This window comes from Bactrocera dorsalis, chromosome 2 (assembly GCF_023373825.1).
Source record: "Bactrocera dorsalis isolate Fly_Bdor chromosome 2, ASM2337382v1, whole genome shotgun sequence".
In the NCBI taxonomy this organism is placed as follows: domain Eukaryota; kingdom Metazoa; phylum Arthropoda; class Insecta; order Diptera; family Tephritidae; genus Bactrocera; species Bactrocera dorsalis.
Genome location: NC_064304.1, coordinates 81680594 through 81752682, shown reverse-complemented (window position 1 = coordinate 81752682; position 72089 = coordinate 81680594). Strand labels below are relative to the sequence as shown.

At 34.3% G+C, this 72089-nt stretch overlaps 1 protein-coding gene across 2 annotated transcripts; it reads left to right on the top strand.

Annotated features, from left to right (window-relative positions):
* Positions 1–18591: 18591 nt before the first annotated feature.
* LOC105223223 (ichor) lies at positions 18592–54236 on the top strand. Of its 2 annotated transcripts, none has more exons than XM_029549077.2 (2): positions 18592–20725; positions 49499–54236. In XM_029549077.2, the coding sequence occupies exon 2, from the start codon at positions 49708–49710 to the stop codon at positions 51439–51441; it is 1734 nt and encodes a 577-aa protein (XP_029404937.1). In that variant the 5' UTR covers positions 18592–20725; positions 49499–49707; the 3' UTR covers positions 51442–54236. The 2 variants fall into 2 exon arrangements, with proteins under 2 accessions (XP_029404937.1, XP_049304485.1); XM_049448528.1 differs by lacking the exon at positions 18592–20725 and adding an exon at positions 22037–22516.
* The last annotated feature ends 17853 nt before the right edge of the window (positions 54237–72089 follow it).

The window sequence follows — 72089 nt, the reverse complement described above, 5'->3', positions numbered from 1 at the left end:
TTTTAAACGCGTTTTCCTCAAAACGACATTTTTCAAAATTGCTGACATCATAACTCAACGAGAAATTAACCGATCGGCTTCAAATTAAGAGGGGGTATTGTTGAATACATTTACATTAACATTTGTCATAAAAAAACGACCTTTTTTTACGTAAAAAACGATTCTTTTTTTTACTACTACACCATTTTGTTAATTTTTGATATTTTTCAAAGATCGACCCTGAACAGGTTACATTAAGTTTGTCACGAAATTTGTAACACCCAGAAGGAAGCGTCGGAGACCCTATAAAGTATATATATAAATGATCAGTATGTCGAGCTGAGTCGATTTAGTAATGTCCGTCTGTCTGTCTGTCTTTCTGTATATATACGAACTAGTCCCTCAATTTTTAAGATGTCGTTTTGAAATTTTGCAAGCGTCAACTTCTCTTCAAGAAGCTGTTCATTTGTCGGAACGGCCGATATTGGACCATTATAACATATATGTAGTTGCCATACAAACTGAACGATCGGAATCAAATGCTTGAAATTTGATATAGATTATTTTCTAAGGCAACAATGTAATTTCCGAAGAAATTGTTCAGATCGGTTAACTATAGCATATAGCTGCCATACAAACTGAACGATTGAAATCAAATGCTTGTATGGAAAACTTTCACATTCGACAAGATATATTCACGAAATTTGGTATAGATTATTTTCTAAGGCGACAATGTCATTTCCGAAGCAAGTGTTTAGATCGGATTACTATAGCATATAGCTTCCATACAAACTGAACACATAGTTACTAACAGAAATGCACCTGTGAAGGGTATTTAGCTTCAGTGCAACGGAAGTTAACGGTTTTTCTTGTTTTTGTTTCTGCTATTCATTTGGCCGAAATCATGTCAGCAGCTGGGGCACTTTTTTTTGGCACCTCCGAAGACAGTTCATAACTCTCAAAATCAAAATCTTTAAATATGGCTGAAAATGGTCCTTATTACGTTCAAAGCAGTTCGAAACATTTAATGAAGTACTTTCTTTTAAAAAACTTCACCAAAATCGCCTGGTATAGCCCCTTAAGCGGATACATGTAAAAGTGGCGTGAACTCTGGAAAGTGTGTGGCATGCCACGCAGTTGACGTAGATCAATGCAGAGAACAACAACAAGAAAGAATGTGAAATAGGTGGGAGAAGCTGCAGCCGAAGAATGAGGCAACGGCAGCAATAACAAAACACTAACAAACACAAGTACAACAACAACAATAACTATAGCAATTAAGCAGTTAAGCAAGAACAATCGACGCTGTTTGAAGTTTTCGGTGCTGCTGTCAGTCGCCAGCAGTGCAGAGCACTGATATTGACTTGGCAGCAGTCGAGCAAAGCACGCTAGAAGTGCCCAGCAGCCAACAGCCAAGCCGGCAAGCCAACCCAGCAATGAGTCTGCGCAATCAAGTGTTGTGGCGCATAACGGTCCGCCTTACAGAGCCCGCAAATGAAGTTTACAGACTGCCACAAATACACTAACAAGCATTCCATTTCTTCTTATTTTTGGTAGAGTACGCACACATACATATTTATATGTATCTTCTTCGTTGGCATAAGAATTTGGTTTTGTAAAGTTTTGTTCGCAGCGCTTGCTGGCGCGGTAGCGGCTGCGACTGAGCAGCAGCAAATCGAATCGTAACGCATCACATCGCATTACGCGCATATAACGGTGAATTGTCGAAAAATCATGACCGACAATGGGATGGCTCTTTGTTGGCTGTGTGTTTATAATTATTTTTGCTGCTTTTACTCGCCGTCTTTAGTGATTTGTTGCGCAGCTTGTTGCTTCTTCAGTTGCTGGTTGCTTTTATATTGTGCTCGCTCTTGTTGTTGTTGATGCTTAATTTAAATTTTTTCTCAGTGGTGCGTAGGTATTTTAATGAGCATACTAGTTAGTCATTGGGGTTTTCAGTTTTATGCTTTTTACCATATTTTTTAATTTTGTAGATTTTTATATTTAGATTATTCCACTTAGCGAAACAAGTTTCAAAAGTCGTGGACATTAATCGGTTTTAAAAATTTTGAGCACTAGGTTGCCTCCTTAATTTCTTAAAGAAATCCCATAATTTTCTAATATTTTAAGTAAAAACCAGTTATAGGTTCAGAGCTTCCTTTATTTCGTACCTGGGTGCTTAAAAAGTATGATCCGATTTCAAATATGTATTGTTAGAAAAGAGTTTGAAGCAGTATACATACATATGTGCTAAGTTTTATTCTAATATCTGATGAAATTCAATATTGCATTATATGGGAAGCTCAAGGGGAAGGCAGATCGAGCTGCTACACAAGTCTCAAGCTCGCTGAAAGTGAGTTCAAACTAGTCAATGAGTGCATGACCTCACTAGCAGTAGTACCAAGCTACTTCCACAATAAACTTGTCTGGCAGTCTGGGTATGAGCTTCGCGCGAGTTCAGCAAACGTTGGGCAGTAACCAGTATTCGAGCGGTTGCGAAAGCCCATGGCCCAGAGAGTAACATAAAAGGTCCATTCAACTCATTCAACTGGTATCTCTTAGCAAGGCTAAAGATTTGAAAGGACGCAACTTGCCCATGTTCAGCAAGATATGCCCCATAGAGGATATTCTTGAAAATCATACGAAAAGATGCAGCAAAGGTTTCAAGACCACAGTATACTCTTTAGAACTCAAAGATCTGATCTAGCGGTTAATGTCCACGAAATACTAAATTAATGGAGAGATCGGCAGTGAATGTGTAACACCAGGATGTGTCGAACGCGATTCCCCAATAGATTACGATACTCCACTGCCTGATTTTGAAGAAATTTGAAAGGCAATTACTTACCTTGAAAGCAACAAAACCGCGAGGGCCTTTGGATGGCCGGCGCGTTGAACTGACAAGGTGCAAGAATACCATACGCGAATGGTATTGGTGCGATGTTAGCTCTGCTTTTCCAGACTGGTTAAGAAAGTGAAGCATATGGTTTTGGTAGGGGACAAGGATCATCAAGCAAATAGTCGTCGTACTCTTGATTTAGTTCCCACGTTATTGTTTTAAGTCATAACTTTGATATATTCAATTGGTGAGAAACAGGTAAAAGAAGAAAGGACACGGCTATAATTGCGTAAGCAATGTCTACGCCTGTAAAGAAGAAGAAAGTGAAATATTTTCCTAAATTTTAATATTATGCTATAAGTGGGTGTGGTCATAGTGCGATTTTAAATTATAGGGATATTTGCTTATTGGTTTATTATTATATCATGAACAGGATATTTTAAGTTTGCCACGAAGTTTGTAACACCTATTTGAAAATATCGAGGACCCTTTTAAGTGTGTATATAAATGATTAACGTGAGGAGCTGAATCGATTTGTCTGTCTGTACATGTGCAAACTAGTACTTACTGATATTTTTCTGTTTTTAATATCGTTATTTAGAATTATATTCGCTGTTTGCTTTTCATTTTTTTAAATATAAATAACAAATATATTTATTATAATAATCAATCTCATTTATTTGATTTTTAGGTTATCAGCTTTGATGTATCTGAAAATGCAATGTTATAATCGCAACTAACCGTCAAAGAGCAAATGGTATTAGCCATCACCATTTCATCGACCCTCACTACTCGCGGCATTCACTATACAAACGCTGCTCTATTAATCGAAAATCAAATCTTTTAAAAAAGTATTTGGATTGGAGTGATATCTCTCATGATCGTTGAACTACATAATGAGTATAAGTGAACATTTAAGTGTCAGAACAAAAGACTTAAGACACAAACTTTGTCAAGGAAAGACAAACTAATGCTAATATCTGGCAAAAAAAGCTTATTTGAGTGTTTGTATGTGCTCTAACAAGCGACTTACACTTCCTCAAAAGCTCTTTCTGGTCCATGGCAAATATGTTTGAATCTCTCAAGTACATACATATATATATATATATATATGTATATATGTATATACACGTATATGTGGAAAACATAAGCGTAGTTTTTTTCGTATCGGAATGAATGAGAACTGTGCAAATAATGGAACACACGCTTCATTGTTCACAAACTTGAGTAAAAGCCTTTCGAAGCAACTCAATTTCGTTCGATAAAAATACATGTACATACATATTTACGTGCCGCAAAACCGAGGCATGAAACAAACCGTTTGACGTTATGCAGTTGAAAACAGCAAATAAGCCAAAAAGGCATAGAAATGCAAACAAATTTCAAAAGACAAAGCCACCAACAACGACAACAAATCTAACAATATCAGTAACAACAACAAAAGGGTTAAGCGTGAACAACAAGAACAGTTAGAGCACTTTATTGTGTCCATGCCGAGATTTTTCAGTTTAAACTTTGGATTTATGTGTGTCAAATGGCAATCAAACACCCGAGCAAACAATGAGTACAATAAACAAATCAATAAGGCGGTACACAAACACTTCCATACATATTCTTGCTACAAACAGCCGCGGTGTCTTAGAGTTGGCGTGCGTATACAAGCCCTCTGTAGTGCGGCTGCAACGCAACAAAGGAGCACATAAACAGAAAGAAAAGCAAATTGTAAGTGAATAATGGAAATAATGAAAGAAAGAAAGAATATGAATATAATTTTGAGAGGTGACCGGTTAAAGCGACGTATGTCAAATGGCAAATGAATGCCTTAAGTGGTATCAAATGCTTGTAGAATCACATGTGTGCTTTTACATAAACATAAACATATATACATACGAGCACTCAATCACATACGTAGGTTACCTTTTCTTTTTCGGGATTTAACAGTGTTGCAATCTGGCAACTCACAACTTTATCGTACATATTCAGACATTTTGATATACGAGCGCTATTTGTGTTGCTTACAGTAACTTCAAATATTCCTCTCGGCCAAATTGATTTATTCAATTTTTGGTAATGAGGCGAGGTAGTAAATCATACCAAGATCCATGCCAAGATGGATTTCTTGAAGGTCGTACAAAAACAGTTGTTGTTCAGGAAACTATTGAAGCCGTTCGCAAACTGATATATACACATATCATATTACATAAAGGGGATTTGAAGAACTATAAACAAACATTTCTTTGTCAGTGTCTTTCAACAATGATTGAAACAACTTTATTTCTGAGCACTCAAAATATTGAATCGATGGGTCTTCCACTGTATAGTCCTGACTTGGCACCGAATAACTTCTTTTTATTCCCTTATCGAAAAGGTTAACTAAAAGGTCAACGCATGCATGCAAAATTGTATAGATCTTAATGGAAAGTATTCTCAAAAACAATAAATCGATTTTCGATGATTGGCATTTGTTTTTGTTCTCTAATTTCGAAATATAAAAGGCGACCCTCGTATACGTCAACTGGTGCATACCCTAAATTATATCAGAATGTGTTTCGGAAAGTACAACAGTTTTTTTTGGGTCATATGTGAACCAGAACACAACTAGTTACAATGAAATGAGTTTTAATAATTATAAATATGCAATAAAGCATTTAAAAGTGGGACGTTCGAGAGTTATTTTTTTAAGTATTACCAAATACTGAACAAAAATTTAACTATCATCTTCCAAATTTGACTCAGACTGAAAATCCTTATTATCGCATTCAAAATGGACACCTGAGGCAATAGAAATATATATATATATGCCAATGCCTATGATAATGCCGTTCGTTATTATCTTACAATAAGTAGCATTCACTATTTGTTGGATTTGTGTAAAAGTATTAATAGGAAATGGTAAAAATTATTAAAAAAAAACTTCCGAAGCTTTATAATAAAAATTTTTCTGACTAGTGTTGCCAATTCGAACTAAAAAGTTTAATATTTAAACATTATACTCGTATATTACAAGATGGATATAAATTTAACGGGTTTTAACCGTGATTTAGATTGGGCTGTAGCGTTTATTCAAAAACCATGAATCTCATATGGGCAGACATTTTTCCTTTGTGGCCTAAGAGTGGTGAATCATCAGATTTACATGAATTGTAGAAGAATTTTCTCGGTTTTCTTATAGACGGTATAAATATGTATGCTTGAGATGTGTAAGAATATGCATATTATTTTACAACTATTTTTCTTTCGAAATGTGTCTTCAAGTTGTCATTGAATCTGAAACAGAATGAAATACTTGGCAATCGCAACGCATAACATTTCAAAAAGTTATCCAAATAGTGCTTTTATACTTCTTCTGCATACGTACATACGAGAACATTACCTATGTTTTCTACGTGGTTAAAGCACTTCGGAACTGTGCCTTCAAATGCGCTCATATCCATTTAACGGTCGACAGCTACCCGTTGGTTGGGCTTTTATTTAACAATTATTGATATTTGTACAACTTTGGTGGCTTTTTAATAGACCCAAATGTGCCGCAAGCTCGGCCATTTTATCTAAGTAAATCAAACTTCCACCATACACGCGTATTTATATATATATGAACATGTACGTACAGACTTAAGTGCGTGTGGCAAGCAGTGTATAGTAAGCTTAACTGGTGTTTCGTGTGAGACCACAGTGAGAGTCGTTTATTTTGCGGTAAAGAATTTGTAGTAAGAAGAGATGCAGAAATGCAACAAAAAACAGGGGAAGCAAATATTACTTAAATGGATGCATGCAAGCTATTTCTTTGTGTAAATTATATTTAGATGATATTAGGAAGAAATGTAAAAAATAATATGATTTTCAAAGATTTTTTTTTTATTTTCCGTTGACTTGTAAATCAACAGCGCTGTAACTAAGTAAATGAGTGCAATGGCAAACAAAAAACAAGTAAGGAAGGGCTAAGTTCGGGTGTCACCGAACATTTTATACTCTCGCATGATAAAGTGATAATCGAGATTTCATTATCCGTCATTTACATATTTTTTTATTTTGCTGTAAAATTAATTAGATTAGTAGTTCCTGAGATATGGTTTTTGGTCCATAAGTGCGCGATGCCATGCCCATTTTCAATTTTTAAAAAAAGCCTGGGTGCAGCTTCCTTCTGCCATTTCTTCCGTAAAATTTAGTGTTTCTGACGTTTTTTGTTAGTCGGTTAACGCACTTTTAGTGATTTTCAACATAACCTTTGTATGGGAGGTGGGCGTGGTTATTATCCGATTTCTTCCATTTTTGAACTGTATATGGAAATGCCTAAACGAAACGACTCTATAGAGTTTGGTTGACATAGCTATAGTAGTTTCCGAGATATGTACAAAAAACTTAGTAGGGGGCGGCCAAAAAAGTTACGTCCAAATATGTCCCTCCCTAATGCAATCCTTTGTGCCAAATTTCACTTTAATATCTTTATTTATGGCTTAGTTATGACACTTTATAGGTTTTCGGTTTTCGCCATTTTGTGGGCGTGACAGTGGGCCGATTTTGCCCATCTTCGAACTTAACCTTCTTATGGAGCCAAGAAATACGTGTACCAAGTTTCATCATGATATCTCAATTTTTACTCAATTTACAGCTTGCACGGGCGGACGGACAGACGGACGGACGGAAAGACAGACATCCGGATTTCAACTCTACTCGCCACCCTGATCACTTTGGTATACATAACCCTATTTCTGACTCTTTTAGTTTTAGGACTTACAAACAACCGTTAAGTGAACAAAACTATAATAGCAACTTTGTTGCGAGAGTATAAAAATCGTGTTTTAGTTAAAACCTTAACTTAGGACTTGGACGAAGGAAAAACAAACTAAAAATTGTATTTTGGCAGACATTTTACAAAGAAATGGAAATTTCGCGACATTTTTTTTCAAATAGTAGTAACCGAAAAAAGAAATCTCTCAACTAAGTCTTTAAAAATTGTATCTCAAAGACCTGTGTAAAATTTCATAAAGATCGGTTGAGAAGTTCTCAAGAAATCTTGCCAACCGTCTTCAAGAACACAGTTTCCAGAAAAATGCGTTTAAAGGCGGCGCACTTAGCCTAACTAGCTCAAGTTCTCAACGCCCTATCTCCGAAACCAGTACTCGGATCAACTTGAAAATTTTAAGAAAATATTCTAAAGATGTCGTAGAATTGAATAAGATAATAATTAGATTTTTTGATACCCGTATACACATGTAACCCCTTAGTTTTTTATAACCATTAGGTTTAGTAAACAGAAATTCATTAATTTTTCAGTTGATAGCTTTAGAATTTCAATACCATAACTACAATATGGCGTTAGAAAGATAATATTTTGCAACAAAAAATATTTTCAGGCAGTTTTGTGATTATTTTAAATTTTTTCTTCGATAAAAGCGAAAACGGTAGCCAAGTGGATGAGAATATGAATAGTGTTTGGAGTTCTGATTCCGTGGTGGTAATGTTGTTGTCAAAGATGCTCTGGAAGAGCAAATGTCGATAATATCGTTGCACTAATGACCTAGTAATGAAGAACTAAGTACGGTTGTAACCGAACTTTTAATACCGTTGCAACTTGCAAGCATCAAAGTCGGGGAAATACCTTCAGGTTCATAATGTTTATTAGTTATATGGAGTATAGGACAAGTTTTCGCCCGATTCATTAAATTGAAATTGGGTTATATGGGAAATAGGCGGGGTTGTAGATCGATTTTGATTATTTTCACACATAAGATAGGAATGTTAGAAGAATCTTTTACACCGAATTTGTTCCAATCCAGAGATAAGTTTTTTCGTCTAAAAGTGGACGGTGCTACGCCCATCGTCCCATTATGGCCCCGATTCCTTTAAAGCCTTTTCTTACCATACCGGGTAGTAAACTTTTTTCTTTGTCTTTTTTAGTTATTGAATTATCGCGATTTTAATACTTTATAAACGTTAATTTGGTTTTTAAAGCTTTCATGGGTTTGGAGATATACACATTAAACTTATAAGGGGCAGGGTCATGCCCACTGGTGTCCCTCATTAATGTAATTCGTTGTGTAAAATCTTAGTTTTTATTTAGGGCTCAATTATGACACTTCCTACGTTTTGATTAATTGCGTTTTGTGGGCGTGGCATTGGCTCATCACATCATCATACGAACTTGTCCTTCCTTTTTTGTCAAGGAACATGCGCACCAAGTTTCATCAGGATATGTAAATTTTTACTCAAGTTACAGTTTGCAGGATAGACGAGCGGACAGACAGTCACCTGGATTTCAACTTGTTTTAACATGTCTCGTCATCCTAATCACTTGTATTTATAAGTATATAACCGTATATCTATCCCGATTAGTTCGTGGTGATACAAACTTAGCAACATGTTGTCATAAAAAACAAAAATTCATTAAAACTTTTATGCATATGTATCTTTTTAATTTTTATTAAATCGCTTATGTTCTGAAGAAACGAAATTTATAAAATGAATGTAAAGGTCGTTTTTATCCAAAGTTTTATTCCCTACAACTTTTCTTTAGAAAGTTTTTCGCTAAGACTAGCTGTTCACTAAATTTCAAAAATATGTGAAAACCGTGAAAAAACGAAACGGAAGTACTTAAGGTCAAAATTATTGATTCTTTTCATATTCCCGCATATATACATATCTTCTGAAAAGCACATCGTTGACTTCATGAAATTGGATTTTCCTTCTTGTTTTTTGAAGCAGTTAATTTAGGAAGTGAAGTTCTCTTTTGATTGTTCTAGTGGTCAGGTGCGAAGTCCATCGTACATTCCATGAATTACTATGATAATACACCTCTATTTAGGTAAACTCTCATGAAAAAGTAGTGAGAAAGGGTCAATAGGATATATGTACTACAAGTATATATGTATATATACTTTTTTTTATATATTTTATATATATATATATTTTTATATTTTATATATATATATACATACATACATATGTATATGGATTAGCGAATCAATGACGGTTTTTGATTTTCATTAACCATTCAGAAATAGTCGCTTATAAAGAGTTTAGACATCGCTTTTGAGCCAATATACGGGTAGAAAAATTTTATTCCATAAATCAACCGTTATAACATTTAGTAACTTCACACATTAAAGCACAAGTACAAAGTTAAAAATTTACTGAAAGGTTAACATTTTTCATTATTGGGGCGTGACAAAGCGCGCCTGGTTTTCGTATCAAATTTCATAAGAAGCTTACTGCTACCGCTAAACTCTTCATTGCCAAACAAGTAATGCAACGATGAAGCATAACAAAATTTTGGGTAATTAAAATGGTACGTAGCAAGTACAGTTAGTTAAAGTAGTAGTGAAGCGACCGAAAGTGCACCTGTTCGTCGAGACTTTGGTGCAACGATTACTCGTAGTTCACTAACTTAATGCGATTGGCGGCAAGTGGGTATGCGTGTGTGAGTGTTTGTGTGATTGTTGGAGGCTTACAGGAAAGTACCGTAACAAGCTGTAAGCCTGACAAACGCTACCGTTACAGTTGCTGCACTTAATGCTATTGACTAGAACCAAACGAAGATGATTCGTCATCGATCAAAATGGTAGAATGGTGCAACAAATCCGCCTCTGGGCCAAAGCGCCCGCTACCAACAGGTTAGATATGTTGATATATTAGAGACTGTGTGCATTACAATGGAAATAAAAATAGATAAGATGGGTGTGTGTATTTTAATGTTGCACGAAAGTATGGTTTTGTTATTGTATGTTCCATACATTTGATACCAGTGGTAATGATAATTTGTCAAAGCTTTTCTTCTTTTCCGTGGAAGTTGTTGAAAAATATTGGTGATTACTAACTGCATAATAATGCTTCCGCAAAGACGTAATATGGGGAAGATGTTTTAAAACAGGAACTTGTTGCCAGAATTAGAAACTTTTTCCTACTTACTTTTGGCCAACTGTGCAGTGCGACTGCTCAGTGATACCTGAAATATATAGTAAGATTTGGCTTAAGCATAAGATCTCTTTGATACTTTCGAATTAGTAGAGGTGTACATTAACCAAATTTTGTTGATGAACATTAAAGAGGACCAGTGATAGAATGACGGTATATTCTTCAAAGGAAAAAGCTTAGGAGGAATCTGGGTAACTATATGGAAAATTTTAACTTTATTCTTAAATATTAAAAAAAAAGGTGGTAACTCCAAAAATAAATATTACCGCGTTTTATATATGTTACATTTTATGAAACTGACGCGGATCCCATTTTAAAAACCTTAAGAATTGCTCAGACATGAAAGGCAGAGGAAAAGTAAGTTTCATAGTAACTATGCTCTCAATCTAATGCAGAGGCAGGAACATCCGAATAACGACGATATCTTTTCTAATTAGAATGAATTTTTCCCTACGGTTATTTCTGGCTCTTCGTAGAAAGAAAGCTTTCATGTATGATGTTAGATGCTGAGAGGACAAAAGAGAAATTACTGTTGGAACCATTGTCAAAATGCGGGGCTCTCAACGAAAGTACAACCATTGTCAAGCCTATTTTGTTTTGTGGTGTCGTTGTGTGGTGGGGAGCCCTATAAAAGACCACATTTGCATAGAAGCTCGAGGCCCCAACCATGCACTTAAGGTCACGGAAGTTGCCGTAGACTTAGATAATCTTGGTTTCTAAATGGCCATATAGAGCTGTTGACAGCTAATTAGAAACGCTCCCTTTTTTGTAGGTTGCTGATGAGTATAATGATAAACATTTTTGATATACCGTTATTTATATTCCTTAAAGTCTTGCATTGTTCGTGTTACTCTATTTACTACTAAATTCACTCTGTTTTGAAGTTGTGAAGTTAAAGTTTTTTAATTTTTTCCCAAAGTGTAAATGCCTTACGATATACATTGATGTGAATTAAGTGGGACTAATTAGAAACAGTTTTTTAACTAATTAAAATTGCTTCTGGTGGTAGTTTTTATTAGCAATATTATTGATTTTTGTTAAGGGTGTGTTTCAAAGTTGTGGTTTAAGTTTCTTAATAAGGAAAAGCTGCAGCTGTACACCCACCCTTCGCAGCTACATTTTTAATCCTCGTCGGTATGGAAAGATGTGCAAAAAAATTTCGAATAAGGTTAAATGCTCAAAAAAGTTGTTTTGACCTTAAGCTTATACAGTATTTTAAAACTATTTTCAATATTGCACGGAAAGAAAAAACACGAAAAACTTCAACAGAAATATACCGTAAAACTACTATTGTCTCCAGAGGAGACCCAAAAACAGTGTTTCACTGACATTCGACGTGAAATTCAAGACGAATACAATGTCCAAATATCCAAGAGAACAATTGCCCGGCGTTTCATCGAATCTGGACTTCACGGCAGGGCAGTACGCAGGAGCCCACTTCTGACTAAAAATCGTAGAAACGACGCGTAGAATTCGCCAACTCTTATTGGTCTAAGACAACAAATCAACGGAGGTATGTCGTTTGGAACGATGTAACAAAAATTAATCGCTTAGGACCTGATGATCGAAGGTATGTTCGCCGTCCAATAATTCAAGAATTTGATCCTCGCTATGTTCCATGCGTAGTTAAGTATGGTAGAGGATCAATCGTGGTGTATGAATGTTTTATCTGGAATGGTGTTGGTCCACTCCATAAGATTTATGGAATTTTAAACAAGGAGAAATACGTCGACATCCTAAAAAATGTGATGTTGCCATGGGCTGACACAAAAGTTGTTTAATGAAAACTCTACTAATGTTTTGGAGTGGAAATCGTCCAGCCCAGACTTATGCCCTATAGAACATCTTTGGGCGATGTTAACAGAGCCAAATGTACCAAAAATATTCCAAATATGGATGTTATTTGTGATGAAATTAGAACGGCATGGCTAACTACACCATTGGTGCGCTGTCAGATTCTAATAACGTAAATTTGGAATCGATGTAAAGCAATATGAAAGTAAAGGAGATAACCAACAAAATACTAACTGAAAGTAAGAAAGTTTTTGTAATATCATTATTTTTTGTTGATAAAATATTTTCGCTTCTAATTAGTTGTCGCACTCAAATCGTTGATTCCACATGTTTTCGTTAAAATCTTCAAAACAAAAACGAATTTTAAGTAAAAACACAAAAAATATACCTGATTTATTGGAAAATAACATCATTTACTTCAAAATAGGTGTCGTTCTTATTAGCTGTCAACAGCTGTATATGTCTGAACATTCGATAATTCTCCCACTTTTGACTTAATGTCGAATCTTTTGAATAATGGAGTAGTCAAAATAAACTCCGGACGTTTTTTTGTAGATCCCCGAAAAACAGGCTTTGGCCGTATGAAATCCGAGTCAATTCCGGTACGTAGAACCGGCTATTATGGGAATCGAACTCCGGTGGTATTTTCAGCTGGTCACGATGTAAGGTTGAAAATTTTACCGAATACCAGCTGTAGAAGCTGTATGGAAAAATTTTAACATTCCAATCTGTTTTCTTCCTAGATTTCCTCTGAAGTACCCATTTATGGACTCTTATTTCTCCAAGTGCACATTAATCAATGATTTTTACTAGGTTTAGCTATATCTAAAAGCTAAGCCAATAATAATGTGGATTTTTGGTCTCTACAGCTGAATTTTAAGATGACTTCATGACTCGATGTTATCAAATTGTCTTATTTATTTATAATTATTAGGAAACACTCAAACCCTGAGCATATCGATAGTGAAAACTAAAGACTCATGCAACGAACTCGATGAGTACGCGCCGATTGAAGGCAAGACAATAAAAATTTTTATTGCGAAATCAAATATATGACAGCATGTAAAATATTTTTTGTTTATGTTTTTCTAATTTATATGAGTTTGTGTTATTTTTGCCACCATAAATGATGGACTATTCATTATCAATGCGGCGAAAACGCTGAAACCCTGAATTGGAATAAGGAAGTGGCTAAATAAGCGCCAAAAATGAGCTAGAAGTAGACCAAGTAAGTGAAAAAACGTTTGAGGTATTTCCAACGATTAACGTACCGATAGACATAAACAAATGCTTTTACTTCAGCCGTGTATCGTTGTGTATCGGTGCATATATATGTGTGTAAGTATATATAGTATATATATACAATATGTTAGGCGAATATTGTTTGAACCGCCTGATTCGTAAGAAGCTACGAGTATGCACTTGTGCGCTTGAAGCTTTCATTTTCGCAGCGGTACCGTTACAGCGTGTAAAATGAAATGCGAAAATTAGTAAGACAACACGATGAAGGAAGAGAAATGAGAAAAAGCATAAACGGATAATAGTGTAGAATGAATGAAAAGAAATAGTGTTTGAAGAAAAGTAAAGTAAAAACAAACTTGAAAATTATTACAAAATGGAGTGTAAGTGCTATCAATAAATTTAGAGCTTTATTAATTAATTTATTTATTAATTTATTTATTTATTATATTTAAATTTAGAGCTAACTAAGATCTATGGAGAAAGGAAGTTGGATATATATGTACATTAGGGTGGATCAAAAAGGTCAATTTTGGTACCGTTTTAGTAGAAGCGTAAATTTCCTACAAAACTAAACCAAAAATGATCAAACTTCAACCGTTAATATATTTTAAAAGGCGACTTATGCAAAGGAATATTCATTTCCAGTAGTTGGAAGCGAGGTGTGGGTTTCACCATTTCATAGTAAAAAAAAAAATAATAAAAAAAATCTAAGGAGAACTTTCCCTTTACAAATAAGAGCTCGTATTTGGAGAGACTTTTTTAGTAGTGTCTAAGAGCCTATTTTTTAGTACCATGAGAAAAAAATATTAATTTTTTAACTCGCCCTAATATAAACCCTAGCGTAAGACTATATGTGTATCAATGCATTATCTTCATATTTGTGAATGAATATTTTGCTCTTTAATGAACAAACGTCGATAAGTTTTTGTTTTACGGGAAATGTAAGATGTAAGTAGACCTGTCAGAAATTCTAAGAACTATAGATCTTTAAAGGATTTCATTTTATGTGCCACTTCTGTCCGTCGTGCTGAAATTCGTATAGTAAGTAGAACTGGCAAGAAAAGTGTAAAAGTGTTTTGTTTTAAAAAAATGTAGTCTCACAACCAACACTTTACAATTCTTAATTGGAGAAAAATACAGGTGCGTAATCAGCTATCTTACCGATTTTTCTCGCTTCTTCTTTGCAAGGAGCTTGACGCTCTCCCGCAGTAAAATCACAGCGACCACGTCACAAATTCAGTAAAGGAGTACCAACTGGATCTAAATATCACGGTAAATGGAATTCAAATTCCGACTTTTAGCAATCGTAAGATTTTAATCGTTATTCTTGACAGCCTGTGCTCCTTCACTCCTGATATGCGACTATTGCTAAAGTACATAACTGTAACAAAGTTATGAAGTGGCTAGCCTGCAGCACCTGCGGAAAGAACAAAGAACCCTTGTTGGCAACATACAGAGCAATAGGGCGTGCGATATGTTCACCTTGATGAAGTGAAATTCAGACGAAAAAACTTCAAACCTGTCAGAACACTGCTGTCAAACACCTACATAGTGAGGTCTGCTTATGTTTATAGAAATCATACCACATTCGTCTACTTGAAGAGAAGCCACCTACGTTCCTTGATTACGGCTACCACATTGACAGATGCAACAAATTCCAGACACGCACTGACCGCCATTCACCGTGAAGCTATAAACATATGCACCGACTCCAAATAGTGAATGGCGGACTTGCAGTTAATCCATCACCCACAGCAACATTGTCCTCGGTTATATTTTTGGCAAAAATTATCCAAAAATAATTTAAAAAAATTCGTATTTATATTAAACTTATGCGGAATTTTCAGAATTTTTGGAAATGGAATTTTGAAGTGTCGGATATACTTTCTCTCTCGCCTTATTATTTTATCCCGGAAAACATCTCTAACCTCAGCAATCACGGCAGTCATATCTAGTAGGAACTGAGCATTGGTAAAAATATAAACAACACTAAAAACTCATGTTTTTTGTTTTATTACCTTACTTTAAAATATAAAAGAAGTTGAAATCCGTCCTATTTCGCCTAATGGAATTGAGTAACGATTAAGATTAACGACAGACAGACAGACAGACAGGTGGCGCTAAAGTCAAACCAATTTCTTTTCAATGACCCTTTGGGTAATTTTCTTATATTACTGATCATTATAATTAAAAATTTTAAAATCTTATGTGGCGACTTGGAGGTTTGAAATAGGATATGGAAGTGCGAGGGAAAAAGTAGTTCAGAAAATGTTCATAAGTATATAATTAACACACAATACCTACAATCGCCAAGGTAATTTGGTAAGAACTAACGATGACTGGAACAAATACTATTTTGTGAAGCGCCGTTTGCTCGTAATTTCATATAGCAATTTCCTGATTGAAAACATAACATACTTCGTAAAAATCAGCAATACATGAGCATTGAAGGGGTGTCCTTTAGTACGAAATTGCTTAAAAATTATTGAGTTATGTTTGATTTCTCAGTTGGCCGTAATATCCGCTTTATCATCCCTTCAGTACCAGAATCAGGGAATTTTTAAAAGTTCACTCCATTCCAGATTAGAGCTATTTTTCTCTCTTTAACTTGCTAGTACAATTTTCGGCAGAAATAGTTCGTTTTAAAATGTATGAAATTGTAATATAATCCAATGATTTAAGAGCAGATACACCAACTTTACAAGCAACTTTTTCGCCAACCAAGCCACATGTTTAGCAACATGCATGCAACACAATATAATGAAAAGTTATGCTGCATCAACATAAACTGTAAATTTATTTTGTTTACAAGGCGAAATAACAGGAAAAAATGTTTCTGGGTCAAGTTGCAAACGAGCGCTGACTAGTGGGTTGGCTGGCTAGTCGATCGGGGCGCTGAGCATGAACGGAGTAGAGTAAATGCGGCGAGCATATACTGAAATGATTTGTGAGCGTGCCGTAAAGTCGTAAAGTAGAAGAGCGAAACGTCGTTTTATATTCAAGTTTACAACACATTTGTATGTATTTGTGTTGGGTTGGCAATATTTTTATAATAAACGCACGCATAAATTCGCTGAAAGAAATGCGGGTCTTGTGCCTGAAATTTTTGATACATATCTAGACACATGCTGTCTATAGGTAGACTTGTCAATTCTTGAAGTGTGTATGAAATATATGTAGATGTATAAGTATAATGTATTATGAATGTGTGCTTAATATTGCGCACCCATTGTGTGGCTCAACTGAGTAGGCCTCACAAACATTTTTTCCCTGTTTGCCTAAATACTATTTTCGGTTATTTTTAGCAATGCAAAACAGCTTTTGTTGAATTTGGGTTAATTATGTGCGCAATATGAGAGTGTGTTTGAGGAATATTATGACAAGCATTAAAATATTAGTAAGTAAATTAATTTGTTCTATTAAAATAATACATATTTTAGTTGAAATAATCTTTAATAATATTGTTATATAATTTTTTTTTATTTCATAAATTTGTTGGTGTCTCTGTTAACGCTCCATAAAAAGTAATAATATTTTTTACCATATTTTGTTTAATTGGTTGCTCATTAAAATTTAGTAAAAAAAATGCAAAAAAAAATAAAATTAATAAAAGTGCACGTTGTAGAAATAGAACGCTGGAAAAGGTTCATTTTTCAGAAAAAGGTAGATCCTTAAGCAGTACAAATGTTTTTATGGCAACTTTGCTACTCAAATTAAAAATTTCCTTGCTAATGTTGATAAAACAGGTTGAGAATGTCTCAAATGACTGTAATTATTTATTAATAAATAAATTAAAACAAAAATTAATATTCGATATTTAAACCTCCGGAATATGGATTGTTTTGTCTGGAAAACCAAAATGCGCTGAAGCCACTACAAGTGTAAGGAATATTGGATTAAGGCTTGGCATGCTTATGCCAAAGTTCACAATGAGCCCATTTTATAGGCGATATTAAACATTTGTAATAGATTAAAAGTAAATAATTTTTTTAACAGTCGTGATTATCACTTATTTAATAAACTTAAAGCAGATAGCTTCAAAACTGATCAATTTTTTTACTTTAAATATATGTGTATAAATATATGGATAAAAGGACTCAGTTGTCTTCCACAATGACAACGATGGACAACGACAAGATTCCATGTATTTGGTTATTCGTAACGGCAATTATCAGATGAAGATTTTAAAACATGCTTCAAAGCGTTCGTATTTTAACACAGCCTCATAATTTGTTACTATTGTTGAGCCCTATTTAAACATTACGAGCAACTCAAAAGACTTAAGAAACAAACCACATTGCACACACTTCTTGAAGTTTGTAGCTGTTGCACCTCACGTACACAGACACGAAGTAAGTTGCTAAGTACTACGTCAAAAATTTTAAACATAAATTTCAAATTCAAATTATAGTTAATAAATTTTTAGTTTACCAGCATGAGATATGACCATTGATATTTGAGTGTTGAATTATTCCAAGCAACATGTTCCTAACGCGAATGAAGTACTTGGCAACACATACATATGTAAATACATAGTTGAATGCTGAGCGCAAAACTAAGAAATGAATGAATGCATGTGCTCGCCGCTCGTAAACTTCTCCTTGTCACTCTTTTTCGCTGCAGCGCTCTCACCTGTCGGTCGGCGCACAGCCGGCCAACTCGTTAGCCATGACTTTGAACGCATTGAAGGTAACAATAAAAAACAGTTCAGCGGCCACACACACGCGCACACAAACATATGCCGACACAAATACAGTTATACAGTTATGTTGCGCGTTGAGCACGCTTCGAACATGTTGCATAGCGCGCTCAGCTGGGTCGTTACAACATTTGCAGAACCACGATCCGCTGCTGGCGCTAACAACAACAAATACGTGATTCTTGCGCCCAACTAATGGCAAGCCGGACGAAAAACTCTGAACAGCGTGTCGGCTAAACTATGTTGAGCATTCGTGCAAATGATGTTCGTTGGCTAAAACGTTGGCCGAACGTTTGTTGCCTTGTCATTTTAGTAGCGGTTTGGGCTGGTGTCTTCATGGCCTTCTTGTATGATCAGCAATGTTGGTGCAGACCAACGAAATGTAAATAGCTGACAACAACACCAACAAAAAGAGCGCGCTTGCTTGTACGAGTGTGCGCTCCCATCCTCATCGTCGTCATCGTCATACCATTCTTTGTCACTTCTACTTCTACATCAGTTTCTGCCGCTCGTGCTGCTGTTGCTCTTCGTGCACTATTGTTGTTGCTGTTTTTAGCATTAACTAGTGCCGCTGCCACCGCTCGTTGCTCTTGTGGCGGTACCGTTGTGCGCATTTCTTTTGGTGCGCCTGCGCACAGTCGGCTTTCTACCGTTGACGTATTCGGATTTGTGGAAATTTCTCTGCTCTGCTTACGGGCGTACTGTGCGTAGAGACCATACATATATACACTGATTGAATTACACGCCGACAAAAAATATTATTTCTGTAGTAGAAATAAATAAATTGAAGACAAAAAATGCGAAAAATTAAAAAGTGATGATTATAGCGCAATATAAAATTATTATTGCACAATATAAAATATTGAAAAGTGACGCATTTGAAAAACGAAGAATTTGAAAAATTTTGCAATTACTGAAACTCGAAAAAAGGAAAAAATGTGAGACAAAATATGAAACCAGAACTTTTTCGCAAGTGTTGTAATAAAATAATTTTAAAAGTGAGAAAACTTAAATTAAATGCAAGAATTGTAAATCAGCCAGTAATGTGATTATTTTTAAAGGTACATACACATGTACGCACGTTAAAAAAATTCGAAGCAGTTTTGGATAATTAAATAAAAAATTGCAAGATTATGTGCATTAGTGTTAAAAAATAAAAAAAAAAATTGCAAACAACTTTGACTTCAAGAAATTGTTTTAAAACGAAAACAAAATTGAAAAAAGTGTATGCTAAATAGATTGAAAAATCGATCAATTTAAAATTTGAGAATAATTGAATAATTTTCGGAATGCAACTCTGTTTATATAGCTTATACAATATTTTTAAAGCAAGCAAAAATGAAAGTGCCTAATTTGTAAGTGAAATAAAACAGAAACCCAATATACTCATATATTTTGTGACAGAAGGATGTGTAAAAATTATCGAAAACAAAAGAAAAATAATTTTCTGCATTTAAAGTGCACACTCACCTACTGCAAATGTTATACAAATTCTATGAGTGCACTAACACATTTTACTTGCAGCTGTTAATGTGTTTTCGAGGCAGCGCAACAATTAAAAAAAAATAAATGCAAATGCAAATAAAGTGCAATTTCAGAATTTTTTACGTATAAAAAATTACTTTTAAATAAAAAACCAGTAAAAACGCAAAATTCAGTGTAAAACGGAATATTCGGCGTGTGAAGAAAGAAGTGAAAATAAAGCAACACCAGAGCAAAGCAGGAAATACAATTTTGAAAAAAGTTTAAAAACTTAAAAAACGAAAGCCAAAAACTCAAACGCAAAACGAGTGAAATTAAAAAAATACGAAAAAATAAATAAAAATAATATTTATAAAAAAATTACTTAAAAATTTTGTATAAAAAATTGTACAAAAAAAATATATATACAACAAAATTTTAAATAAAACAGCAACAAAACAATATTTTCATTTTCAAAATTTGCAATTAAATTAAATTAAACCATAATCAGCACAGTATCTGTCATAGAAACTGTTGTAAATATTTTCATACATCAAAAATTCGGAAAATAAACAATCAAAATAAAATTGAAATCAAACGAAAAATCTCGGCGACAACTTTTTTTTGGCAAATCCCGGGTGTTGGCGATAATACCTCAAATATATAAACACAAAACAAAAGTATCCAACCGTACCAAAACTCTACACCCCAGCTCTCCAACCAACTGCCTGCAAGCAACCAGTCCAACAATATTAGCAATACAGCTATGAAACGTTAATTGCTGTCATTTATTTTGAATTGTAAATATTTTTACTTCCATTTCCTATTTCACTACTCACACTAACAAACATACATACATACACACTAGTACACTACTTCGCACCTACTAACAAAACCCAAAAATATTACAGTACAAAACGTAACATAACTATTTAATAATTTTTAATGTAAGTAATAAAAATTATAAAACAAAACAAAAACCATTTTAAAAGTTAATTTTTGGCGTTTATGAAAATTTCATCGTTTTGCGTGTGTGCTCCTTAATGTTTTTTTTATGACTGCTGTCGCTGTGTTTATATTTTTAACAAGTATATTTTCTACACATACACAAAACATACATATATTATTTGTGAGTATCGATTTTTATTAAAAGTAAATATTTTTTCTTTGCCTATCTAATTTACTTTGCCATTTTTTATATGATTGAAATTTAACGAATTTAATTTAATTTAAATGAATTGAATTAATTAAAAGAAAATAGTAATCAATGAATATTTAATTTCCCGTTATTCATACATACATTAAAATTAATTAATTTTATGAAATATATGAAACAATTAATTTAAATTAATTTATAACGAATTAATCAATTCAATCAATGTATATTAATTAATCAATTTAATTGTTTTAAAATCACTTTTTACTAAAAAACTAAATTAATTGTTTATTATATAAAAAAATGTCCTAGATTTGTATTGAAAAAATTAAAAAAATTTAAGAAAAATTGTCATTTAATTTTTTTATTCAATTAATTTAATTTAATTAATTTATGAAGTTATTTACTCCTTTTTCATACTTTTTATTTGTTTAATTATTATTATTTTTTGAAAATTTTTTAATGTTTAAAATTTTTTAATTTAACCTTTACACAACTTATATGATTAAAAAATTTTCAAAATTATTAACTAAAGTGCATTATTTTCGGTATTCGTGTTAAACATTATTTGAATTATTTACTTTAAAAATAAAAAGTTAAAAAATATTGAAAACTATTTAATTTTTTTAATACAAAAAAATTAGAATATATAAAAATGTTAAATTTATTTTAAAATTTTAGCAGTTTTTAAACAGTAAATACTTAGCATATAATTTTGTTATTGATTTTATTTATCATGATATTTATAATATCGTTTTCATAAAAAACCTTGAAATTCAAAACAGTTTTGTTTTTCATGAAATTTTTTTTACCCATTTATACTGCCCGTTCTTTCAGGGCTTTATTTATTATTTTAGTAGTTGAATTTTGATTTGAATTAACGTTTCATTAGAAAATATACTCACTTTATTCGAAGTTTTATAAACTGAATTTACTTTATTATTTGTTTAGGTTTTTTATTATTTTTTATTTTAAAATAAATTGATCACAAATTTTCTCTTTTAATCTTTCCACTTACCATTTACATGCATGACCTCAGTTATTCAGCTATCCTTATTTACCAACATTTGTTTCACTTTATTTTTGTGCTTTTCCTGACCCCCCTTTACCCTTATCTTCTCTACTACACTCACTTTTTGTATTTCTTTTCCTGTTTTTCGCGCAAAAAACATAATTGAAATTATTTCCACGGAAAATTGGCAAATCATGAAAATTTCCTGCAAACCAAAAAATTAAACAATATCTAAAGTGCTGCCTGCACGCCAAGGACACATATATACAAACACATACATTTGCTGGAATAACAAATAATTGAATAAGAACAGCAGCAAAGCATTTGCGTGGCGGTAAAAAACCCACTAAAACTATAAAAACAACAACTAACAAGGATAAAAAGGATATTTGAAAATGTTGTGATTCCTTCAAAGCAACAAGTGTAAGAATTATTACTTTTATTACCAAAAATACCATATTTTATTCATTTCTTAAAATACTTGCTTTATAAAGTACTTATTTGTACTCAAATTTTATAGAACAAAAAATCACTTTTTTAAATTTATAGTTTTTCAACGAGTTTTAAATTCCTCTTTTTCCACCCATTATTGCTATTGAGATAAAGCTCTGGCAACTCTGCGCTAATACACTAGAACTAAAGCCTCTTTAAGTACTTTCTTAGATATTTTCTTAAATGTCTTCCGTTTTGCAAACATTTCAAAATGTTTTTTTTTTCTAATTTCTTATACATGGCAACTTGATTCCAATTAATGTATGCATGTACGTTTTGAAAAATTGGTACGCATTTAGTAAAATTAAAAATACATATTTTTGTTAAATTATTTATTTTCTTTTATACCTCAATATATGATTTGCAATTTTTTTTATTTTTTTCGGTTTAGAGTTTTCAAAAAGGAAGTAACTCATCTCCATAATATAAATACATACATACAATATGTCGTCACCTGAAATGCAAAATAACGTATCATCAAAACATTCGAAATTAATTTCAAATTACAAATTATCATATTACATATGTCCAACATTTCCAAGTTCTACGCTCAGATATAAACCAGTTTTAACCAATATTAAAATTTTTTTCGCTCATGTTCCATTTTATTTCGTGTTTCATTCATGCCGCAGTAAATTTCCGAAAATGTTGTTACGTTATTTTGCATTTCAGGTGACGATATGTGCATAATTAAATTACAGATTTTCACTATCTTTGAAAGAATATTGGGAATGGATAATATTCTTCCGAAATACAATGTTTTCCGCGTATTAAAACCATGTATTTGATACTAGCACACACATTAATATAAATATCTAGAAGTACACATACATACATGTATATGCCAAAATATTTAGTTTATACATTTTTTATTTCCTCCCCCGCTTTGAATTTACCAAAAAAGTTTCTATTCATTACACCGTTCTCACCGATCGCACAAAAGAGCACCTGCTCACTAATTGAATGCTGCTTCCTGTAATCTTTAATCTGTCAAAATGACGTTGGGGTTTTCTGCGAAATTCGAGACTCTGTCATTTCCAACATTCCGTTTTCGGTTTCATTTAGTTTTTGTTGCTTTGTATGATTTTCACTTTCACTGCATCGATCGCTTCGTTTGTGTCCCAAGTGTAACTTCAGTGTAAACAAAATGAGTCATTGGATGACAACAACAACATTCGAAATGATTTTGCATGGAATGCAAAACCGCGGATGACCCAAATAAGTTATTTGGATTTTCAATTAAGAAATTTTCGAATGTTTTAAACGTGGATCACCACTATGAAATTTGTGAAGAGATGCTGAACTTGGTGAATAGCTAATTTCACTTACTTATGCTGATAATTTTGTGGTAAGAACCAATAAAAAGGTGAAAATATGATCTATAGTGAAGAATTAGGCGGAAGAAAGGAAAAGTTTTTAATTTTTTTATAATATAAATTGAGTTCCACAACCGTAGCTAAATTAGCTGCAACTATTGTCTTTTTTATCAAAATATATAATGAATGAATATTATAATCTAAGCAGAAAGTTTTAAGGTTGCGCCGAAATTCTTTCTTTTTTGCTATTTTTTTCAAGAAAAAATTATACGTTTTTCTCACGAGCCCAAAATTCAAAAAAAAAATTCTTTTTTAAAAAATCGAAGTATTGGTTATCGGATTCCTGAGCTGATGGTTGAGGCAAGATTATGAATCAAATGTAATTCTTTGTCCTTGACCCCCACCTGATGTAATAAACTTATGCCAACGATTTTCCAGTCCTATAAACACTTTTCATAAGCTCTTTGGGAAGGTCTTCAGCATTTTCATGCGAAAATTGGAACATTATTCCTCAATTCCCCAAAAATACTCAAAAGGAGCCTTGATTTTTGAGCGGCTTTGCCGTGTTTTTTCGGTTTCGGCTCGTTTTTTTCTCCTCCATTTCGATGATTGTTGACTTGTTTGTTTGTCAAACTCATAAGCCCATATCTCATTGGCAGTTATAATGCTCTCCGTAAATATAGCATTGGATACGATAATATTTTTAGAAAAAAATTCAGCTTTATCGGTACGAGCGGAGCAAGAACGCGTTTCACACCCAAAATATCGAACAAAATCATTCCAACGGACTCACGAGTGATTTTCTCTTTTACAATTTGTATATTGTGTTAGCAGTACGTAAATAAAAGTATAAATGCACGATAAACCATATTAATTTCTAAAACGAGAATGACACCAAGTTGGCAAACATTTAAAAACAAATAAGAATGGCTTTAGTCATTAGATTACTTAACTGTTTTGAAAACACGTGCTCTTACATACATACACGTATATGTATACACATACTTGTAAATACTTATATGCACATACATTCCAAAAGTTTCCAAAAATCAAATTTGTAGCACCTTTTAAGTTACTTTAGCCAATCGACAGATTTTGTTATAACGGCACATGTAGTTAGTTGCTAACGCCTCCTTAATATGTAAATGCGCGGCTAGTGAATGTGCTTGTAAATGTGTATGTACGTATGTATGTGAGTCCATTGGGTCAATGCACTGCATGACTGAGTGACTGGAGACTGAATGAAGCGCTGCGTCATCGCATCATCGTTAATTCTCGGCTAACTGTATTCTAGCAGCGATCAATATTACGTCACTTTAAGCCGACTGACTTTTTCCGTTTTTGCCAAAAATTGCGAAATACCTGTCGACCCTATTGAGTACGTGATTTCTGTTCAATGGGTGTGTCATGCAAGGCATTCTTTTACTGGAGTAACTCATTGTTAGCGGTTTTGCAAGAGAATGGCTTGGGAAAAGTGTTTAATTGCTAATGAAAAAGTATATTTGGAGGTTAAAGGCTAATAACAAATTTGCAAAATTCTGGTTTCCTTAAGTTATGGTATTTAGTCTATATATACTTATATACATTCATCTCTGGTTTCGTATGTTTATTGTGCTGTAGACTTTGATTTCATTCGAAAATCCAGTGAATTTAGGAATTTTATGAGAAGAAAAACATGATCCTATATTTGAAAAGCCTCTATCAAGTTTCAACATCCATAAATATGATTTACTATTAAACATAACTGATTTTTATATTTTCGCAACGCAAAAACAATAGGATTTGAATCTTTTTTTAAGCAAATATTTTGGAGATTTTTTATTACACCAAAAAACATTAATTTTTTTTTAATTCTCCGCATTTCAATATAAAAACTTCCGTATTTTCAAAAATTAAAATAAAACAAATAATTTTTATGCATGTTGCCGCATTGTATAATAGTTTTGTTCACCTAACGGTTATATGCATCACCTATAAATATGCAAGATGTATATTGAGGTCACTGACTCCGAATTTAGGTAGTAAATTTTAATAAATTCGACTTGTCTTTCCATAATAAAATGGCAAACCTTACTGAAGAGAAATGTCAAGAGAGCCGGAAAAATATTTCGTCGTTATCGGCCTACTTTTGTATTGCCCTATAGAAAAACCATATATAAAATAAAATAAGATATGTAACTGTAATTTGGATTGCGGTAGCAAGGGACATCTGTGGGAAATAAATTTTGACGAAGTGTATTCGCTCTCTAACAGGTTTAATGAACATGTCTTCTGACCATCAAAGTTACAATAGCCAAGTTCGCTTAGGACAATTCTTATAAGAACTGGAACTATTACCGACAATGTGAAAATGGATGAAAACTGATGATAACCTTGCCCACTCCCCATATAACGGTATTGTTAAAAACTACTAAAACGGGATAAAGCAATAACTAAATACGCCAGAGACATTAAATTTTACGCCCAAGATAATATGAGAGGGCTTTATACGAGTCGGTGTCAAAATTGGAGGATGGGGGCGGCACCGTCCACTATTATGTAAGATCACATATCTTACGGCCTGCTTAACCGATTTCAATCAAATTCGGTACATTCTTGTGTCCAAATCGGACTGCATCAACGCCTACTTTCCATACAACACAATTCTAAATTACTTCCGATACTTTCCTTTCAAGAGTACAAATCAAGAAGCTCCGGGTAAAACTTTGCTCGAATAATGCCTTTAGCGTCAACAAAAAAATATAACAAAAGGGGCGTGTTTTACTAATAACAGTGTATCTTTGTATTTAAAGTGGATAAAATTGGGTGGAAACTTGGCCTAGCCCCCACATAACAAACACATAACATCCGGGTGACTTTACTCCATATGATTGATAATGCTATGTGCGGTACCGCAATGATTCCCAGGGAACATTTTATTGGTATGTGGCATATTAATATTATGCAGTATTGGTTAAAATATATTAAATCGGGTCAAAGTAAGTTAAAGTATTTCCTCGATATTGATTTTTGTAAGTTGCAAGAGTATGAAACTATCCGACAGATGGTGCTAAAAACAAAGATCGTAGGAACGCCAGCCTTTCCGTGACTGAAAACTGAAAGAAATATTTACTTTTACATGGTGGCGTTTTAAATAAAAGTTAATTTTTATCCAAGCTTTGGTTATTATTGACGTACCAAAATTGAATTTTTGATCAGACCGAAAAAATTGCTAATTTATTGTATTAAAATTTAAGTAAATTTGAAAAAAATGTATGTTTTGAGAAAAATGTTTTTAAAAATAAACCAATTGAACAGTGTGGATACACTTTAAAATGTTTCATCTCAAGATCTCGATTCAAAATTTTACTATGATATTTTAACGGTATAATCTACTGAAATATGAAAAATCATTTTTTTATCTCACACTGGGACGAGAGTGTCCTGTTCATTGAAATATCTATGTACATTACTAGCATGGTATTTGAATTTCGTAAGAAAGATAAAAATTAAGTCGAAAATTTTTCATAGAACAAATTTATCATTATAAACACATAAATATTTTCTCAATTTAATTATTATATAAAAACAAAGAATTTTTCATCCTAAAATAATGTTCAGACATATTGATTTTTTTTTTTTTGTTTTTTTTAATTGCATAAACTGCCGATGGGTTGTAGTTTCGAGACTCGATATTAGAAAAGTCTTCGAGTATATTTAGTACTTGAAAAGGCTACTCACCAAATTCCATCCAAAGAATTATACTAGTATGTTAAAAGTTGAAAAATGTTCGTCAGATAGAGTTTATCATATACATCTAATCATATTATTATTACGATTATTATTATAGATGCAACGACGATATTTTATCTTTTACCAGAGTGCCACTATACAAAATTCAAGTTTATTCTCAGTTCCGGCCTTTTATTAATCATACAAATCAATTAAATTTTTTATACAAAATCGCGCTTTTGTGATTTAATAAAATATACAAAATTCAAAAAATGGCAACCTTTCTACAATTCCAATATAAGAATTCTCAAATTCTATTATTATATTGAAATAATACGCTTTTCTAGGTTTAATTTTCCAAGTACAACTTTCGGTGGCAACCCTGTTTAAAAGTATTTTCGAATGTTCGAAAGATTTCTTATATCTTCTTATATCTATCTAATGAAAAATAAATTTTTACTAATATAATTTCAAATAGATGGCAACATTTACTTTTAAACTAACGGTGTTTTATTATGACACCACAAACTTCTTCTTCTTATTCTTTACTAGCCTAGACACCGCTTACGCGATTATAGTCGAGTTAACAACAGTGCGCCAGCCGTTTCTTCTCTTCGCTATATGGCGCCAATTGGATATTCCAAGCAAAGCCAGGTCCTTCTCCACTTGGTCCTTCCAACGGAGTGGAGGTCTTCCTCTTCCTCTGCTTCCCCCGGCGGGTACTGCGTCGAATACTTTCAGAGCTGGAGTGTTTTCGTCCATCCGGACAACATGTCCTAGCCAGCGTAGCCGCTGTCTTTTATTTTGCTGAACTATGTCATTGTCCTCATACATTTCATACAGCTCATCGTTCTATCGAATACGATATTCGCCGTGGCCAACGCGCAAAGGACCATAAATTTTTCGCAAAAACTTGCAACGTCGACTCATCGGCTGTTGTCATCGTCCAAGCCTCTGCACCATATAGTAGGACGGGAATTATGAGTGACTTATAGAGTTTGATTTTTGTTCGTCGAGAGAGGACTTTGCTTCTCAATTGCCTACTCAGTCCGAAGTAGCATCTGTTGGCAAGAGTTATCCTGCGTTGGATTTCCAGAATGACATTGTTGGTGGTGTTTACGCTGGTTCCAAGATAGACGAAATTCAAAGATATGACTGTCAACAGTGACGTGAGAGCCAAGTCGCGAGTGCAATGACTGTTTGTTTGATGACAGGAGATACACAAAATATAAAATATAAACAAAATATTCAAATCCGAAATTTCACCATGGTAACGGAGACAAGACAAGGTGCTCTTACATATTCTTACAATTACAATTTTCGCAAAGTTCTTCAAATTAAAAAAAGTTAAAATATCAGTTCATAAATTTCAAAAGTTTACCGGCTTTTCATGAAACAAAGGATTCTAGGAAATCTCATAAAAAAATTAAAAATGCAAATGAAATATTTACAAAAATCAAACACCGTTAGATGATGTAGTTAATTGCTTAGTCATGCCATTACTCATGTGGCGGGCATAGTAACTGAAAATAAAAATACCAACAACAACAATGACAGCAGCACACACAGAAGCAATTATGCGCAAAGCAGCATTCACGGTAGCAACGCCAAAATGGGTGAACACAAAGCGCCAGACTGACAGACATACATTAAAATAAAAATGATAAACTAAGCGAAGGGAGGGAAATACAGTGCTAAAGTTGCCTGGAAGAAGTAGCAAAGAGTAGTATTTCATTTACTTTTCTAACATTAATTAATTTGATGTTCACGTTGTAGTTATTGGTGTAATTTACAGCTGCTGCCGCTTTATTTTGTTCAAAAGCGCATGCGATTTGTACTCCAGCATGTGTATGTTTGTAGCTGTATGTATGCAGACTGAAATGCAACAACAACATTAAATACTACTGATTGTAGCGCTTCAAAAGAGCAACAACTAGTCTACAGCACGCCAGCGCAGTCCCGAAGCTAGCAGCGACCAGCAAATGAGCGGATTGAGTGCGCCACAGAGGCGCGCAAAATCAGTCAAGTGCACGAAATTCAAGCGGTAGCGGCAGCCGAAAGCTAAACACACACTCTATAAGCAAATGGTAGTTAAACTAAACTGCTTAAAATAACAACAACAAATAGCAAAGAAAATGAAAAATTCAGCAACGTCGCGCCGTCGCAACGGCTGCGTTTGTTGAAAAAGTAACAAAACAATGAAATAAATTTACGAAATTCAGCCGAAGAGAGTTCGCTGACCCGCTGCTGCTCGCCTAGCGTTTATTTGGCAGTCTAATAATATTTTTCGCTATACTTGTTGTGTTATCTGGTAGTTATAGCCAAGTGTAGTTGACCAAAAGCTTATTTGAAAAATGCAAATAAATAAATAATCACAAAACAAAGACACTAAAAGCCCGAAATATGACTAAAAGGCGATGAATTCGCGCAGCACGCGTCAGCGGCATGAATATGCAGACTGTCAGCGGCCACTACGCGTATTGTATTTGTATTATAGTTAGAAATTATTAGTTTTTTATAAAATTTGTCTCATAGTGGCCGATGACCGCAGGCCTGAGCCGATGGGCATGTGAAGGTGTGCCAAAAATTTTGCTTTAAATATATTTTATACTTTTATAACATACCAAAAATATTGTATTTTTTTAAATCAAAGTCATACGAGTATAACAAGAAAGAAGAAACAAGTAAAGTTGTGATAAGAGCAAATGGAATCGAAATTTACATAGTTACTCATAAACTGCACACTAAAATTAAATAAATGTGTGAGAGGAACCTTATAAATTAAATTTTATTTAATGTTTAGTTCCATAATTTTACCTCATAAATTAAATAATATATTTGATTTGTCGTCGCTGAATTGTGAAACGGAACCATTATTAAAATAATAAACAAGTTAAAATATATGGCAACACTTTCCGAAAAAACTCTCCGTGAAAAATCATATTAATTCTACTCCATAATACATTAAAAAAAAACCCTGTTTAATCATTTCATCTTAATCCTCATATTAAAATATTTATTTCATTTATTATAACTACTTTTGCGCCCACTGGGGTCCAACAGTATAAAGTTATGTATATTTTAGAACATTTGCTTATTGTCTTGAATACAGACAGATTGTAAATAAAGAATTTGAGAAAAAAAAAATTTATTATAACCCAAAGCGGGTATACAGAGTTTGCCATAAAACGTCGGAGCTTTAAATAATTGTCTGTTTAGAGTGAGCATCCCAATATTTAAAACGCTTCGGCTTTTGGTATATTGGCTTTTTGTATTTACTGAAAGGCTTATTGGAATTGACCTCTTCAAGCTGTTATAAAAGACCCCTCAATCCGTAAGGGTACTGCGCGGTTTCATTTATCACTTCAGCTAATTTGATAAGAGCTAATTTGACTTTAAAGAATGATGAAAATGACACGAGGACAAAAGTTACTCAAACTTATTTGGCAAGCACAAAAGTTATTATTTCTGTCTGGTAGTAAATCTTGTTGAATTAGTTTAAAAATAAAATGACAAACATATTCACTTTTTTGACAACTGCAGGCATGGAATTTTACATAATGAAATTCACACTTATGTAAGTCCACGTCTTAGATTTTTTAAAGTTGCAGATATACTTATATATTTACTTCTATATACTGCAATATACTTCTATCTCATAATAGTGTCCAATCATTGCGCAGACAACCGTTATATTAACAAAAGCAGCACAGTTTTATAGACACTGTAGTACTCAGGTATAAAAATACCGAATATCGCCTGATTTGCGCCAGCATTGAACGCTTGTTTGAGTTTACCTCGAATTTGCATATTTCTATTCTGAGTGACGACATGAATTAAACACAAAAATAGAAAATAAATCAAAAAAACACAAACAATTACAGCATATTGTAGCGTAATAGCTGCGAATGAGAACGGCAAACGCAATTAAGTCAGAACAAAAAAAGCGACTATGACGGTTTGCTAGCTTTATAGTTGCTGCTGCTTGATTTTCGTAGTGTCCGCAGCAATTACACATACAACTGCAAATACTATATTTGGTATGTATGTGCACGTGCGGTGAGATCTGCATGTGCGCGCAAAAATGGCATTCACAAAATTCGTATTTCGCATATTTTATGAGCCGGGCAGATATAAAATAGCACACAGCAATATATGTATGTATATCTATACATAAATATATTGAAGGGGTGTATGGTGTGCTCAACGCTGCTCCTGGATGTGCGCCATTCCATGCATAAAATCTGTGTCGCTATTCAAATTTGTTTTCGGTTACTATTTGGGATACTATCCGCACTTTGTGAGTTTATTGAACTATGCTAAGTTGTTGTTGCTGTTGTTTGTATTATTGTTATTGTTGCTGACTGTTTGTTTGTCTCTTCAAACAGCTGAAAATGCAAATAGGAATCATTTGTTTCCGCAAAAATCGGAAATGAATATATTTTGAAAAATGTGCTCAGATTTAGAAAAACATATGTGGATTTTGTCTTGTTGTAGTTGCAATTTTTTCAAGATTGAAGTTTTATGTATAAAATGTTGAGAATAAACAGATTATTGTTACAAGGTTTTATTTGTACTAAATTTCAAATAAAGAACCAAAATGGCTTGGAAATAAATTATCCCTATACGTATAGCTCGAAGCTAATTCTTTCGTAGAGAAACTTTTGAGCTATTATTAAGTTGCTGTCAGGTCCTGGAAAGCAAAAATAACTTCCATACTTACGTTGGCGACGCCTTAAATGTAGTTATCAAGTTGGTACCGTTATATTTGTCAGGTATTATTTGATGAGCAAAGACCAAACTCTATAAGTCCCACATTATTCTCGTCCTCCTAAATGATGCGAGGCATGGACACTGACAATATCTGATGATTGCCGAATCAGAAGTGTTCGAGAGAAAGGTTTTGCAGAAGATTTACGGTCTTTTGCACATTAGCAACGGCGAATACCGCAGTCGATGGAACGATGAGCTGTATGAGATATACGACGACATTGACATAATTCAGTGAATCGAGAGATAGTGGTTGCGCTGGCTAGGTCATGTTGTCTGGATGGAAGAGAACACTACAGCTTTGAAGGTTTTCGATTCCGTACAGGAAGAAGAAGACCTCCACTCTGTTGAAAAGGTGGAGAAGGACCTGGCTGCACTTGGTATCAAATTATTGGAGTATGGTCAAAATTTTTCTATGGCAAGCGAATTTATTTTGATAACAAAACAACAGATTAATAAACAAACTTCTAAAGATTTACAGGCTCAAGTAGAGAAATATTGGCAAAAGAGCAAATATACTCACGAAATAAGGAAAATTTTCAAAACAAAACACATACTATAGTTCAGCGTATTATTGCCAAATTCAAAAACTCTGGTGGAGTTGGACGACTTGATGGTAGTGGAACGCTAAGGAGCTAGAGGAAACTGGCATTGCAAAAGTCCATTCTCAAACTGTTCGGAAGTTCTTGGTCTTACCTAATTCTATTCGAAAAGAAAGATCACAAAACATTTGTTATATTTGAAAGAGCATTTTCCACGGTGGTAACGAGTTTTGGGAATCGGTAATTTTTACATATGATTCCAAATTTAATTTATTTGGATCTGAAGAACGTCCATTTTTTTACCTTCCCTGCTTTAGTGGATAAGGAATGGTTGTTGAACAAAAAGAAAAAAAGTGCTGCCACATTCTCCCCGTAGTGCAGACTTTAATCCCATTAAACACTTGTGGGCCTATATCGAGACGAAGTAACGAGAGTAAAAAGTAAAACCGGTCTTCATGAAATATGGGCAAATATATCTCCTGAACTTTCATAAAGTATGGTGAATAATGGTATGAATAAAAGTCTGCAAACCATGATAGACGACAAAGGTGTACATAGTTACAAAGTATTAACTTTCTTTAAAAAGTGTTAAAATATCAATTTAAGGACACTGCACAAGTTTATTTCTGGTTTTCAAAAATAGTTATTTTGCAATTTTTAGTTATTTTGGAAAATGTGATTTTTTAAAAACATATTTCAATTATATTATAAAACGGGTTTTTTCTTGTTTTTGGATGCAACTCAAAAGTTTTAACAATTTTGAAGATATAAGTCACTTCAAAGTCAAACGATCTCCGTCTACAAGTTTTTTCTGGTTCACTGTACCTAATTTATATCTTTGATCATCGCCGATCTGTGTTATTTATGCTTCAAATACTGCTTAGAAAAGTATCTGTTGATTACAGATAATTGATGTTATATTTTTCGAGAAACCAAACGACTCTCAATGGTAGGCGACACAGATTTCATAGTAAATTTAACGTAATACACAAGTTGTGGAAATGATCTAAAAAAAGTACTTGATGTCAATATTCGAGTTTTTTTTAGTTGTATTAAAGCTTCCGATGTTTCTTAAGTCAGAAAATACATTCAACAAGAACAAGGCATGCAAAATTTGAAAAATGTACTGAAAAAATCGATGGACTTTCAAACTAAACTTGTGGGTAAAGGTAAATTCGGCTAAACATTTTATTGGTTTTTGCTAGAGAAAAGGCAGCTAATTACTTACGGTGTAAGCAAGTGCAGTAAAAATATATTTTAGATACACACACACACACATTCTCATTTACTATCAACTTATCAGCACACTTAGCAAATGCTAAAAACGCTGAACGCTTATGCTTTGTCAGAATATGCGCATGCGCATGACACGCGACAAAGCAGCGGCGACGCGGCCATAAATAACCCACATAAGAGATAAGTAAGGCAATAAAGTACTAAGCACACGCGCTAAATGAATAAGGTAAGCAGAAAATAGTAAAAAAAGGCAGAAACAAAAACAAAGCATTTGCATGCGGCGTACAAGAACAAATGCGACTGTATGTGTGTGTGTGTGTGCGAATGCATATTTTAGCAAGAGCACATGCGCAAACAAATATAAATACACTCATACTACTATGGTATTGCATTCATTGAGCTTTTGTGTTGCTGGCGTAAGACTTTTCGTTTTCCATTGACTTGGCCGAGTTTTCACAAGAAACCGCGAAGAGATTCATTGAATGAGAATTCCAGCAAACAAAATTCACACACATACATACATACATATTATACACCAACGAAGCTTTATGCATTTATGAGCGTATATAAATACATGTGTATGTGAATATATGCATGGCGCTATACAAAATAGTCAGTCAAATCGCCGCGCTGCTGCAGCACGTGTGTCATTGGCAAGCAAGTGCGCGCATGCGCCAGGGCCACACAAACGACTATGTAAGTATGTACATATGTGTGTGGTACGTGTCGCGTAATTAGCATTGCTGCCACAGTCGCCGCTGCCAGCCAATAACTGTTACTGCAAGTAAACAACTTTAGCCTCAATTTGTTGCTGGCTACTTGCAACAGCTGCACAACCTTGCCAAGTTTTTCGAAGCAACAAGCGCTACATACCGATTTTGTTGTTGTTGTTTCAGTTTATTGCCGCCACACATCTAAGTGTGGCCTCAATGTGGTCACATGTGTTCGTTTTCTTCTTTAGCTACTTTGTTTTTATTGCAATTGCATGCTTTATTGCCATTGTTTTTTGTTTCTTGTTTTTTTTTGCTGTTGTCGCTTGCATCTTCTCACGTGCGCTGCGCGAACATGCAACATTCGCTAATTGCTATTGTTATTGTTGTTCAAGTGGTTGTAGTTGTTGCCATCTGTTTTCGTATTCCGCACAGCATCCGCCACAAGCCATTCAATGCCATCTGTGTTGGGGCCAAGTCATGGTTATTTTGGCCAATGGCTGTCCTTAATTTCCACACTTGTGCTCGTAGTGGTAATAACTTCTCTCTCGTTTCCGCACCTCCCGCTGTACATATGGTGAGGAGCTAACTTCTTTGCTCTCGGTCTGGGTCAAGTATTTGCTTAGAACATTGTGAAGTAGAGAACACACCGGATGGCGGTGGTAAAAACTTAAGAACATTGAAAGTTATGAATTCATCAACGAATTTAGTTTTATAAGGCAGTGCGTATTTAACTTACGAGTACTAATGCTTGGAATAATTTTTTCCAATTATCGATAGTCGATAGTTTTGAGAAAATCGAAATAAATTACATTGCATCATTTTTGAAATCAATCAGTTTGGTTATAGAGCCCCAAAAACGAATACTTTATTTTTTTTTCTCCAGAATATTACTTCAAGAGACTTGTCTAATTTACTTTAAATCATACCCCAAATATTTTTAAATTATCCCTACCGTTTGTGATATGGTTCTCATATGCTAAGTCACATTATTCCATTACTCGATAATTATTAATTATTAGTCGGCAAAAATCGCGTACGTAAGACCCTTAAGATAAGTAGTCGAGCAATTCGATGACAAATAGTTAAAGTAAATATGAGGTTTCTCTGAACAGCTAATAAACTTGATGACAAGCTTTTATAAAACAAGGCTGCATTTGAATTCTCAGATTAATAGTTTGTCCTTCCAAGCATGCCATTTCATCAGCTCATTCCCTAACATTCATTTTAACAGATCAGACGACGAGATGAATGCCAACCCGCATGACATATTCGCCTATAGAATTTTATAGAAAAAATCAATCCGCTCTAATATACATACATACATACATAAGTATGTACAACCGGTCGATAGGGTTTTAGTAGGAGTTTTTTATACCTTTTAACATTTTCTACTTTTTCTCCTTTTTTTTATTTTGAACACGACGGAAAAGCTATTCCCAATTATTGAATCTTTTTGGATATAATCTTTTTCTACACATATCAATATACATATTTATTTTTTTATTGTTGTATTGCATAATTTCAACCTTGACGAAAAGCTTACATTTACCTATGTATTTTGATAAGAACTCTTTAGGCGCACAAGAACAATGGGAATAAAGCATTTTCCCAGCCTTGATATCAGCGCTAGTAGTTGTACTTAGTTGTACTTATGCACTTAAGTATATATGTATATATAAACTGATGTTCTATGTGCCACTCCGTCATTGTTTTTCACATTATTTTCCACTTTGATTTGCATACATATGTGACACGATTTTGCTTTTATACTATATACTCTCCACTTAAGTGTGTTTGTCTTATTACAACAACCTTTAACTCGCTTGCTTTTCTTAAGCTGGCCTTTGCTTACTTTTGCTTTGCGGATCTTTAGCTGCTCTTCATTGCGTTTGATTTTCAGCTGCATTTTTCTTGAACTCGACCTGCTTTCGCGTTTTCACTCCACTTCTCACACAAATTCAAGTACAAATGCACATATTGACATTCACATGCTTACTGGCTTTTGTGGGATCGTATGCAAATACTACGTGCGTAAGTATGTAGGTACATATATGCTAAGACCTGTAGTATATACTTAAAGACTTATGTATATATTTACTTACTTCTATGAACTTATACACATACTTGCTGAGTAATTTCCACGCACACATGCAATTGTTTTATAAGTATTTAATTCTCCCATCACAAAGACGATTTGCCAGCGGAAGTATATTTTTGAATATCCTGAATTTTAATTTAGAAAAAAATTAGTTATTATACTCTCGCAACAAAGTTGCTAAGGAGAGTATTATAGTTTTGTTCACATAACGGTTGTTTGTAAGTCCTAAAATTAAAAGAGTCAGATATAGGGTTATATGTATATACCAAAGTGATCAGGGTGACGAGTAGAGTTGAAATCAGGATGTCTGTCTGTCCGTGCACGCTGTAACTTGAGTAAAAATTGAGATATCATGATGAAACTAGGTACACGTATTTCCTGGCTCCATAAGAAGGTTAAGTTCGAAGATGGGCAAAATCGGCCCACTGCCACGCCCACAAAATGGCGAAAACCGAAAACCTATAAAGTGTCATAACTAAGCCATAAATAAAGCTATTAAAGTGAAATTTGACACAAAGGATCGCATTAGGGAGGGGCATATTTGGACGTAATTTTTTTGGAAAAGTGGCCGTGGCACCGCCCCCTACTACTTACTTACTTTTGTACATATCTCGGAAACTACTATAGCTATGTCAACCACACTCTATAGAGTCGTTTCCTTTAGGCATTTCCATATACAGCTCAAAAATGGAAGAAATCGGATAATAACCATGCCCACCTCCCATACAAAGGTTATGTTGAAAATCACTAAAAGTGCGTTAACCGACTAACAAAAAACGTCGGAACTTATGAACCAAAAACCATATCTCAGGAACTACTCGACCGATTTTAATGAAATTCGGTATATAATATTTCCTTAACACCCTGATGACATGTACATAATATGGGTGAAATCGGTTCACAACCACGCCTTCTTCCAATATAACGCTCTTTTGAATTCCATCTGATGCCTTCTCTGTATAATATATACATTAGGAACCAATGATGATAGCGGAATAAAACTTTACACAAATACGGTGTTTGTGGAAAAATTGTCGTGATCGGACTATAACTTTTCAAGGTCCCTGATATCGAACACGAAGAACTCAGTGCCTAACCTAATTTTTCACCGAAAATATCGGTAAATCTCTCAGAATTTAATTCTAATTAATTTTACAGCAAAATAAAAAAATATGTAAATGACGGATAATGAAATCTCGATTATCACTTTATCATGCGAGAGTATAAAATGTTCGGTAACACCCGAACTTAGCCCTTCCTTACTGGTTTTTATTTCTATTCTTTTTGTATTTCATACTGAAATTTGTTTTGTGATTGCTTACAGCTTGATAAAAAAAATATATTATATTTCATTGCCCTCAATAAACAATATAATTGAATATAGAAATATATTCACTGGCTTCTTCAACATACTTTTGCAGTCAGATGCAAAACAAAACAAGAACATGAACTTGCTGATTTCAATTAAATATTTGAATATAATAAATGAATAGAAAATATTTAACTCTCATTTTCTTTGTCATTGCTCCAGTCGAATCAGTGTTTTGAGTTAAAACTCCATTCAACCCGATTACCAACAATGGATAACCTTCTCCGAGCAATATGAATTCCCCAAACATAGTTTGGGCAAAATTATATTATGTATTGGCGCTTTAGCGCAAACTTTATACTTACATATGTATGTACATATTATATACATATGTAATATTTTATAAATAGAAGAAGAATATAGATCTAGAACATCTCACCTTTAATTTTTATATTCTAAATACCTACCTTTTGCTAAGAAGTTTGTAACACCAAGAAGCAAACAACGGAGACCGTATAAAATATATACATAGTACGAGTACATGATCATCGTGACCAGATGAGTTCATTTAGGTGTGACCGACTATCGGTTTATAAATTGCACACGCTCATTTTTTCTCAAAAAGCTGCTAACTTGTCAGATCACTATAGTTAATAGCTAAAAATTGACGACGACAAAATCGATTTTCTGTTGGAAAACTTTTGTATTTGACGAGTTATCCTCACGTCTGGCATGAAATATTGTCCAAAACAACGGTATAATCGGCGAAGAAATTGTTCAGAGCGAGCCGCACATATGACCGATCAAAACCAAGTTCTTGTACGAAATATTTTGTTTTTGAGAAGAGTATTATAGCTTCGGTGCAGTCGAAGATAACACTTTTACTTGTTTTATACTATTTATTGCTTTCATAAAGACGGCTCTCAGTCTTTTCACTTTCATTTGACAACGAGAATACTTTAATTATTATTTTGTTGTATTCCTTAATATTATTAATATTTAATCTTTTCTTATATATATAATTTTAATTAAAGTAAGTGCAGAGGACAATAATCTAAACTATTTCATATTTCATTTATTTCAAAAAAACGTCTTCAAGTCCGCCTCTGTCAAGCTTATATCATTATAAAAATTTACTCATAAAATCTGCCAAAAATCAAATAAAAAGTCCCACGTAAATTAGTACAATAAAAATGTAACCGTAGTCTAAAATATTACTCTATTAGCCAGAACACAGATTGTTTTTAGCTAATTATTTTACACATATTTTTTGCTTTATTTTTTGTTATTATTTGTCGGAACAATGCTTATGCAAACTGACCTGACGCACAAAGCACCTGTTCAACCCACGCACCAAACAGAAGTTTTGAAAAAGTTTTCCGCTCTTTTGTGGTAATCACACCGCGTAAATTCATGCAAATACATGAACTTTTTTTTGTTTTCTGTTCGAATATTGCGGTTGAAAGACGCCAACGCGCGCCACATGCGATGCGCCGTTACAAATGAAATTGACCTCATTTTCGATTCTCTCACTCCCTAGACATAATATGACAATAAACATTCATAGAGTACTATGACAATGCACATAAAAAATAATAACAATAAAAAAGGTGGCCGATGACAACAACTACAAAATGCGTAATCAAAAAGTAACGGAGATCCTTTGTAAACCTATGTAAGTCTGTAGAATGTGCTGCAGCGCCATTGTCAAAGTCATACAGAGTCGCGTTTGTAATGCCAATTGAGTGGGGAGTAGAATAATTTTTATTGTTTTTATGCCTAACTAAATTTGTTTGTACGTATGTATGTGTGTGTGGGTATAAGTTTAATTGTTATCTTTGTGGCGCATAAATCTCTTTGAATTGTAAACGTAGTAGTAATTTTTTTTACTTGTACATAAAAAGATTGGTTGTAGAAAGATGAATTATAGATAGTTTAGTTAATAGTTAAAAAATGCAAAGTGCCAGGAGAATCGTTAGGCAGGTAGATTAGGATTTTGAAGAAAAGCACTCTGTCTCTTTGAAATTACTTGAAAATTTGTTATCGGTGAACTTGAATCGCCTCTGGAACTGGTATATGTACTTACATTTTTCATCCACAAATTCATAAATTTTGTTTTCGATAGTTAAAAAGCAGAATTTGTGTGTGCTTTAATGATGGTAATTATTCTTAATAAATTTAACAATATTACGGAATAGTCTAGTGATTACGTTTTTATCTCTAACAGGACTAATGATCCATTCATACATAACTTTCCTTGTTTTGCTTGACAAGAACAAAAAACGAAGAATATAAAATAGTGGACGCTATGTTTTCTATGCTTATTTGTAATAATAATGTTGCTTAGCAAAGCGTGAAAAGATGAGAGTTGTCCAACATTTTGCTTTCCTTTGCTTTGCTTCACCTCGATGGGAACAAACTCATACAAAAGCATCAACCAAACTTCTCTGTCAAAGTAAATGTCTGATGCAAAGTGAAATACAATTTGTAAGTGAACCAGCAATAGAAGTCTTTGATTACTCTAGTGATATGATATGATTTACTTCACCTTATTTACTTTTTGTGGTTTGTTGGTTGAGTTAACAGAGGTGACAAAAATAAAAAACTCTTAAGTTCCGTTTCGCTTTGCAAAATATACTCTCTTTGAAGTGGGTTATCAAAATTTCAAAGAAGGAAAAAACGTTAACTTCAGTTACACTTTTCACAAATACAAAAGATTCTTTACAAAAACTTGATTTTGATCGATTAGTTTGTGTGGCCGTTATGTGTACTTCGATTTGACAAATGTATTTGCAAGTTAAACAAGTGTTTTTGATTGGTACAAATTATTCAAAGAGGGCGACAAAAAACGTCCAGGACGGCCATCAGTTGATGTTGAACAATTTGAATTATCAACACGTTAATAAAATAAAGGAATTGGTGTTTGAGAATAGACCAGGCACAGTCAGAGATCTTACTGGCATCGTTAGAATATCGGAAGGATCAATGAAAACCATTTTGAAACATCGTTTGGGCCTAAGAAAAGTGAAAGAACAGGGTCGCATTAAGGTTTGCTAAACAATGCTTTCCGACTTTCAGAATGTCATGAAAAAGTTCTACTAGCGATGGGTCTTAGTTCTATGCTTACGACGCGGAATCATACGATCAAACGACTTCGATGTTTGGTGCACTCCGAATTTCTTTCGACTGAACAAACGGTCAACAAGAAATACTATTTGAGTGTTGTGCGTCATCTGCATGAAGCTATTCGTATAAAGTGGCCGGAATATTGCGCATTAAAGACTAGCCGGTAATAAACTTTAACAACTGTTTCGAGAATTGGGAAAAGCGTTGGCACAAGTGTACTGGGGCCAAGTGGGATTAAGTTTAGGGGAACGACATAGACTTTGAAGAATAAATTAAGAATTTTAAATTATGAAGAAAGTCTTATACTTATTTTTGCTAGAGTAGTATGTATGAAATGTGAGCTTCACTTTAAAGCATGCTTATCATGCTTCAGTTGCTTAATTCACGTCCATCTCAATCACGACCATTTTAACATCTATATACATTCTGACACTTCACTACAAAATCTAAATCCAACTTAGACGAGAAAATCATTCAAATAATTGTGGGCATGTAGTTAAAAAAATGGCAATAATTGAATGCCAGAGTATATGCCACAATTTTTTTTTCGATTGTTAGAAACAAGTTAGATTGATACATATACATACATATACATGCATACGTATACATACATACCATTTTATAAATATTACATACATACATATGTATACGATACTTACATACCCTAGTGGTACCTACACCTATGCACATTCGATGTACTCACTGCTAATATTTATAAGCCATAAAAGAAATGGAAAGAGACGGGAAATACGAAATGAAATGCGAGCGAAAGCAATAGCAGAAAACGTGCGTAGAAAAGAAACAAAAGCGTAATGGCGAAATAATTTCTTTTTAACTTTTAGAAAATCTATGCCAATCAGCGAATTAATGACTAAAGACAGAAATGGCGTGAAATGCAAAACGAAGTCTTAGTAGTTTATATCTAATCATAGTGATTGACAGTAACAGTAATTATTGTTGTTGTTATTGGAATGTTGTTGTAATTTTTGTTGTGGCAGTAGTAGCAGACAAATGTGACACAGTGTGTCATTTCGATTATTTTAAAATCAATAATAGTAAATTGTTGTTAACTAAACGTTTCGGAGTTTCATACCTTAAAAAAGAAATTTTTATCTCACTTGTTTCACCTTTATTTGCATTTTACAAACACATTTTTATACCCAGAACACACCGAACAGAAAAATAACTTTTTCACAAACTTTGTAAAACCCTTCAGGGAACGTGGGAGACCCTATAAAGTATACTTGTATATACTATATACTATATATAACTGATCAATGTGACGAGCTGTGTCGGTTTATTCATCTTCGTCTATCAACGCCATACACGATTAAGTTTCTTAGTTTCTAAGATATCGATCTCAAATTTCTCCACAAAAATAACTCATTTTTAGAAACAGCTACCATACAAACTGGCCGCTCAAAAACAAGTTTCTGTAAGGAAAATTTTTTTATTTGGCGAGATTTCTTTTTTCTATGTATAGTGAATTTCTTCTACATTTTATGTTTAGTTTACTAATTACTGATTATTTTTTAACTTTTTTATTCTAATATTTTACAAAAAGTGCCATTCTACTGCCGAAATTGATCCACTCTGCACTGTCGACACAGTAAAAAGAGCGCACAGCAACAGCATCGTACTGAGCGAAATCAGAGACCAACAACCGTAATACGCATAGTCTGCGAGCAAGTATGAATTTTTGGTACACTTACAACAACATGACGTCGCGGATAGCGGCCACTATGAAACTTATGCCGTGCAGCCAAGCTCGCACGCATTTACCAATAAGTCTGTTCTCTAGCGCACGTAGTCTGAAAAACTCATCATGCTCATGCATCAGCTACAGATGAGTCCCCCAACTCAAAGCACCAGCCAGCGGGCAACAGCTTTGGCTTCAAATCGAGCTCAGCCATGTTGTGTGCCTCTACTTGCTTTTGACTGTGACTTCAGTTTCAACTTCGTGTTTTTAATCATGTTCGGCACTCGTCGGTTTTAAACGCAATTGCCGATTGCGGAAGTATGTCAGCAGGTCTTTTGAATAACGGTACATTGGCTATATGTGTTATTGTTGCCGGCAGTCCATAGCCACATTGCTACAATGCTGGTATGCCGTTTTGTGTGTGTTGCTGTTGTTGGCAGACAATTCTGCTTGAGCTGGCTGGCTGATGTTGCTGTTGTTATTGTTATAGTGTGTTAATGACAGTCAACGCTAAGCTGCTTTAATGGCTCTCCGTTCAGTTTTATAATAAACTGTCTCTCATGAGGAGAATTGATATTTTATGCTCTTTTAGCTCTTATAGCTCGCTCTGCGTTGCTCTCTCTACTTTCTTTTATCTGCCTCTCTTGCAATTTCTTTCTTTCTTCTTTTCACCTACTTCGTAACATCGGAGACAATTTCTTTAACTTGCAGCATACTCACTACAATCAGCAACATTCCATCACTCTCGCTCTCCATTTAGTAGGCTCTTTGCTGAGAATTCTCCGCTTTTATTACGACGCAACATGTTGCTGCAACATTACCTAATTTTCCCAGTAACGTGTTTTTCACGTTCCTCAATTGCGGTTTATATATGTGTGCTAGTTGTTGTTATTGTTTTTCTTTATCTTCCTCTTTTTCTGTGCCATTTAAATGCCAAAGCTATTTTCACATTTGTGTGATTTATGTATGCTGTTTTTGTTGTTGTTGTGGCCCATTCTCATTCTCGGCTAGCGTTTTGGTTTTACTTGATTTCCATGTTGCCAAGGCAAGTCGTCCGAACGTCCGGGGTCTGCCCGTGTCCGCGAACTTGTTGAAAGCGAAATTTATTATGATATTACTGCTGGCAGCGTTTTTGTGCGATTTGCCTTATTTCCATCGTTTTTCCAAGCACATACCACATACATATGTACATATTTATGTACGTATGTGCATACTTATGTTGTTTTTGTTATTGAAGCGTTGGCATATTTGTGCAGCAACCGACTGTGAATTTCAATGCAACCTGCATACTTGGAATTGCTTAAAGGAATAAGCACTTTCACACAGACACTTGAGCATAAGGGCATACATATATGCTGTACTTCGTTACTTATGTACTTATGCACTTATATGCATATGTAAATTCATCTTTAATTCTGAATCTTTTATGTCAGCTATGCTGCAAGTCAATTGCTCAAGCCGGATTTTACAGGAAAATAGAAAAGGAACCATTTATTTTTAGGTCCTAAGGTAAGAGTCCTAAATAGAATTGCTCAAGATATACTCAGTGAAAATTTAATGGTGATGTTATGCCAAATACAAACAATAGACTTAAGACACAAACTTGGCACATGGAATAAATTGTTGCAATTACTAAAGACTTATGGCACGAACTCGGTACCCAAACCGTTATGGTTACAGTATGGCAATAAAAGACTTAAGACACAAACCTCAGTGACAATGATCTTTGTATGTGAAAGACTTTAGACACAAAATTCAAACAAAGAATTGACTAATGCCTACAGTGGCGGTCAAATAAATAGTTGCATTGCAATACAATATAAATTAGTAATTATGCTCTTGAAAACTGTCTATTTGTAATGCATTTTTAAGCATGGTAAACGAACTTTTTATTGTGAATATTGCTACGAAAAAGTATTGAACAACTAAAGACTTAAGGCACAAACTTGAAAGTAAAAAGCCAGTGGTGGCAGCTAAATAAAAATTTCTATTACTTATGAATAATAAAATTGAAAACAATATATTTTCTTTCTTATTTTTCTCTAAATATAAATATTGAATACTACACAAAATTAATTTGAAAAACAAAATTCATTGCGCTCTTGAAGTAGAGGCTGAAAAAAACTCACCGCATTCTTGTCGTCATGATTTCTACCCTAATAATAATCTGAAAAATAAAAGAATGATGAAATTCTCATTAGTACGAATGTCTAATATCTCAAGAAGGTGCAAACCCGAAGAAACAAAATTTCATTAAATGGGCCCTGCTCAAAAATAAGGGTAGATTTTTTCACTATGTCGACTTTTTTTAATTTTTCATTTTTTGTTTCTTCATGTGTTGAGAGAAATTTAGAAAATATGCATGCCATATTTCAAGTTAATCGATATGTTGTGGCATTTTTTTTTATCAAAAATTCAGTTGAATCGGGTTAATACTTCTCTGAGCCCCCATATACCTAATTTAAAGATTTTTGAACTTCCGTGTGATTTTATACCCCATATATCGGCCAATATATGAAGTTATCTCAATGACATTAATGAGTGTGTTTGACTCATAACAGTGTATCTTTGTGCCTAAAATAGATAGGATAGAACGAAAATTTTGCCTTACCTCCATATACTAATATCAGGATTGTTGAACAAACGGTCGGCTTTACTACGTCTACATACTTATATTAGAGATGGTATGTGAGGTACCTTATTGAATATATTTTTTTAGTATGTGGCATGTTTATGGTATTTGGTATTGGCAAAAATATATAAAATCGGGTCAATACTATCCTAATTCGCATATACTACATATAATGATTTTTGTTACTCTAACCAGAGCATCGGTTGACGATTTACGGCTTAAGGTATTTCCCTAACTTTGATTCCTGATTCCTGTAAGTTGCTAGAGTATAAAATGTTCGGTTGCACTCGAACTTAGCTCTTCCTTACTTGTTTTAAAACTTTTTTCGCCAAAAGCACCTTATCTTCGGCTCCACCTAAGCTATAAAAACCTTCACAGGTGAATTTTTTATAAAATAAAGAGGTATAAAAATGTCCTAACACATATACATTCACAGTTCATCAGTTTATATATAGCGGCTATGTGCTAAATTGGTCCTATCTAAAAAATTTTTTGATGATTGTAGCGATGCCTTGAGTAATAATTCATACCAGATTTCTTGAAGAAGTCTCGTCAAATGAAAAAGCTTTCAATATAACCACTTGATTCTGGTCATTTAGTTTGTAAGGCAGCTATGTGTTCGGGTATCGGTGTTGTTGACAAATGAACACCTTCCTGGTTAAAAAATATGTATGAAAAGTTTCAGATTGATATTATAAAAACCGAGAGACAGTTCGCACTTATAGAGGGACAGATGGACTAAAATCAGAAGAACATGACTATATTAATTCAGCTTGCCATATACATATGTACCTTGTTCTTTCTGAATTAATATTTATCGGTTATCGCGTCAATATACTACTGCAATGAAAGAGAGAACTTTTTGAAATGCGGCATTTTTTACATTTTCGCTTTATTACTTTCATATACTATATAAGTTAATAGTGTTTAAAATTTTTGAATATTGTATTTTGTCCCTACATCACCCGTCTTTCCAAACGCCCATCAGTCCACTTAAACGTATACAAAATATAAAAAACAAAAACAACTTCAAGAATAAACACACCTACTTTTTGAACATATTTTTACTTGCCAAACCCCAAAACAAGTTCATACGAGTAGGTCTAACCGCATGAAAGTACATAACTGTAAACGTGTAAATGTACACAAGGCTCAACTATTTTTTTTACCTGTTTAAATAACGTTTTCGCTTAAAGTATTCTTCACATTTCTTTCCACGCTTTCTTCTGACTTCGTATAGTTTTTGGAGGTTTTTGAAGCTTTTGGGATAGCTTTGGCTTTCTTGCTTTTGTTAAAGCCGCTTTTGATTTTCTGATGTGCTCAAACACTTGTCCAACCACCTGTCAAACTGAAATGTATTGTTCATTGTTAATCCACCGATTATTAGTGGTAATGGTTGATGGTGATTCAACAGCTTAACAGTATAAGCAGACTTGAAAGTGTGTGTATGTATGTATGTCAGCATAGGAATTGGTTATACATGCATACATACTCAGGAATTTACATATATATATGTACATATATACACATACTTTTATATAAAATTGTGGCTTAGCAATTTTGCTGGGCCAAATTCCTCTTCTCTTTGCTTTTAATGTATAACATACACACACCTATATATGCATGTAACATGTTTGTATACAAAAAAATAATATAAATTCTTGGACACAACAGCTTAAGCTGAAAGAAATAATTTCCCAGCTTCTCTTCGAAGCAGCAACTTTGAACCTGGTTGAATGACGCCGGCTGCCGCTGAGCGCTTAAAATTTACTCTAACTACCGTTAGCGATGTTTCGTAGCGGTCTTTGCTTTCGTTGGGCGACTATTTTTTGTTCTTTTGTGTATTTTTTGTGTGTTTTTAGTTAGCCGGTTTTCTATTTATATATCTTGCTGTATATGCTTTAATCTCTTTTATCTAAAATTAACTTTGTTGCTGTTACTGTAATTATTACCAAAATTATGTTCTTGCCTTAATTGCTGATCTTAATATATACCACTATTTTTGGATTCTGTTCCTATAATTTATTTGATCTCAATACGTCTCTTGTACAAATACCATATACGAGTACGTATTTATGTACATACATACATGATTATATGCATCTACAAATGCTTGTATAAATTAAGCGAGGATTTTTCTAAGCTATTTGTATGCTAATTCTGAAGAATATTAATGTTTTGACCCAAATACCTCATTGAAGTTACATATTTTTGTTATTGCTGCTGTAGCATCTGTTGGTATTTGTATGACTTTAGCTGTTCACGCTGTTAGTGTTTCTGTTACTGTTGCTGATGCTGGCGCTGCTATACCGCTGCAAACAACTGAGAGAAATGCATTTATCTTTGAGTATATACTTGTACAAAAGGGTTCTTAATTTTTTTTGTTGTAATTTTTCTTCAATTCTTACTTGCTCAAATGGTTTTATTTGTTGTAAAAAATTCTTCACCAAACATGAGTTCAATAGCTCACCTTTAAGGGGTTGTTATTTTACTCTAGTTTCACATCTAATTATCATGGGAACAATTTTTTTTACTAAAATTGAATTTTCACATAATGGACGAAACTTTTTATAAAAACCCAGTTTATATTCTTAAAGTTAATACCTTTACAGATATTTGAAAATTGCTAGATTTTTTCAAGTTTCAAACATTAAAGAGATTAAGAATAGAAAAATAAATGTTTATAGCGCCCTAATATACACATATATATTTATAAATACATATATGCATGAATAGAGCAAAACTTTTGGTGTTACTGACTTTGAATATGTCTGTATTTATATCGCAAAAAGAGTCTGTAATACAAATCCTTAATATGACTAGATTTAGTGACGGATATGACTAACTATTAATTTCTCCATCCAAACGTCAATGTAAAGAACCGCTTAACTTTTGTTGAGACGATTTAAGTGGTCACTGCATAATTTATTATGCGCTTAGCTAGCTATCCGTTTGAAGAGAATCCATAAAAGAAGTAAGTTTTGATGTTTTTAAAATTCTATCACCTAAAGTAAACTCCGAATTGAAACCCTTTATATAGAGCTATTTCATAGTCGTAGAATTTTCTTAATTTTTTCTTATTATACGAGGAAGTCATGTGTCTTATAGCTTTACTCAGGTATGCGCTTTCCTATTAGCACTATATATTATATCATATTATCCTGACTAATACAGCACATTCAATAACTATATAACATTGTTATATATTTGAGCCTTCGTGAAAATTTCGAATTTTGCAGAGATCGCACATTATGATATCATTAGGGTTTTCTTTTCTTTCCCAGTCCCTTTTAATTTTCGTTCTTGTTAAATCTTTTACTGTTTTTTTTTAATCCGTCTCAGAAGATATTAAATATATATTCATTGCATTATTGTTGTTGTTCCTTAAGCATTTCTTTGCAGCATACATTACAAGCCTTTCTCGGTTATTCATTTTTTAAACATAATTTGAAATATAACAGAGCTTTTATTAAAGCGTTGAAAACAGCTCTTAATAGAAAACATAAATCGGGGAGAGAAGAAAAGCACTGAGAAAATTCTATCTGGAGCCTCTTGTAAAATAGTGGTAATTCCTTAAACGTGTAGACAAAAGTGTGCTGATGTGGTTTGACATAAGCCTCAATATTGAATTAGTTCGAATGTGGTCATAAATGCACCTAGTAGTGAAATATTTGGTATTTTAGTATAGATCCTTACAAAGTATATGTAAATGGTAACACATTGTTTTATTATTATTATTTTTTATTTTTCTTTATTTCCAGTTAACCAAACGAGATCCAATAATTAACACATACACAAATATATATTACTGTTATCGACTTATGGTCCTCCCCGTTATCCAGCAGCGCACCCGTCATACTAAAATTATACCAGCATATTTGGATACTCACACGCAGTCCTTCTCAGCTATCGTCTTGCGTTCACAAGAGCTGAAAGGAAAAAAAATTACTCGCATGCACCGTAAAATACAATGAAGTTTTGCAGCATGAACGGACCAAGTGAATCTGAAGTTGAAAGCTTACTTATGAGTCCATGCTGGGGTCCCACACAGAACGGCAGCCAAGATCAATATCTGCTCGATGGCCATAAATTACTGCTGGAGCACGATCTGGATTCGCTGCCCAGTGACACGGAACAGAAAAACTCGCTAGATGTGCTCGATAATCTGCTCTTGAATACATCCTCCCTGAATGCGTTGTCCGACCTGAAACCACTACCACCGTTCACCGGCTATACGGGACACTTGTCCATAAATGGCATCTCGGGACATCATTATCATGCGATCGCACAGAGGCTACCTGATGAAAGTAACAACAATTACATACAAAGCGCCTACCAGACGAATCACACGTCGACGACCGGCAATGGCACGACCACCATACAACTGGCGGCGGCGACGTCGGGCACATCACCGTTACCATCGATGTCGAGTGGCGGTGGCGGTGGTGGTGCCAACAGTCATTGCTCTTCGGCCGATCACAACATAGTTTCCTCGTCTACATGCTTGCCTGAAAGCGTTCTGAGTCCGGACGCGGACGCTTGCCTAAACGACGTGAAACTGTTCGCTGATAGTCAATTAGATAGTAAGCTGTACTCAATGGCCGATAGTTGTGTTATGTCTGTAGGTGGCACGGCTGGTATTGGTGGTGGCGGCGGTGGTGGTGCTGGCGGTGGCATAGTCAACAATGGCAACGGTATGGTGGGCGGTGGCGACCAAGGCACGGATTCGTTACACAGTAGTGTACGAATTTATACCGACGCCAAAGATCTGTCCGAATATGTAGATATGAACTCGATAGATGACATTGCGGCCATAATTGGTTCAGCGATAGCAGACACAACGGTGCCCAATCAATTAGATAAGGATGATGGTAACGACACGCGCGACTCATGGATGGACTTGGATGCGTGGATCGATGGCAATTGCATTCAGCAAGATGGCAAACTGCTTGTGTCGCAACAGGATACGCTTAGTGAATTTATCTTGCCACACTCGCCCGTGCATCCGAGCTCCACGCTACAGAATTTGCTCACGCACGGCTACATGCCCTTCCTGCAGAATCGCCTACAAAATGGTCCACCACAGCAACAACAGCACACGCAACAAGCAAATACAGCCACAATGAAAAGTGAAGCGCCCAGTTCTACCTCATATTGTAACGAGTTGCCCACTGCAACATCCACCTCGAGTCCGCCAGGTTCCGTTGTCTCGACCACGGACAATCTGATGATTAATCCGCGCTATCTCACAAATCCACAGCCGTATCAAGTCTCCATGTCTTCAATGAAATCAGATGGTCTCTGCAGTCCCGACATGCTGGGCAATTATCCACACACGACGACTATTACACCCACTAGTACGCCGAAAAGGAAACCTTCGCGCTCCCAAAAGAAATCCAGTCAACAACAAGCGAATGCACAGTCTAGCAGTAGCGGACTTGGACCGCAACAACTCAATGCAATTTCACCATCATCCGTCAACTTCAGCGCCAACGATCTGTCTGGTCTGCTGGGGAAAGAGAAACCCGTGCATCGGTGTAGTATATGTAATCGGGGTTTTCTCAATAAGAGTAACATCAAGGTCCACCTGCGTACGCATACGGGTGAGAAACCGTTCCGTTGTGATGTTTGCGCCAAAGCGTTTCGACAGAAGGCGCACTTGCTCAAACATCAACAGATACATAAGAGAATTGGGCGTGACTGACACGATGCGCGCGAGGATCACGAACAACAGAGCAGTGTTGTCATGATGCACGCCAATATGCGAGCGTTCAAGCCCAAATCTTCAAAATCGTTGCATCTGAGAGTGTCCTAAGTGTGTGCGTGTACGCGTTTGTGTCGAGAGCGCGTATTTGAATATACTCTATATATTCAAGTACTTCGAAGCTACTATTAGAGTGTTTAGCTGTTCTGTGGCTATTGCCGGAGCTTCTCCGATAAGTAGCCACATTAGAGCTACACCAACTCCGCCACACAACAACACTCTCGGAGGCGGCGTAGTGTTCATTGAAGGCGTTGAAGTGTTGCCATCACTGCGCTGAGCGTGAGAGTGGCCATTGAGTGAGAGCTTTAAGCTTGCACTCAACTACTCAATGCCTCCTTGTTAGTGTTACTCAATTCAATGTCCTTCAAAGAGCGAGTGCGTGTTGCGAATTCCTAAATGTATGCCTTTGTATAGAGTGTGGTGAGTATTTTCTGAATATTAATTTGACTACATTTGAAAACCACTTAAATTCCATGGGATGCGAGTACAATCTTTTGTAGTTTAGTTGGTAACGAAAATACTTTTACTTCGAAAAAATTGTATATTTTAAGTGGCTCTTTTGGAATACGAGACACGCAGTCAATATTTGTTATTCGTTGTTGTTGGTTGCTTTTGATCTCTTTAGTTTTACTCAATGTAGGTTTTAGCGGCTTTTAAAAATATGGTTTTAATAAATTAAGGTATTTAGCTCGTCATTCCCTTATACAATTTCGGAAAACCTGAGATACGTAATGTGGAAGCAATATTTTAACGAATGTACGCAATAACACCATTGAAACAAACTTTGGTAAGCTTAAAGCATTTTTATGTTAAAATTTGAATTTACAAGAAGATAGAGTAGAAGAAATTTTTTCGAATGGAATTTGAAATAATTATTTATGTAAGCTTTCATAGTTTTTTTATACACAGATTTCATTGGCTCTTAGTATTATATTAAGATTCATACATTGCAATAATTTAACTGAGAGCTAAGCGGATAAATAATTAAATCAAAGTTCGTAAAGCTTTCGCTCTTTCGAAAGCTTAAAGCTTTTTATTTAAATTTGATTTTTGTTTGATTTATTCAGCAGTTTCTATAATTTATCCATATTACTATGAAAAATATATTTCATAATCAATTTTTGTGAAAATAAAAAGTGAAATAAATTAAATGTCCTTTTCTGGTATACTCCAAAGCTAACATTATATAATACATAATATAAGCTTTCAACAGGTATTTTGGCTCGGACATTGAAACAAGGATTGAGTTGAGCGCTTTTAATCATGATTTCACTCAATATCTGTTATTTTTTAAAATGAGAAATCCACAAATCCGAATTCGTCAAAGAAATGGCATTGGCAACTTGACTAAAAAATACAGTTAGCGTGTGAATAGCGTTAGGCCTATATTTTAGAGCAACGTCAATGAGCGACTGTCGCGAGCGAAAACTCAAAGAGAGCACAAGCAATGTAAGAACAACGGAGCGTCCAATTGTCTTTTTGCAACTGTTGTTCCGTTTTGATGCAAGTGTGCACTCTACCAACGAAACAATGCTGTGGAAATTGTCTATAACATAGGCACTCATAGTTATAATTAAAAAAAACACTGTTTTTTTATAAATGGAAATTTTGGATTAAACTTAAAACAACAAAAATTATGTAAAATCTTAAAATTCTAAAATCTATTTAAATTTAAGTTCAAAGAACAGCATGTAAAAATAAAATTGTTTTAGTATAACGGTAATTTTAAACAAACTGTGTGCAGCGAATTTTGTAAAATATAGCATGCATATGGCGTAAAAGAGAGCAGAGAAATTGTACCTCAAAGTGGAAAATTATTTCATACAAGTAATTTAACAATACAAAATATTACAAAAAAACTTTCAAGTAATGAAAAAATATTTTAATTAAAAAATCGTATACAAATAAGTTTAAAAGCAATAATGTACAAACGAATATGCAATAAAGTAGTGAGTTTAATAAGCGAAGTAAATGCAGTTGCAATAAACGGCCGAAATTAATTTAATTAATTACTTTAGCGGAATTTTTGTATAAAAAATTATTTGTTTAAAATGTATATTAAAAACACTTTTGTTTATGAAAAAATTGTGAAAATTTGTTGTAATCTCTAACAGCCCTGGCGGTGCGTTAAGCGTTTTCTTGAATTCGAGAGATTTATTTCAACGAAATTTCATAAAAATGTTAAAACATTTATTATTTTCTTTAAAATTTTAGCAATATATATATTAAAAATTATTATTATTTTTTATTGGTAAGTTTATGCAAATTGAAATTGTAAAAAAATAATTAAAATACATTGCTGAATCCATGATGCTTTATTTTAGTTAATATCTACTAAGTTTTAATTAGCGTTAATTTATAAATAGTAACTTACTTTTAATAAGAAACGCATATGTCGTACTGTAAGTATGTAGCCTATGCAACTCTAGACAAGTAACCGTTAAACGCACACACACAAATGCAAGCAGCAGTTGCTCAGTTAAATAATTTATGTAAATTAAATTAATGTAAAATATTTATTATTTATTTTTAATTATACACTTTTGTGCAATTATTTATTTAAATGTGTATACCCCACCATTCCTCTATCCAACAACAAAAGCAATTAGCTGCCTTTACCTCCTCATCCCTTAAGTAGTTTTTTGCTAAATTAAAGAAAAATAAATATTAAAAAATGTAAATAGTTTATTGTATTTGGTGTAGTCTTAAATTAAATGAAATTATATTAAATATAAAATGCGTTGCAAACTGTTTCTTAAAATTTGCGAAATATAAATATTTTTTGCTTAAAAAATTCAGTTAGTTAGTTGTTAAATGAAAAAATGGTAAGAAGAATATGGAATGAAAATATTTTCCTAGTGATGCCACTTAATTCTTTCTTTAAAGCATTTTGGGACTTTTTAGAGTAAATTTTTTCGCGAGAAATTTAAAATGGGGGGAAGTAGAGGGTCGAAATAAAGTATTTGTCGTCGAAGTGCCATCCAAATGTTCTGTATATAAATTGATTTTTAAAGCAAAAACAAGAAACAACTTTTGCATAGAATGCATAGACCACCCTTGACAATTAAAAACCAAAAACAAAAAAAAACTGGATTCTGATTGGTCGAAATGGCAGCTTTATCCGATATCGACGGTTCCGACGAATGAGCAGCTTCTTAGGGAGAAGAAAGTGTGTCTGAATTTTTGCACAACTCACAAATTGAAAGTCTAGTTGGCATATGTACATAAATGGCGCTACCAGAATTAAATATGTGATTTTTAGTTAGCCCTAATCTTCAAAAGGTGCGTGTATAAATTTGACAGCTGTCGCATTATTAGTTTGTGAATTATATCATTTTGAGTGAACCAACTCTTGTTATTGTGAAAAAATTGATAAAAAAGGAACTTAGCGTGTTAATAAAATATTACTTTTTGAAGGCAAACAATTTATGCAAAAACTTGGCGAGTTGCCGGACAGTATCCCAGAAAAATCAAACCATCAAATGTTATGTTAATTTTAATTTTTGTCAAATGTAATGTTAATTTTAGACGTGGTGAACTGATCACCAAAAGAGTTTGTTATCGACGAAAACATTTTTTGATGTCCACAAAATAGTTTTAAATGACCGTAAATTGAAATTTTGCGTGAAAGCGTCCGCTTTTTTATTGACTCAAAAGATTGCTCTTTGAGAAGAAATTTTCTTCTAATGAAGAGATGATCGCCAAAACTGAGGCCTATTTGGAAGCAAACGACAAATCGTACTACAAAAAGGGAAAAAGTTAAAGGTTCGCTATAATCATTCTATACAATTTCCATAACTTAATATATTCAGTATATTGCTATAGTTTTTGTTGAGGCGAAAACCAATCTCCATAACGTATTCACCATACTTAAAAAAAAATTCTGCTCCGTGTTCGTTTCGGTTAGGAATAGGGAGACCTCACAGACCCGACCGTTTTGAAGTATTGGCTGTGTGTTCTTCTATGAAAAATATATGAACTTGGGATCCGACTTTTTTTTAACCATTCGTTAAACTAAGCAAAGCGAACTTATATTAATCATTCATCTAGTATTAATTATAGTAATTTCGGTGACAAAAATAATTCATATTTTGACCACAAAAATATCAAATATGTATTTTATTAAAAACTTTAAATAATTTTTTTACAATAAATAAGCTTTTTCAATTCCTCTTCAAGTTTTCTAAAATTTTTAAAAATATTCAAAAATTATAAAATAAATTATTTAATAAAAAAGTTATACAAACTTTTTTGTGGCATATTTTATGTCTATTTAATACCACAAAATGATAAATTAATAATACAATGAAAATATATCGGATAACATGGTGATATATTTTTTCTATGTTTTAAACGATCCATAGTTGCACTTTTGTGGATTAGCAACAAAATTTGTATAGCGATCTCCTTTACAATTGTGATCAAGTGCCTCTCTGTCACAACTTCCTCTCAATCTCTGTTCATCATACTTCGGCAATCTGTTCAAAGTAGCAGCAACTAACAACAGCTTCTTATGATTCTATATACATCTAAGTTTATATGTATGAACATACATATATATGCAATATATATATAAATATGTATGCGTGTATGCGTGTATGTGGGTATGCTGAAAAATTCCACCAAAAATACAAAACACGTTTGTAAGTATAGAGAAATTACAACAAAAAAGCCCGAGTTGAAAAAAGTTAGTAATAACAAGAACAATGATAGTAATAGCTGTAGTAATAGCCAACAACTAGTTTAAAAGTGGTACCCATAGTTGTTGTCGTTGCTGACTGCAAACAGAATACAAATATCCATAATAATAGAAAGAGCTAAGATACACACATGCATAAATATATATGTTTATGTGTACATACATACACATAAACAAGTATGTGTACGTGTGTGTTGCTTGTTATTCCATTTGAATGAGTGTATTTGTGTGCCACTGACCTAGTTCCGTTCATCGTTCGTTTGCCAACAACAAGAAAGCAGCGCACAAACGCTGTAAAAAACCAGCAACAGTAGATCGAGACTTCAGCACTGCAACAATAACAACAACAACATCGGATGCAAACACTGGCACTAACTTGTCTAAGAATTGATGATGAAAGCGGTGCAGCGGGTGTTTAGGGACACACCACTACCACAAGCAGAAGAAGTGCTAAAAGGAAAAAGCAATAAAGAAAGTAAGCAAAAATACAAAAATAACAAAAGCGTCGAAACAAAGAATTGTTGTCGAAGCGTTGGCTGGCAAAACTTTATTTGCCGTTTACTTGAATAATAGCGAAAACTTAAGCAGCGTGCAAAAGCTTGTGTGCTGAGGCGCAAGTATTTATTTCGTGCGCAAAAAAAATTATATTATTTAGCGAAATTGAGGAAGAGTGTTGACCAAGGCAAAGGTATATTAGTAGCTATGTACATATGTATATAGCATATATAAAAATCTTATATTACCTTTTTTATATACAAACATATATGTATCTATGTATATACATAGATTGCGAATATATATACAAAAATAAATATACTTGTCTCAAAAATTAATAATTTTGTTTTATATTTGGAAACTCATATTTAATAATTTTTAGCACTGTTTTACCAAAATATTAATGCGCTTGAGCAAATGCCATAAGTCTTGAAAGCCCTCTCGTGCCATCTCGCGTGTAAAATTGTATGTCTTTGGTGGATTTCTTTCTAGGTTTATCACACTTTGAGTAGTTTTTTTTTAACAAAACCGTTATTTGAGAAGTTGTTAGGATAGGACCACGTCAAACTTTTGAAAATTATTCGACCGTAGACCAGTCATGTGTAGAAGTTCACGAAAGTGAGGAAAGTTCTCTGATTGCCATTCACTTAGGAGTGGCCAGAAACGATTCTGTAACATATGGCTCAAGCAGCTCACGACTTCCGGTCCTATGCCAAGTATCCTCTGGGAGAAACTCCCTCACTAGCCACAATCCACATCAAAGCAAAAATCAAAGCGAATTCGATAGATCGATCACGTTGTGATAGACGGAAGACAAGTCTCCAGTGTTTTAGACGTGCGTACGCTCCGAGGTCCTAATATCGGTATAACGGTATAAATGCAAGAAAACAGCTGGTACGATGAAGAGTGCCGTGGGGCAGTGGAGAGAAACCTATCTGCCTACCTCTCAACGTTACAATCGACCACAAAACTTGCGGGATGGGATAGATACCGAAAGTTGAAGACAGAAGCGAGACGCATTTGCAGACAAAATAAAAAAGGAGGCCGAAATGCTTGAGTACGAAGAGCTTAACAAGCCAGCTGACATAAGTAGTGCTAGAAAATTTTACGTAAAAATGCAGCGACTAACAGAAGGTTTCAAGACCGGAGTATTCTCTTGTAGAACCCCAGGGTGATCTAGTGATTGATGCCCAGAGCATACTAAATTATGGAGGGAACACTTCTCCACCCTGCTGAATGGCAGTGAACGTACAACGCCAGGAGAAGGCGAACCCGATTTCCCAATCAATGACGATGAAGCAGACGTTCCATTGCCCGACTATGAAGAACTTCGAATAACAATTACTCGTCCGAAGAAAGATTAAAACCCACCGTCAACAAACTGACTAGACCTTATCAGTGTGACTTTAAACCTGGCAAATTAACAACTGACCAGATATTCACCATGCGCCAAATTTTGGAAAAGACCCGTGAAAGGAGAATCGACACGCACCACCTATTCGTCGATTTCAAAGCTGCTTTTAACAACACAAAAAGGAGCTACCTTTATGCCGCGATGTCTGAATTTGGTATCTCCGCAAAACTAATACGGCTGCGTAAACTGACGTTGAGCAATACCAAAAGCTTCGTCAGGATCGGGAAGGACCACTCCGATCCGTTCGATACCAAACGAGGTTTCAGACAAGGCGACTCACTCTCGTGCGACTTTCAATCTGCTGCTGAAGAAAATAATTCGAGCTGCAGAACCTAATCGAGCATGTACAATCTTCTACAAGACTTTCTCCAGACTGAATAAGGAAGCGAAGCAGATGGGTCTGGTAGTGAATGAGGGCAAAACGAAATATCTCTTGTCATCAAACAAACAGTCGTCGCACTCGCGGCTTGGCTCTCACGTCACTGTTGACAGTCAAAACTTTGAATTCGTAGATAATTTCGTCTATCTTGAAACCAGTATAAACACCAGCAACATTGTCAGCTTGGAAATCGAACGCACGATAACTCTTGCCAACAGGTGCTAGTTTGGACTGAGTAGGCAATTGAGAGATAAAGTCCTCTCTTGACAAACAAAAACCAAACTCTATAAGTCACTCATTATTCTCGTCCTGCTATATGGTGCAGAGACATGAACGATGACAACATCTGATGAGTCGACGTCCAGTCGAGAGAAAGGTTCTGCGGAAGATTTAAAGTCCTTTGCGCATTGGCCACGGCGAATACCGCATTAGATGGAAATATGAATATATTTCGTTTTGTACGACGACATTGACATTAATTAAAAGACAGCGGCTATGCTGGCTAGGTCATGTTGGAAAGACCAAGTGGAGAGGGACCAGGCTTCGCTTCTAATATCCAATTAGCGCCATCTTGCGAAAAGAAGAAACGACTGGAGCCCTGTTGTTAACTCGGCTATAACCGCGTAGGCGGTTTCTATGCCAGTAAAGAAAACGAAGAAGAAGACGCCTCCCACTAATGCAGTTCGTTGTTCTATAATAACAGCCATGTAACTTATTGTAAAGCTTAGTAATAGCACTTTATTCGTTTTCGATTGTGGCGTTTTGTGGTAGTGGCAATGATTCAATTCCGCTCAACCGTCCTTGTATCTTCAAGATATCTCAAATGTAACTTCAGTAAGAAAACGAACAGACAGACAGACAGGCTCTAATTCTGAATTCAAATCGTCTCGTCATTTTAAAAATTTATACTCGTATATACTTACGAAACTCTACATCTATCTCGGTTAGTTTTAGGTGATACAAACAACCGTTAGGTGTACAATACTATTACACTCTGCAGCAACATTTTGCTAGAGTATAAAACTATGTATATATTCTTAGTGACATAAACGTAGTTTAAACAGATGACCTGGATATTTGTTACTGATTTATTCGCTATATTCTGTTTGACGTGAGTGGGTTCAAAAAGGATATGGTAAAAGCATCTATCGTCTCACAAAAATAAAACAAAAGCTATCATTCAGCAACCTTCTTTTTCTGGGGACATCGAAACTCGTACTACATAAAACTCTTTTAAGATATTTTTTTCAGAAATAATCCGTTTCACTTTTACGAGATTTGCATAGTAACACACCGATTACGGCGATTTCTTAACTTTGCGATACCATTTTTGTTACTACTATTGACTCAATCAGTCTCAGTGTTTGAAAACAAGAAAAAGGTCTAGGGGCTATATTCGAAGCTCAACCGTGCTTTTACCATCATTTCCCCTAATTTGTGGCGCAACGTTGGAAGCTTCTCAAAATATAGACTTCATAGCTTTGCTTTGAATTAGTTTCATAGCGTGCTATCCAACGGGAGGACTTTTAATTAAAATCCGGAGTGAAATTAGTAGAAATTATTTTAAAATGTAAAAATATTTTTATTTCTATTAAATTACTTTAGACATTGTTTAAAACTCTTAATTCGTTTCATTTCTTCTCTGTAATTGTTTTACACAGAGCTTTCGCATGCTCAAATATACATGAAACGATCAAGTAATCCTTGTTGGCCAGTTATCCCCAAATAAAATAAATCTACATCACTATCACTATACTACTGCGATCAAATTGAAACGTGAATTTTTAATTTATTCCTCGGTTGTTTTTCGAATTTTTTTCTGTAAGTTGGTAGTACTGTGAGTGACGCCTATGCTAAATTTCACGTCAAAGTATTAATTCGTATTTGAGACACGCGTCGTTTTGTGAGGCTCTAAAAGTGAATTGTTCGATTTTTACTATGTCTGAATTTATTGAACAAAGAAGTGCGATAGTGCACCATCTCATATTGGTTATCGCATTGGTTATTTCTTATTATTTTCGCCACATTTTCAACTAACATCGTGCCTGATTTACCATCGTGTAACTTCTGGCTTTCAGCAAATTCACATGGCCACTCCGAGGACACCGTTTTGACTCAATTGAGGATATATAAGCTGAATCGAAGAAGGCTCTGATGAACATCGCGAGGGAGGATTTTTCCAAGTGTTATGATGGCTGGAAAATTCGTTGGCATAAGTGTATTGCAGCGGGAGGGCATTACTTTGAAGACAAAATTCACCTTTCATCATTCGAATTCTGTTTGTATTCTTAAATATACGTACATTAAGAAAACAAAATAAAAAATGGAATTTTTGAAAGTTCTAACTGTACATAACCCCCTAACTCTGCAGCAATGATAGAAGAGCAAATTTGTGATTACTGCACTTTATGATCAGCTGTTGCATGTGATTGCTACATTTCGCCCATGACTCTTTATCTCTCTTCACGCCTGACGCCATCTCCTCAAACACATTTCAATCATTCTATGTTCTTCACACAGTTTTATTTTTCTCCTTCCTTAGCAGATACTTTTAAATTTATTATATCTGTTTTTTCTTCATGTAATTAAATTTTACTTGGCTGCCTTAATTATATCATTAAAAGCGCATTAAAGCGTTTACGATGATTCATTCACACCAGATTTATGTTGGACCATTATGCTTTGTTGCTTTTTTATCCAATTATGAGTAAATGTGATTTCAATTTTTCTGTAGCAACAAAAGCAATAACAGAATAAATCAATTTTATCACCCGACAATTAAGACAAGCCTCATCTTTCGACCCATTCACGGTAGCTACGACTTGAACCTCAACTTGAGCTTCAACACCAATTTAAGCTGCAATCTCTTCTTCTTCTATCTAAGTGTCTTCATCAGCTCTGTATCATTACTCTTTCGTATTTGCTTTTATTTTCTTCCATTTCGTGGAGTCTTAGCTTTGTGTTTTGGTATTATATTTCTTTATGGCTGCCATTTGATTCTTGTTCGCGTCAAGTTTCTTTGTTGTGCTTTTATTCAACCGTTCGTTTGTATGTGCTTTTTAAATTAATTAAAACTGTTCGTTAAATTACGATAATTGTTCACTTTCCCTTGTAAGACTTAAATACTTATGTGTTTCTTCTCTCATTAAGACGATTGTGGAGAAAGGTAAGTCTGTAAAAGTCTTTAAGCGGCATTTAAAGATGTAACTGTAAACATTTATTCTCAACCGAGCGCATTAGTTTTCTAAAAAATATGGCCGTATTTAGTTATATAGCAGAGCATCTTTTTAAATACATACTATATATTTCATTTATATAAAACTAATAAAATAGAACTCAACTCAACGTTGAAATATTCGTGGGTGGGGGTACGTTAAAGTAATAATTTTGTCTAGACCTAAGAAAATTTTATTTAAGAATACCAAATGATCTCCCTTTTAAGATAAGCAAAAACAAAGAAATTTCACGCTTAATGGAAAATCTTTATTATCATTCGAAAGACCATTCTTTGACATTTAGTTTTTTAAGATTATCTCTTTCAAATGGTGGCTTCGACCACGTCTACGATGGTCCATCTGTTGAGTTCAATTTTCGATGACTCGTTCGAGCTTTTTGACTGGATACAGGAAAAAGTCTAACGATGTGATATTACACTTTTTTGGTGGCCAATCGACCGGCCCAAAACGTGAAATTACCTGCTCCCGAAGTGTTTTCTCAATTAATCCATTGATTGTTGCGATGTGTGTGAAGTGGCGCCGTCTTTTTAAAACCAAATGACGTCGAAATCACAACGGGCATCATTTTTGAAAAAATATGGACCTATGATGCCACCGGTTCACAAACCACACCCATCCGGTTTTTTTTCTGGATGAAATGGCAGCCCTTGAATCTCTTCGTCGCATTTGGGCGATTTGCGGCAATTTTGCTTGTGTACATATCCACTTAGCCACATCGCTGAAAAAATTTTGGTTCGAAAACGTCGGATTTTCTTGGAACTTTTTAAGAGTCCATAAAGCGAAGTAATAACGTAACGTAACGGCGTCAGTTCTTACACGAGCTGTATTTTGTATGCTTTCAATTCAAGATTTCGATGTAAAATGCACCAAGTCGTTCCATAAGTCAGTCCGAGTTACTGCGAATGGCGCCAAATCAACTCTCCACGGACTTTGTGTACACTCTCAGCTACTGTTGCTATATTTTTTTTTCACTGTGTGATCTATTCGGTCGAATATTATCCAATAATGAATGCTGGGTCTGAAGATGAGTTGCGAATAGTGCGCTCAGTAACCCGATTATGTTGACTATATGTTGAGTGATGCGCGCGAAACACATCCGTTACGTGAATTTTAGTATTAATCTTGAACGATTTGTAAACGTTGTGTAATCGTAAGACTTTTCATGATTAAATGCCAAACAATTCTGACAGCTTGCCACGACTCCCCGTGATCCATCAAAAATAATAAATAGTTTGAGTAGATCTTTGCAGGGTGATGAAATCGCCGTCGTTAGCTTGAAATCCGCAACTTAACCAACAATTCTCTAGCCCTTTTATAAAGACCTTAAACGATTGCAATCATGAATGACTATCAATGAAACAGACAAAATTTTTTTCAATTTTGTTTTCCACTGCAGCATTTTATTTTTCAGCTTTCGTCATAATGAGCTAATAGTCAGATTCTGACATGACGTTCGCTTTCATAAAACCGAACGCTTAACAAGAGTTATACAGTTAAGCGGTTAGGTATGCTTCAAAGGTACAAAAAAATGTATTTTACGATTTTTTTAATATCAACAGTTATATATTTCAAAAATATAATATGGCATATCAAAGATGCATATTTGAATAATGTGTTCTGAAATTTTGATATAAAATTGTTGAAAATTCAACCGTTGAGACCTCATCTCCCACGGTGTCTTACAAAAAAGTGCTCTCTAAATTTAAAAAACCAAAAATATTCTGTTAAGGGGTTACATGCGTTTCACAGTTTCAAAAATTTGAAAATTTTCTTATTGTCTCATTAAATTCTAGGTTATTGTCCAAAATTTTCAAGTTGATCCGAGTAATAGTTTCGGAGATACAGTCTTGAGAACTTGTGCGCTCGAAGCTAGCTAGGCTAAGTGTACCGTCTTTGAACGTATTTTTCTCAAAACTATGTTTTCAAAGTCGGTTGTCAAGATTTCTCGAGAACTACGCAACCGATCTTGATGCAATTTTACACAGATCTTCGAGATATCATTTACAAGGTCTTGAACGAAGGATTTTTTTCTAATTGCAACTATTAAAAAAAAAAAAATTGCGGGAAATTTTCATCCCGAAAATCCAATTTTAATTTTTTCCTTCGTCCAATACCTAGTTTATTGTCTTTACTAAAACACGTATTTTTTATTTTTATTTCAGATGATCCTAAAAGAAGCTCTGCTGACAACGCGGATGCACCTTATTTCCAAGGGACTGCCGGAAATGGCGTCGTAATGACTGCCATTTTGATCATTTTTTTTGAAAATTTTACAAAATGTTTATTAAATATGAGTCTCTTAAATAAAAAAAATTTCATTGAAATATTTCATTTTTTAAATGTAAAAAAAATTATTGAAAAAAGGTCGTTTTTTGCCCGAGGAAACCCATGTAATCCCCATAATACCTCAAAGTAAAATGCGTTAAATCGCATGCCCTTGGTGGCCATTTTACTGAGCCTTCTCTCGAAATTAACCAGTCGCCAAACTTTGCACGCAATATGAAAACATAAGACGACGTACTGTCTTGTTGGAAATAGGGATCATCCTCGATTTCATCAAATTCCGGCAAGAAAACGCTATTGACAACTCTTACTAAACACATTGACAAAATTTGACACAAATCAGTAGAAAATATGACCGGCGCCATATGTCAAAATTCTGTTGTTGTTATAGCAGCAGAATTCTGCTGAGTTGACAGTTCTTGGCCGGATAAAAACCCAGGTCCGTTCCGGTTACGTAGACCCGACTGTCGTGGGAACGGGTCAGATCCTTCCACTTGAAAAGGTTGGTCACATCCCTCAATTGTGGCAAATGTATACTTTGAATAAGCAAACATAAAAAACACATACGCATATGCAACAAAAACGCAAAAGCAAAAAAAAATGTCAAAATTCTGTCGTCCCTATTGGTTGACGCTGTACTTTTGAGGTATTACCTCTCATAAGGAATTGCAGCTTTGCTAAATTTTATGCAAGCAACTTGCAAGTAATATTTTATGAAATTCGATTAATACTTGTACATGATGGCAAACTTTTGAATACAAATTCGTAATCAGGTAACCTTAAATTCCCAACATACCTCTTAGCACAACAGTCGAAAACTCTTCCTCCAGATTTGTCGAGTAGTGTCATTTTTTTAGATCCCTCCAAGTGACAGAATATAAAATGTTTAGTTATATACATATGTATATGAATATTTTAGATACATTCGCCTCTGTAATATGTTTATGTGGTATGTAAATAACAGAAAAATTTTCAATTCAAAATTTAACAAAATATAGTTAAGTTATTTTACCAAACTGGTATTTTTACAAGATGCAAAAACATAAGGGGTGTTCAGACCGAACTTGTTAATCTGGTAGTTCGTTAGTTGACACTTCGTTCAAACACTTAACTGTGAACATACTTTTTGCTGTACATCAGTAATGGGTGTAAATTTTGTTTCAAAACAGCTGATTCTATTATATTAAATACTTACTTTTGAAAACTTTGTCAGAAACTAATTTGTAATAGACAGCAAATGTATTTTTTGCAATGAATTAAGTTAACTTTTGAGGCAACAACGCAAACAAAACAGCTGAGTGATGTTACCAAGTAACGAAAAAACTATCATGCTTGCCAGTCTGGTACTTCGTTACTCGGTAAAACGATAATCTGTTAGATTTACAAAAACAAAACCCACGTAAAAACTACCGAGTAACGACTAACGAATTAACAAAGCTGGTCTGAATACCCCTATAGTTTTTTTACAAGTAAAGAAGAGTTAACGACTATAACCGAACATTTCATACTCTTGCAACTTGTAAGAGTTAAAGCCAGGGAAGTACATTAAGGATACTTATATGGTGTTTAGGGCGAGTCTTCACCGGATTTTATTCATTCTAAGTACAAAAATGCAACGTTATAAGAAAACTATGTTCTCTCAATTTTATGATAACTCACTTATTGGCCGATATAGTATGCGCTATAAAGTCGCCCGGAAGTTCGAAAATCTTTATATTATGTGTATGAGAGCTAAGAAAAGTATTTACCCGATTCAACTTATTTTTGACACACAGACATACTATTATCATGAAAGGATTCTTTCTGAATTTCAATTATATATCTCACACATTAGTCGATATATTCGGCAAAAAGTCAACTGTAAGCACTGGGTCCGCATATTCAGTATATACGAGTAGGGGCTGGTAAAGTTTTGTTTCGATTGGGACAGTTTTTAAACATAAGGTTGTACATTATTCGTACAAAGTTTCATCCTGATATGTTCATTTATCCTGATTTTAAATGAATTTTTAAATTATGTTACATCGTATCGTACATAGCCGCACACCTACCGACAGTATTTTATGAAATTTGCGTTAGAAGAATTTGATTGTTGTAGCTTCAGTGGTTTCGCATTAAACTTATTAGAGTCCGGGGTCACCCCCACCTTACTTCTTATTTCTGTGCCAACAAACATGGTTACTAAGTTTGATTAAGATATCTTGATTTCTACTCAAGTTACAGCTTGCACGGACGGACGGACAGAAAGCCATCCGGAATTCAACTTGTCTCATCAGCCTGATATATAACCCTATATCTATCTCGATTAATTTTAGGTGATACATTCAACCGTTTGATGAACAAAACTATTATACTCTGTAGCAACATATTGCAGTAAATTAAAATTAGAAAAAAAATACTAATGATTATAAATATGGTAAAATATTACAAATTCTAAAATAGTCAAAATTAACCGTTACATTCATATATAAATTGGGAAGTGTTGCAATCTCGCCTCCGTTATGGCGGCCTTCGCAGCCCAGAACTTCGAAAACATGGCTCATTGTAATTGCGCATTATGCGATTTTACACTTGGCTAATTATTTTGGCTACGCAGCCACTAATAATCCAAGTCAGCGCGTCAAGCCGCTAAACTAACAAAAACAATTCTATGTGCACTCGGTCAATGAATTTAATTGAGCTTGGCAAAAATTAATCAACACATTAATTCTTTATTAGACGCGGCGGCAAAATAGTAACTCCTTTGCAATATGTTGCATAATTTGTTAAAAATATATACATGTATATTTATGTATGTATATAAATAATGAAGAACAAAGGCAAGCGAAAAAAATCAGTTTAAGGCCATGTTTAGAGAGTGAAAAATGAATTAATAGCAAAAATTTGACAGTAAAACACAAACAATAAAAACAAAAGATTACGCTCATTGTGGCAGTTAAAGGTAAAAAAATTGCATCAAGTTTTATTTAATCGCCACAAAAACTATGTTCTTAATTCTATTCGGCTTTACCTCTAAGTAATTATAGCTGCAAATAATCAGAGCTGAGCGGGAGGTTATGCAATAATTGTGTTGCCAAAAAACGCATTAAAAAATTTCGAAACTTATGAATTATAAAGTAAACTTGAATAGAACATAAAAATGCCTGCCGATTGAGCCTTGAAAAAGTGAATAGTACATGATTATGACCGCAACTCTACATATGTACATTTCCGTTAGAGTTAGTTGAAAGCGTAAAATGTAGATAAAATATCCTCAGGGAACTAACGCATTGACTAAACTTAAGATGTCAATCTATTACTGAATTGTGAGTACTTAAAGTTTCTTATAAATTTGGGTTAAAGGACGGCATGAAGAACAGATCACTCGGTCCACAGCGCTTGTCGAGCTCGCCTAAGACCCAACCAGCCGTTTTAAATCACAAGAAGCTACTGGAGCTCCTACGCATTGCCAGTCTTGCAGTTTTTTGCAACCCTGCTATTTCCAAAATAGTCTAATCATGAAGTAACCTGATGTCAGAGATAAGCAGTCGAGACATCTTTTCGCGATATTAGTGAGCTTAAGGTTGCTCGTTGCTCTAGTACCGTACCTCTCAAAAAGGATGTACCCCGAAGCTAAAATTGATGGATAGTTTCCGACTCCTCCACCAACTTTCTGCACAATCTTTAATTCCTCCATAATAAACATCACCGCTACTCATTCCGCACTTCCTCACTTTCATGCCTCCCTAGGCTCGGCAAGCTGATAATTCAAGTAATTTGGAATAAAATGAAAGTGTGCGAAGATTCCAGATTGTCCAGGCTCCCAGCCTTTCCGAACAAAAATAATCGAGAGAAAGAAGTTGTTATCGCATGAGATTGTGACAATGGATTATATATTTTCTAAGGTCTTACACGTTTCATGCTGAGTGTTTGTAGCAAACTTCGTATACCCTGTGTAGGGTTTAAAAAAATGTGTAAAACTTACTCCGAACATTCCTGATTTCTAACAGCTTAGGTAAGCATGTACCAACGTGTATATCCGCCTGATAGCATCCGTATTTTCAAATTACCTACAGCTAATTGCTGCCCCACAAATCCATAGTTGCATTGTCACAACAGAAGTCGCGATTGCAGCACAAACAATGAACAGTGGCAACTTCGTGTCAAAGCAACACGACGTCAATCACAATGGCGCATGCGCATGCGCACCGGCAGCGACAACCAAAGCGCCTGCATATTGCACGGTTGAACAGTGGTCTTAACACAAGCTGGAGCTGCGATTTTTTCTCTCGCTAATTTCATTCGCATCAGTCAGTCGGTTAGTCAACCATTCGCATAGACAAAGACTGGGTGAGGCGACTCTCGGGCGACCACTAAATTAGCAAAACCAACAACAATATGGACGGCTTATAGTTGCGTACAACTATCGGCTGGTAGCGTCAATGGTGGCCTCGGCCGCTGGCCACCAACTGCTGTGACTACTGTTGTCATTGTTGGTGTGGCCGTTGCTGCGCAGCTTAAAACACAATGACCTTGGGTGAAAGTAGCAGCGCTGACTGCTCTCCATTTTGCCACAACCATTTTTGTAGTCACTATTTTTGTTGTTTTCCTCACATTGTGTCTTTTTGCGACTTTGCTATCATTTGGCTGTGTAAGCTTCTTTTCGAAGTCACTTTTCGCGAGGTTTATTTATTTTTTCTTTGTTTCGATTTTGCACGACCCCTGGCGCCCCACTTGCCTCGGCCAGCACATAATAACGCCGCCATGGTCAATATGTCTATTTGTATACATAGTTTGCTTTCGTTATGATTCCTGTTGTTGTACCAATTTGCTCACTTTGTGTTGTTATTGCTATTGTTTTTCTTGTATTTTTATTATTGTTGTTTTTATATTAGCTGCTGCTGTAATTTGCCGCTCGTAATGACTTCTCTGCGTTCATTGCAAAAGGAATATTTTGCAGTGTATTTTTTTTAACAAAAAATAAATAAATATTAACATTTATATGTGTATGTGTTTGTTACATATTTAACTACTTTTATTAGCATTCGTGTTATTACTTTCCTAACATTATTTGCTTCTAAATGCGAGTAATTTGCTTACAGTTCATGTTTATCATTTTGATTTGCTTTCGCGAAGGCCGCAACTACCGTTGCTTTCTATTAGTGAGGCGTAATCGCTGACATTCTCGCGATTTGTCACTGCTGCCACTCGTGTTTGTTTATTTGTCTGATTTGTAGTGTAATTTTGCTACAATGTGGCATGCCACAATTGGCAATAAATGTGTTGCAGTTGCAATCACAATTAAGAGAGTGACAGTGTTTTTAACGGTGGATATCCAGAATGAAGTATATGACTTCGGGAAAAAAATATCGAAAATAAAAGTAATATTTTACCGAAAAACGTTTAAAATACTTACTAGTTCTGGGTATCACAACGTACAAGCGGTTCCAAAAATCATATCCAGAATATCAGCCTATTTACCTTACCTAATCTTCAAAATTAGTTCCTGGTAGATTACTGTCAGCGATTCATCTACTTTTCCTTCTACGTAGAACAGGCTTTAGCTTCAAAAGTAAATTTCTTTTCATAACCTCAATTGTAGCATTGCGTTTTTTCTTCGATCTTATAACACCTACTAAATGCTCTATATCAAAGATTACATACACGACAATTTCATGCCGTTATTCTTTTGAAGTCAGTTTGCAAATTGTTTCATAACGTCAAAAACTATACATTTACATTTACTACAAGTTTGAGAACTCCTGTATCGTGACACTACTATTCTTGTATTATACCACTGAAATAATAACGTTTTCTATAAAGGACACTTACCGAATCTCTATTAAACCTTTTCTAAAAATTTCTATGAATTTCCTAAAATAAAACTCGTGAGTTACATAATTTTAATTGATAATTCTGTCATCGTAAATGAAAAATGTTCAACAGAATCCCATGCTCGAAAGTTTAATAACGACTCTGGTTAAGAACTGAGTTTATATAGGTAAACTTAAGTCAAATCTGCAGAAGAGAATACTTCAATGCTTAGATGAATTTAAGAAGTAAGTAAGTAGTAATACGAAGAAGACGAAATTGTCGTTTTAAATATAGTAGCCATGCTTGATGACTCTAGCATTACTATGGTATTTAGATACTGAAGCTCTTAAAGTTTCAAACCTTCCCCTAAATGCTGATGCATTTATAAATAGCTTATGTTTTTAAGATTTATTTTATTTTATAAGTTTTCTATTGGTCATAACTTAAACTTGCGACTATCCTTGTTGTAGAAAGAATTAAATTAACCTCCTTATACAATCATACAAGTATTCAATAATATGGGGCTAGAGTAAGACTTTGTAGAATATAGTATGGTATGCATAATTAATATTAATGGAGATTTTATTTCTTCATATTTTTCTATACCGCCGTAAAGTTTTAGTAATGTTTACAGGTGGATGAATTAGCCGCATCTACATTGCTCAAATCTGGGTAAAAATTTTAATTTTCTCATCTCAAAGCAAAATATTCTACCAAATTTTATTAAAGCATTTTATAATGTTTTTTAAGGAGATTTCAAACTTTCTTTTAACTCAGTAGCTCGTTGGGGTTTAACAGCGTTGCCGATTAATAGCGATGTAATCTAACCACATATTGTTAATATAGATACATATGATATACATATGTATACCATACATATTCAATCATCAAATCACCAATTTTTCTGAAAATGCAGTTATTCGTGTTCTCCTTCGGTACGGCAGATATAAACTGTCATATTATATTGCCAAAAGATAAATCTAAAAACCAATCTGAGCGGCAAGCAGTGCAGAACCAAAAATATGCAACAACCTGAGATTTATAGTCAGTTTTTTAAATATGTATATGGTGAGATATATAGTATGACTACTTGCCACGCTAGAATGTTGTACCCAATGCTCAAAGTTCAATCAGATCTTAACAGGCCGCCAAATTCAATGGGGTAAGTAAGTCGTTCTCATGATATTTAATACTAAACAATTAAAAACCCACTTTTTCTTACTTTCATTTTGAATTCATCAGTGTTAAGGAACACAGTGTGTTTAGCTATTATTGGACAAAAGCAGACAAATTAGCATAACACTAAATGGACAGCAGACAGAGTTATCAGAAAGTTATTAAACAAAAGCAAAGTCCTCAAAAGAAAGCTTTCGAATCGTGCCTCCTATTGTTGGTGACCATATTTATTACTTTATGAACAATATCATGCATATCAGAAACAGCACTACAGCTAATTATAAAGCTTGTATGGTAGCTTATAACTACATCATATTCTCACATCTGTCGGCAAGCATTATTATCTATAAGCATATATTACTAATTATTAAAATTTTCGATATATTTCGTAAACATTGTCTCTTTCTAGGTAAATACAATTCACTTAGTAATACTCCAACTTTTAATTAAATTTTGAACGTTTGCAAAGCGAGCATCCCTCATTATTCGAATAAAATTTCAGCCCGGCGAGTAACTTTTTATGTTTGAGCTAGTAAATCATAAAAAAGGTAAAGCAATTTGAAATTTAGGTTCACGTTTTGAATCCCAGAAACTTCCGATCAAAAGGACAGAATTCGTCTTCTTTGTAGCATGTTCGTGGGATAAAGTCTACTGTTTGGACTGTACCTGGATCTTTGGTGTGTACTTGGAACTCCATTTTCGTCGATAGTAAAAATGCAGAAACTTCTTTGGTAAAGCGATAATCTTCAATAAAGCCACGATAAGATGCAGAAACTCGGTTGGTAAAGTGGCTTCACTATTGAACTTGCCACCCAGAGTGAATAAACGTGGCACCCAGCATTCTCTTGCTCAATATTTCATGCATGATCCATACCATTTTTTGAGATGTCTACTATCCTCGCTATTTCACGCATCTTCAATTGGTATTTTACACTTACTCACTCGATCATGGGCTTCTGTCATGTTAACTTCCGTGATATCCCTCAAAAAGTGACTTGTAGCCACGACGAAACTTGTTTGAATCCTTTCTACACTTCCCTCAAAGAAGAAGAACCAACGTATTCAGCAACTAAGCGCTCTGTTATATTGTTGTTTTCATTCCAAACTCAAGGA

Bases quoted from the DNA above. Each gene is read 5' to 3' on its own strand.
- LOC105223223 (XM_029549077.2), top strand. From the start codon at position 49,708: ATGAAGTTTTGCAGCATGAACGGACCAAGTGAATCTGAAGTTGAAAGC.